Source organism: Sprattus sprattus, assembly GCF_963457725.1.
Source record: "Sprattus sprattus genome assembly, chromosome: 3".
NCBI classification, from domain to species: Eukaryota; Metazoa; Chordata; class Actinopteri; order Clupeiformes; family Clupeidae; genus Sprattus; species Sprattus sprattus.
The window spans coordinates 512-72,600 of record NC_137922.1 but is presented as its reverse complement, the minus strand read 5'-3'; the positions used below and the strand labels follow the sequence as shown (position 1 = coordinate 72,600).

General features: G+C 41.9%; 1 protein-coding gene across 1 annotated transcript; it reads right to left on the bottom strand.

The window, feature by feature from the left end:
* Positions 1–16,806: 16,806 nt before the first annotated feature.
* LOC308363100 (tetraspanin-8-like) lies at positions 16,807–31,801 on the bottom strand (the record flags this gene model as incomplete). Its single annotated transcript, XM_080835874.1, has 8 exons — positions 16,807–16,917; positions 17,141–17,224; positions 22,068–22,226; positions 22,354–22,431; positions 23,214–23,288; positions 29,160–29,267; positions 30,899–30,958; positions 31,742–31,801. 8 exons carry the CDS (start codon positions 31,799–31,801, stop codon positions 16,807–16,809), a joined length of 735 nt encoding a protein of 244 aa, XP_080692000.1.
* Between the last annotated feature and the right edge of the window lie 40,288 nt (positions 31,802–72,089).

Sequence of the window (72,089 nt, the reverse complement as noted above, 5' to 3'; positions counted from 1 at the left end):
CAGGCCAATGAGCTCACGAGAAGCAGCCTGAAGACTGCACGCAGCTGGGAAAGTTCATGAGCGGCCCATTGAGGTAAAAAAAATGTCAATAAAATCTTATTCCCGTGAAAATCACCATGACAGCTGAACACAGTGGGAGTCCAACCAATATGTATAACACTAGTTGTCGATCAACTTCTCACTCATGGTGGTCGAACTCACTTTCATTATTCCAACCCACTGATTATTGTTTAACCTCCTATCTTGATCTAATTCTTTTTATTCAGAAGTTATATAACTTTCATGACCACAAATATAAATTGGCCAGCGTTTTAAATCTTTTTTTTTTGTTCAAAAATTAATGTAGAATGGTCGAAGCAAAGCCTCATAGGAAATGGCACCTGCGTATCGCTCTGCCTTTTGTACAGTGAACGTAACTTGGGCCAGATGGGCTCGTTGTGAGCCGGTGCTGGGCCGGTGCAGACAAAATTGTCCTGGTGGATTTTTGTGTCCCACTCCGCCCCTGACAATGTGCATGTGGATGGGGCGCACGGAAACGCTTGTATTGAGGTGTCATATGCACTTTAATTGTATTGTTTGCATTGGAATAACACAAAAAAGCAGAGAAGAATAGCCCAAACGGACATGATTCCACACAAAACTCCAAAAATGGATTGGACAAAATGATTGGCGCCCTCAACTTAATATTTGGTAGCATACCCTTTGGAAAAAATAAATGAAATCATTCGCTTCCTGAAGCCATAAATCAGTATCTTACACCTCTCTACTGGAATTTTGGACCACTCTTCTTTTGCCAATTGCTCCAGGTCTCTCACATTTGAAGGGTGCCTTCTCCCAAGGCAGAGAGAGATAAAGAGCTTCGTCACGCTTTGCACCGTTCTTCCCTGTTTACATTTTAAACTCACGCCACTGGTGCATAGGGTCCCTCCATATATGCGTTTGATGCAACAAACAAGACACTTGAGATGTAAACTTTACTTTCACTTTATACAACTTTTCATAAAAGTGAAAGTAAAAGTTCAGGCGTATGATTGGCAACAAATGTATTCTGCAGAAGGACAATGACCCCAAACTTACAGCCAATGTCATTGAGAACTATCTTCAGCGTGAAGAAGAATAAGAGGTCATGGAGGTGATGGTATGGCCCCCACAGAGACCTGATCTCAACATCATTGAGTCTGTCTGGGATTACATGAAGAGACAGAAGGATTTGAGGAAGCCTACATCCACAGAAGATCTCTGTGTAGTTCTCCAAGGTGTCTGGAACAACCTACGAGCAAGTGCCTTCAAAAATCACAAACTGTTTCCTGTTGCCGTTACATTACCTGTAGACCAACTGCAGACAACAGACTGTCTGTATGTCAAGGCAGAATACATGCGATAACTGTCTTTGGCTTCACACCACTCACATTTGAAACGTCTGTGTTACGTCTTTGGTCACACAGATTTGCACTGCCATAGTAAAATAGAAAGTAAAGAGAGGTATGGAAATCACAAGCATGTTTATACATGTATGGGAAATCAACATCCAATCTTTGTGCTTGTGTGAAAGAGAATAAGATAAATACACAGCGTGTTTGTGTGTGTGTGCATGTCTGTGCATGTACGTGCGTGTGTGCGAGAGATAGAGAGAGAGAAATGAAAGCAGTGAATGTTTTTGTTAGCAAATTATACCAGGGTGTCTAATTTCTCTCAAAGTACTGCCCATTGTGGTAGAAGGAGTGGCCAGTCTTGAGCTGGTTACATACCGCCATCACCAGTTTGTGCTTTGTGTGCAGAGAGTTCCAAAATGGCAGGGGTCAACAAATATCTTAAGGGTCTCTTCTATGGAGTAAACAGCCTTTTGACAGTAAGTGAAAGAGTTACATTTGCTTAAAAAAGTTTATTTGCACTTTGAAAAACAACATTGTTTGAGTGATATATTGCTAACTAACTTAAACATTCTAACTTGCTGTGTATTAAAAGCAGCTTATTTAAAAAACAAACTTTGGCTGAGTTTGCTCTCCTCCCACAGACAAACTGTATTTCATTGTTCTAATTTGCCAATGAAAATTTAAATAATGCACATACACTGTGTTATTTTGTGCAAACATGACTTTGACAGTCTAACTGTAATTGTAAAAAAAAACGGGCTGACATATTTTGTGTTGTGCAAGTCCATCAGCTAGCTAGCAGCCTTTTCTCTGAGATTGGTCATAGGGAGATGCCACCTAAACTAGGTTTTGTATGCATTCTCCCATGAATTAATTACGTTACCGGCAGCAGTAGTTTAGGTGCTACTTTTTAAGTCCTCCTCGGGAAAGTGACACCAAATGCAGAGGACAGAATGGATCATCATTAGGGCTGCAGCAGACTTCTAGTGGTATTACAATACTTGTAGACTGTATCTTGTGTTGATGTATGTAATTTACTGCATTGGAAATACTGCAGTAAATACCTAGCATATTCATGCCTTTTTGTTGTAATACAGTACGCCTATTTAGTGCAGTAACACATGCAATTTTAGCATATGGCTGTAATGAAACATATTGCAGCATTTTAGATTTATTTGTTTACTGTCATATAACAAACGTTATTACTGTATTCCAAAGAAGTGTGGAATAAGTGTTCATGGTATTGAGACAAGAGTGAAAATGATTGGACAAAACTGTAACAATTTCAGAGTGTGTTTCTCTGGTAATTTCATGAACAAATGAACAAATGTTTTATCTTTCAACCTCTTTTGTTTCGTGGTAGATTGTGGCTGGCTTGATAGCTGTATTCACTATTCTAATGCATGTCTACGTCCCATCTATCAATCAGAGCCTGGTCAGTACATCTCCTGTCATGTTCATTTTCTACACAACTCTATCTTTATTCACCATGTCCAGTGGTTGGTTGCACTGAGAGAACAGAATAATAATTGAATACGTTATAGAATCATATTTGTGATTTCTTGTAGGCACCATTCTGGCTCAGGGTGACAGGCATCTGTGTGGTTGCTACTCTTGGTATCTATGGTGCCAGCAAAGACAAGAAGTGGCCCCTGATAGCGGTGAGGATATTACATTTTAACACGTACACACACGCAAACCCGCGCACACACACACACACATTCTTTATGCAAAGCAGGGTGGTGTAAAAACTCTTTGTCTGGATATGAAACTCATATATCACAGGTGGGGGTGCTGGGGCCATATATCACAGGTGGGGGTGCTGAAACTCCGGCCTCACGCAGCTCGCAAAGACGGTGATCGGCCGGCTAACCACAGCCTTTCACAGAGTCTCACGTTTTCGGTTTCATAGCATACTACAGTCTTTTTTAGACCAAGGATTTTTTTTTAATCATGAATGCCCTGCAGACCATCTCACAAGCCTTTTCTTGTGGATTATGAACAAACATAACAGAAGAGGTCCGAAGACATGAACTCCTTTACAAACCCTCTTTAAACGCTTATAAGGACGCTCAAATGACCGCAAATGTATGGAGAGAATATCCCATTCTCACCCACGATTGTTTGGAGAGAATGTGCTAATTCACAGAACAAATACTTTCATATTCATTTTCCACCACTTGTGAGTCATGGCGATATCATTCATTGAGTTCATATTGACGTGAATCAATCGATTGCACCCGCGAGTTTGATAGAACGAGCCCGGTCTGTTCATATGCAAAAGCTATAACATTAACGTGGAGTTGCGGCCAACACCATCGTATTTACAAGCACTGACAACATACACTCATGATGACCTGGCGATTCTCTCGCCGTTAACCTCTCATCTTTGAATAATGTAACTCATAAACACATCGTTTTGGCCGTCATTAAAAGATGTGTCAATAAACGAACTTTTGCGTCATGTGATCTGTCTTTTTCGCCACTTGTGTAACACATGTATTCATAACATCAAGCCTTTCGCCCACTACACTTTCATGCTCCGGTAAGGTTTTTTCCTTTGTCCTGCTGCAATAAATACGCTTACTTCACTCAAAATAAAACCTACAGTTCTGGCGTTGATTTGCTTTGCAACACGCACAATCCGTAGGGAACCTAATGGAACCTTAAGGAACCGTAAATCAAAACTTGTCTAAAACAAGTTCCTTGGGTAAATGACGTGCTTACGGTTCTGCGTCTAAAACGACCCTAAATCGGCCTTTAGCGTTGCAGGGTTAGGGACGTTCACCACTCCTATAGCCGTTGCTAGTCTTCATGTCCACTTTCAAGGCGAGCGCAACTGCTGGGGATTTGCAATATCCAGCTCTGGTTAAATGCGTGTTTCTGTGATCTCCGTCCAGTAGTTTTGCCTGCCTTCTCGTCGTTCGGTCCGATCTGGGCGTTGTTTCTGTCTGAATCCCAGCTGGCTCCGAATCCTTCCTTCTGCCGATCCTGCCTCCATACTGACATAAACCTATGATTTAAAAGTACTCCAATTCATAGGGTAAATGATGGTCAGCTGGGTTATTCTCTGCTCCACACCTGGAGCTAGTTTGCCTGAAACGTTAATGAATGGGCTAAACCTAGGCTGTTGTTTACTGCTAGCTTCAGACCACATTTGCAGAAACGAATGTTTCTGCCCCTCCGTTTCCAAAAATAACGTTGTACGTATGAAAGGCCAAACCGCATGAAAATATATGCGTTTTTCCCAACGTGTAAACGGGATCTCAGTGTGTAACGTTTCTAGCGTTCCCACGGACACCTAACTACCTTGCGAAATAAATGTGTGCCATATTCTGGTCTCTTCATAATACTCACCCCTTTCTTCTTTACAGTATATTACAGCAAATGTGATTGGTGTGATCATGTTTCTGATTCAAGGGGCACTGTCTGTCGTGGCAAAAACACTGGTATGTCTCCTGTACTCTAAGATACTTGACTTTCATTGACACTTACTTTTCACCTTTTTGAGTATTGAAAAAAAAAAAACATATTCAATACATCTACTGCATTATTACATACTGTGATTTATACACAGGCCAAGATATCTATTACTGAAAAGTAAAGATGTTGTGTTTTATTTTATGCTAACACATGGTATTAAAATATTAGATTGCTATACACATTTTATGACTTTGTAAAATATATAAAGTAGATTTATACGAAATATGAAGCTTCTTTATTAGTGTAATTTCAGTACTTTTTTGACTGAATGTCAACTTTCACAGATAAGCTCATACTCAGGGCCTGGCACGACTTCTAGCCCTTTGCTCCAGGGAATGACTCTGGCTGTAGATTGTATGTTAGCAATCAATTTTGTACCTGCTGCTTTGGGGGTAAGTAAGAATACCGCCTGATATTTCAGCCTTTGACTTACATTTAGAGCAGGAATAGTGGGGAAATGACTTCAGCGACAACTACATATATATTTTTTCTTCACACATACACATTTCAATAAAAATGCTGTACTGACCCACTTTTGTATAGTTGTGTAGGATACAGTAGTTGTTAACAAGGCTGCAAACCAACGAAACAAAGTAGAAAACTGAAAACATTTTCAGCAAAAAAATATAGAATAATCTGCCTTTTTTGAAGTGTATAATTTAATTTGTCTGTCAAAATACAGCATCTTTCCACCTACAATTATCAAATTTTGTCCGGTTTTGAACTGAAAGTTTACTGTTTTGAACAGAGTAACTGAATGTCGATAAAAATGGCTGTAGTTGCACATAGTTTTGCTGGTGGTGAACGTTGACAGAGACAGATATCCATGAGTTTCGGAAGAAGTGGTCATTGAATGCATTTTGTAACAAGTGTGAAAATAATTGGGAAAAACTGAGCTTCTGTTCTTACTGTGAGCATAGTCTGTCCATGTTCCAACAGTGCATTGCTGCATCATTAATCTAAGCTGAAATGACTGATTTAAAAAAAAAACTTTATTGTTATTATTATTATTATATTATCATTTTCCAGACAGTTCTTTCTATACTATTTATAATTATATTACTTTGAGTTTAATTAACAAACAAACACTGTATGTAAACAACATAAAAATGACAAACCAAACGGACTGCAGATAGACATATTTAGTGATATATTTATTGTGAACTTCTTTTGGAAATCTTTTTCAGTTCATTGGGATTATCCTGGCAGCCATGATCATGCATCAGCTCCACATCCGGCAGCCTGCCATGTCAGATGTTGAGAGTGAACCCCCAGGATACTCTCAGATGTTGAGGGTAGACCCCCAGGATACTCTCAGATGTTGAGGGTAAACCCCCAGGATACTCTCAGATGTTGAGGGTGAACTCCCAGGATACTCTCAGATGTTGAGGGTGAACTCCCAGGATACTCTCAGATGTTGAGGGTAAACCCCCAGGATACTCTCAGATGTGCCCAACGAGCAGCAAGTCAGTGGAGAGCTGGACACACAGGACTCTCCCAAATCACCACACAGCAAAATGACACATATTAAAGAAATACACATGACTAAGAATTAGGTCAAAATGTCTGTGATGCATCTGAAAAATGACTGCCTTTCTCTGTCATGCACTCTCTCTCTCATACAACAAACACACACACAGACACACACACACACACACACAGACACACAAACACACACACAGACACACAGACACACACACATTCTCTCTTTCTCTCTCTCACACACACACACATAAAGGCCCGTATTAAAGAAATACATATGACTAAGAATGAAGTCAAAATGTGTGTGATTTATCAAAAAATAAATTGTCCCTCTTTCTCTAAGATATACGTAGCCTGACGATGTCATACTCTGATACTGCTCCATTGGGCTGTGATTATGGGGCGTGTTTCAACGAACCAGGGGGAAAAAATGCCCCTTCGCTCAATTGGATATACCTAGAACCAATCAGAGCAACGTAGTATGTGACCAGGGCCAGCTGATGAATTAAACTTTTACCGAATCCTGTAGAAAGGACGGCAAAAACATATTTTTGATCGACAAATGCATTGATCACGTTTCTCTGTTCCTCTTTTGGAATAAATGCGCTGTCGATGTCTTCTAAAACAGATTTGATGGCAGAATCTAGCCTACACATCTCAGCTCTCCAGCGGCAGCCATCTTGTCGAAAACGAATTCAAACCAAACCGTCTTTGGTGACGTGGTTCATTACGTTACTGTTTATCATCTGTCGACAGGGCCTGAGTGGGGTCACTTTTCAGCCCGGGAAATTCAGGCCCAAGACAGGCCCACTTTTTCCATGGTAGTGGAAATTGGATAAATTAAGCAGTAGTCCAGCAATTATTATCCTGTAGTTTTTTTGTATTAATACCATGGTTCAACAAATAATGTAAAGGTTAAATAATAATCCACTTAAGCTAAGATAAAAATATTTCACAATTCCACAAGGATAGGTTGATAAATTAACAAAAGCAGAAATAAATAAATAAAGCATTTGAAACATTCCACTCTTCAACAAGGAGGCATATTGAACTAATGTTTACAGTTCAACTCACAGTACAGTATAGTTACATTGCGAATAGCACCAACAGCATCTTCACTACAGCATCAGTAACCACCTAAGCAGTGCACTGGTTTCAGCCACTTTATTTACTGTATAACTGTGTCGTTGCTTATAGACATGAGGATTTCCTTCTCTGTGCACATTAACATGAAAGCCTCCAAGTTGTCCTGACTTAATGAGCTTTGTTGCCTATTCTTCACAAATGTTAAGGTTGAGAAGCTTCTCTCACTTGCAATCTGTGTGATGGACAAAGTCAACAGAAACTTTGTCCAAAGCTAACCCAATGACATGATAAGCATCTAGCATCTGTGAGGAGGTTGTACTGTGAAAGTATTAAGTGGACACAAATGGCACAGTTTTGCTGGAGGAACAGGTCCTGCTTTCAAGCTCCATCTCTGATTCTTCCATATATGGTAGTCCGCCACTATCCTCCTGACCTTCCTGTGCCACCTCACTACATGCCCTGACAGTATAACCTTCAAGAAATGACTTTTTCAGTCTCTCCCAATGGTATGCCAAGCTAGACAGCTCAGTTTGTAATGTGCTAACAGTAGCTCTGTCATCTAAAGTAAGCAGACATTTGCTGATTTCCTGGAGTGCTGAGTTAGGGAGCCCATTTATCTTTATTTCAGGAAAGTTTTTAGGGTCAAGACAAGCAGAGAGTTTTGCATTTGCTGAAATCCTCCTATCCATGCTACCTGCCACAGTGTCCAGAACAACATTATGGACATTCACCTCAAAGGCAGCAGCAGGCTACTGGTTCATCATCTAAAATCTCCCCTGGCATTCTTTTCTTTCATCAAGTACTGTCATATACTGTAAATAACTTGAATTCATATTGTTTACTCTGTTATCCTCTCTACCTGTACGTGTAGTCATTGGCTCTTCATTGCAAATTTCGGGCTCATCATTTTCAGCAGGAGTCATTTTACTGCATACACAGATCAAGTTTGAGTTTTTGCGTAATATTTGCGAAGTCTATGGATCGCCATATATTGGTTATAAAAAGGCTAATTTAATATTTTGCTTGCGAATAGGTTGACAACGCTGCAGCGATATTAACCAGCGGTACAACGTTAGCCGAATAGTTACGTTGCTTATCATTAGGCCTATGTCTCTCTTTACCAGTTGCCACTTGTGTTTGTCCTCTTGAAAATAAATCGGTAAGGGCAGCATCCTCCTCCAAAGCCTTTCTTTTTTTCAACCTGGCTTTTTCAGCCCCTTCTGGCCTTTTCCTCCCATCCATCATCCCTGCCTCGTATCGTTGCGGTAGGATCGGCCCATCGGTAGCCTATCTGAAAAAACTTTTTTGGGAAAGACGGGCTATGGACCCAACCAACTGTATTTGTGAGGGGAGAACTTCCTCGCATGGTACAACCCATGCAGAGGCTACAAATTAAATTCTCGACTGGCCCAGAAGTGAAGCAGCCCACTGGGAACTCTCCCGATTCTCCCGATTACCCACCCCGGGCCTGTCTGTCGATCATCGTATAAATCCCGCCCTGACAATTTGATTGGTTAGGTCAAATTTCTCCCCAACGGAGCGATGCCAGACCGAATCTCCAGACCTCAAATGTTGTGGGCGGGGCTAAATTCGGTCTGGTATCCAGGCTTAGATATATACGTATAAACATAGACAAATTCAAAGTTTCTTATTCTGACTCAGTTCATCCAGACATTACATTTGTCAATCAAAACCAAAACCATATTAGCTGCAATCTTTCAGAAGTTAAATAAGTTAAACTGTAAATACATACACACATCTAAAATGTGAGGCAATTTAGGGACAGGTCTGTGATACCTCTGTTTCTCTGCTAATCAAAACAACTTCAAGTCACCTGTTATGGTCTCCAAATAGAGTATTTCCAACTATTATTGAGGCAGTATGGAAAAAGTGTCAGTGTGGTTTAGGTTTAAACAGAGTCAACCCAGGAACTAAGGGAAGACAATAAACCAGACTAGAAGCTATGCTTTGTTTGCTGAACAGCTCAGAGATGTCTGCTGCAAGTTCAGCCTGTTGGCAGAGCACAGCAACATTGTCCACTTGATCACAAGCATAACGTTATAAATAACATATGCAAACTGTTATATTGTATTATAAACAAGGCTTTGAACCGGTTCACGGAACGAAAACGAAAACCAGAAACTTTTGATGCTTTGCTAGGAACAGAAACCAGAAACTTAAAAAAAATTATGTTCCGGATCAGAATCGTTTACCTAAAATAATGGTAACCGGTTAATAACGTTATTTTTTCGCTCTTTCACAAGATTCCTAAATGCAATATGATTGGTGATGTTCACTTCCGGTCGTTCACTTATCTAACCTTGCTGCGCACCGCCAGCCAGTAGCCTTATCGAATCAAATCTATGCACAAGCTGTAGCCACCAGTCTCTCAAACTCAATCTTAAAAAGGGGTAAATATTGTACCAAGTACCTCACACATGTTTGTTTTTAAATAGGAATTCTATAAGATAGGCTATGAATTTCCAATGAATTATTGTTGAATTGCTAAGTTGGACAGTTAGCATTGGCAGTAGACTACCTGGCTATTGCCCAGCATAACCTACCCTAGTTTGTTACGTTTTTATTTAAAACGTAGTCTAATACGGTATTTCTCATATTTGGCATTTTAACTTTTTTGTTCAGATGGGAAGACATTGCGAGAATCCTATGCGGCAGCATTATTCATTTGACCCCGCGACTAACAAATCCAAATACAACATTGAGGGATGTATGTAGATACCATTGTAGTTTTGTAATATTTGTATTGTCTCTGTTGACAAAAATGCACTGATTGGGCCCTGACGAAGTTTGGCCAAATGCTGTTATGCCGCTTACATAATGTAGCCTATAGTGCTTTTATAATGTTTAATGACAGTATAGAGACATAGAAGATTATTTTAAAGTCCTAATGATCAGCCTACTTATTTGTATGTCGCAGTTGACATGGACCGCTATTAACCGGTTCAGGAATTTTTTTGAATTTTTTTGTTCTAACCGGTTCAGGAACGTCAATTTTAGGGTTGAAACAAAAACCGGAAACGTTAAAATACTGTTTCTGTTCGGAACAAACCAATTGGGGAAAAAATCTGGTTCAAAGCCCTGATTATAAATAATATACAAGCACTCTTTTTTAAACCTTTACACTTTAGAGTTCAGAGTGCGGTCCAATTTGTATTCCACATTTGGTATTTAACACTCCTTGTGAAATATTTTCACATTTAATTTTTTTTTTTTTTCTCACCTTTTGTCTCTGACGTCTAAACTCCGGTGCCCTCAGCCCACAAACACAACCAGTCTTGCACGCAAGCAGAAAGAGGATGTGACCCACCACACAGACTGTATAGTGTGTGTGCAAGAAACTGGCAGCAGAGGTTAGATGCTAACTTAGAGGTGTTGAGAGAAACTGCCATCAATCCAGCAGTATGATTTATTTACCTGCTGTAGAATAGAAACACTATCATCTTGTAGTTGATGTTCTTTGATTGAATGTCATTAAGAATCTGTTAGCCAACTGCTTACCTTGACAAAAAAAAAGTATTCATAGATTTCCATAACATACGTGTGTCCTTTGATATGCCTCCAAAAGCTGATCAAGCATAGCAGCCATACATGGATTAACTATGAAACTATTAACACTAGAAGACATTCTGTCAGGGTTTTTGGACCGATATACCCTTCTTGGCCATGTGGGGCCCTCAGTGTTTCTGTTTTCTCTGTCACATGTGTGTTGGCTTATTGTTTCATTGAGTTCACCTGTGCCTTTTTTATATAAGCCACCTGATTTTCTGTGTGTATTGCCGAGTCTTGAAAACTGATACCCTAAGGTAAGGTTGCGAAAGTTGCTCTGAAGATCTCTGCTTTTGAATGCTAACTGCTGTTCTGAGTTCTTTTGTTTTTGAGATCCTTTTGTTACCTGTTTTTTGGAATAACCTTAGTTGACTCTGTTAAGATTGCCCAGACTTTAGTTTCAGTTGTCTGGAGGTATTATCAGTTACTAAAGAGACCCATTACCATAGTAAAGCTGATGGTACTACCCAGGGGTGGAGTGGCCATTGGGAGCACCGGGATTTTTCCTGGTCGGCCAATAATCTATCGAGAACCAACCTGCAGACCGGCCTTCGCAGCCGTTGTGTCAAATTCATGAGGGGCCCATCGAGATTGCATGTACGTCAAATCATGGTCCCGTGAAAATCTCTAAGTTCTCTGAGAGTTATGTGGTTGGGCAGTCCAACCACTATTTATAGCACTGTTTGTCTCTGTACATCACACCTATGGTGTGTGTCAAACTCACTCCCATTAATCCAACCTTCTGATTTTTGTTTAGCCTCCTATATTGATGTAATTCTTTTTTATTCAGATGCTCCATTACTTTCATGACCACAAATATAAATTGGCCAGCGATTTAATTCGTTTTTTTGTTGAATGTAGAATGGTCGGAGCAAATTGCCTCATGGGAAATGCGTATCGTTGTGCCTTAATCAAGTGAACCTAGGGAGATAAATTAGCGGCTATCAGGGAGAGAGAGCAGTTGAAGCGGACTTGATGGAGGGACATAAGAGAAAGGAGAAAGGAGGGGGCAAAAAGGCCAGACTGAAAAAGAGGCGGATGCTGGAAGAAAGTGCATCAAAATGTACAAGAATTACGGATTTATTCAACCAGCCCTCAACTAAATGCGAGTGAGTTGACAGGACACATTGTTGCGAATTAGCATAGCATTTGAGCCAATAAGGGACGCGATTTGTTCTGTATTTCCATAAATGTACATATACAAATACACTGTCACTGTCACTGTCATGTCTGTCACCCACACATCAACACTAAATCTAACAATAAAGATCAAAAGCCGCCCGTTTGTTTGTGTAGTTGATATGGGAGGTGGAGGGGATGCGGGTTGGGCCAGTTTTGGGCACGTTGTGGGCCGGTGGTGGGCCGGTGGTGGGCCGGTGGTGTGCCGGTGCAGTCAGAATTGTCCCGGTGGATTTTTGTGTCCCACTCCGCCCCTGGTGCCACCCAAGCATAATACCTCTGAGTCTCTTAAAATAAGAGTTAACTCAACATTCAGAGAGTGCACACAGTAAAATGGAGACCTTTTCAACACAAAGCATAATCAAACCACAGTGATATGGATAAGGGAATGGTTACATTTCTTATTAAAGATATAAGAACATTTACAAATTCAAAGTTGTCTATTCTGACTCGGTTCATCCAGAAATTAAATGTGTTCAATCAAAACAGTGCATTTGGTATCCAAATATGAAATACTTCTTCTGCATACCTGTTTGTACGTCACCATAAATGTGTCAAGTTTTGTTTAATTGTTAAACATTTTAGAAAATATCCTTCACTCCCATAACTTCCAACAATTGGAAACATTTTCGGTCATGTCAGATTGTTTGATGCCAGTGCAGTGATCCAACAATGCATAGTACATAAATACTGATCTCGGTTGGATAACAGCTAAGACTGACTTTAAAAAGGCTGTTTATTTCAATGATGTCATCTTTTCAATGGCACTGAGCTCAAGGAATGAGAAGAGATCACAAACTGCTCCATAAAAGATCTCATCACAACCTCAGACTCACCACTGTGCCCTTTCAGTTTGGTCACTAGCTACCACCAATGGTAATCCGATCTGCCGAATTGGCATTCCGGTCAAACTGGATTGGTATGATTTAATATCTTATAAGGCCAAACAAAGTAAGCACCAGCGTCCTCTGCCAGGTTGCACAGAGGTGCAGGAGGAAGTATGCTCTACCTGGGAGTGTCCTTCATCTGCTCTATCAGTTGCTTCTGCTTTCTCAGCAGCAATGAGTCTTGATAGGGCAGCAGCAAATGGCTTATATTTCTTTCAGAATAAGTCTCTCAGCTAAGTTACATGTGTCCTTTTGTGTTGTGTGTTCCCCTTGTAATAGCTGTTTGTAAATGTGTTTACTGTCCCAAAATCTACAGACTGCATGTGTATAGGATGGTTCCGACGGGCTCGGGTCGGCCTCGGACACATCAGCACGATAATGCATTGAACATTACATATTTCAACTGTCTGCTTCACATGATGCAGAAGTTCGTTTTGGAGAATAAATTAATCACATTTAGGTCCTAAATTTTAAAATAACAGCCTTCATCCCGTGGCAGAAATGTGTTTATGTCCACGACAACGCCATTACAGGTGGCAAAATGGCATCATGGAGGAAGTTAAAGAGTAACTGTCATCTGGAGAGTTTAAAATGATACTAAATGAAGGGAAATCGACTGTATGGAGATATTTCTGCTAAGTCGTGAATGCAGATTCCAATAAGGCTGTTGGATATGTCCAATGTAAGAAGTGTGAAGTTTTAATGAAATATGATTGATGCAATCCTCGTTCTCCACAACAACATGATTTAAACCTCGATGGTTGGATGTAGATAGTTTTATAACGAACACGGCGTCTGTCTGTTGTGCCTCCTTTGGTGTATCATAAAACGTGAGTTTTTATTAAAGCATAGCGTGTGTAATGTGTAGGCTATTTCGTTCCGTTTGTTAACGTTTCCTGCTGTCTGTCTCTGACTGTAGTTGGAGATTGCAGGGGAGTAAAATGCTCCAGGGCCAAAGTATAACATGTTTTTAACTTCGGGGTTAATTCCCTTTCCTTTCCATCTGCTGCTGGTTAGTTAATAAATGCCCAATGTATTCTTTCTGAGGATTTATTCTTCACACAATGTTTAACACTGTTACAGCACATACATTTTTGTTGCTACATCTAAACTATTCATAAGTATCACCGTTCTCCCTATCTAGCTCTACGACACCCACCCTGTACGTGCTCCTCTTTTGGACCATTTTACAACACGTTCTTGCAATGTCAATCGTTTAATTAAAATATGCTTATTGGCTTTCTTGTGCACAGTTGTGCATAACAGCCCTTGTTTGTGTGAGCAAGCATTTATCTGTTGATGCCCCAGTAAGCCCCATAAAGCCAGGCTATTCATTAAAAAAGGTACGTAAATGTGGCATTAGTATGAACAGTTGAGATTGATTCCGTTGGGCTTAGCTCAGGTTCTAAATTAGTTTTTTAATGGCAGTCGGACTCGGTCGGACGCGGGCCGAGCTCGTACAGAACAATTGGCCCGATCCATGCGCTTATGTGTATCACTGTCATTCTCTGTTATAAGATGTTCTGTCTGGATCATAAGTATAGAACATGTTGTCACACCTTTGACTGCAATGACTGCAAAAGATACATACATCTTGATATTGGACCAAATAAAATACTTAACCCTTGGGCACATGATTCATATTCCTAACCTAAAAAAAATATAACTTAAAAATGTGCCTGTCAGTAACTAACGATACACTGCACCACTCACGTGCATAAATAGTGGCGACACAGGACCCACACACAGGCAAACGCAGGCCTGAGGTCGCTATGAATTTAATCTCTGCATTTATCCCATCCTGGACTGTCCTTTAGGCTCCTGGGGACTGTCTTGGTCAGGGAGGGACGGTTTAGTTCTTCTGCATGTTTTTCTGTTGGGGTTCTTAGTGGAGGAAACCCCTAGTGAACAGGAGAACATGCAAACTCCACACAGAAAGGCCTGGGAGATGAACATGAGCACTTGAAGCCTGGGGAGAACCTACCCCCCAGGACCAACAGCGTCCCATGTAGGAAGTCTTGCTGTGAGGCTGCAGTGCAAGCACCTGAGCCACCGTGCCACATTGTAATACCGGCAGACTAAATATAAGTCAAACACCTAGGCCGACATTAATCAAAGTCATATTTCTGGCAAAACATAAATAGTCTGTCCTAAGGTAGCCTACAGTACCCCATTTTCTGCATTTCACATATTGAACCCAAGTCTCCTGTTGTTTGAAAATAGTTCCACACAGTAAAAGGTATAAACACTGGTACTCTTCTGATGATGAGTGTTTATTTTTTATTTTTGATGGAACGTTTAACGGTTTTTCCCCATACTTGATCCAAAGCGACATACAAGTTTCATTTTACAGCTACGCTGATGGCACACTGCACCTCTACGCTCGACGCTACAACAGTGGGAATCGAACTAGCAACCCAAACTAAACGACTTCTCTACCTTCTGGACCACTGTAGAGCGTGAAATGTTTTATTAGTATAAGGGGTTCAGATGAGACGTTGAATTGTCCATTTTGGTAAAGATTGCATTCAAATGCAGTTTTTTAAGGGATGATTAGACAATATTACCCATGGATGCTATCATTCACACTGGCTATTTTGAGAATACATGTTACTTGTAGGTAGTAAAAAGGGGGCAATAAATTGGGATGCCCTAATGTATGCATCATATGATTCATTAATACATTATTTAATTGCACTGCAATCCAGTACAGATACAGTACCATAAAACCTGAACCAATTACCTACATAGTACAAATTAATTTCAGAACAAACAAATATGTATGCCGGGCAGTGTCCCTACCAATGCTGAGACCAAACTATACGCCCTTGCTTTCCAGACTCGTTGTTCCGCATCTGCTGCAAGCTCTGCATACCTAAGCTTCTTACACTTGTAGGCCTCCTCCACTGCACTCTCCCAGGGCACCGTGAGCTCAATGATATAAACCTGCTTGAGTGAGGCCGACCAAAGCACGAGGTCTGGTCGCAGATTTGCTGCTCTTATTTCTGCGGAAGACACTGTGTACTGGTGTACTGGCTACAACTCCAAGATCACTCCTCCCATGCTGCACTCGGCCCACGATGTCCCTGTGCTTGAGTGCTGCCTTTGCCTGCTTGGTTGCTTCCAGTGGGGTCCACTTCGTCCCAGTAGCCAGGATTGGCCAGCTTGGGCTACAAATGGATCACTCAAATCCAATAGCATCATCTCCAGTCTAACTTTGGCACACTTATACTCCTCCTGCAGTGTAGTGAAGACTACTTGGTCTGTTTGTGTGTCTAAATATCAGTATCATTATCTGTCTATGAGCAAAATTAATATGGCGACAATGACAAAATTCTTCACAATGTTTTTATTAGGCAGATTCATCATTACATGCATTTCTGTGATTCAGAATACCCCTGTGAAACTAACATCCCCATCTACACCTCTCCATCTGGTGTATATAACTCCCCCAACGTCCCATCCCATAAGGATAAAATGACAAACATCTGAGACAAATAATCAAGATGAATGCTATGCACAACAATACTATAAAATATATATGGACTCTTCTGTCAAATTAGCATCATTATGGGAGATCTAGAAGCCTATTTTTTTGGGAAACAAAAAAATACATATTGTAGCATTTAAAGATGTGATAATGAAGATAAAAAAGTGATTATGAAAGGCTGACCATCAAACTAAATAAACTTTAATTTTGATTTCTCTTAGATGTAGTCTTGGAGACAAAAACAACTTTCCACCAAACGTCAGACAAAAGATTGAGAAAAGTTGGCACCATGGTACGGTGGAGGTCTGACGTCTTCATTGGTGCTCCCGATCTGCAAGATCATGACTATGGCCATGAATATCCCAATGAGCTGGAGATCAGAATGCAACAAGAAGTAACATTAGATCTCCCTGTCTTTACTTGTGCGGTTTCACTGTTCTGGGTCTTTAAAGGTATTTTCCCAAAATCTCATTGAAACTTTCAGTATTTAATAATCTACTTTCCCTTATTAGCAACTCAAGATAAACAACAAAATATGAGGTAAAGACAGGAATTAAATAATAAAATGCAATACAAAAATTCTTAATTCTTACCGCCACTATTGCCAATCCAAAGAATATCCCAACCACGATATCAATGATTGTATTTGCAATCCGCAACACGTAAGGAACACATGGCTTGAAATAAAGCAAATTAAATCAACAATGAAACTGGTGTTAAAATAGAATTTGCAGTACAAAAAAAGGGGCTGGGGTTACCGAGAATATGTTCGCTGAAACTCTGGGTCAAGTTGTTCTCATTTTTTTTATTTAACCATTATTCAACTTAATTAATTCATTTAAATTCTTTATTGCATTTCCTGTTATTGTATATGTAAAGCACATTTAGTTGCACATGTGTGTGAAATGTGCTATGTAAATACATTTGCCTTGCCTTGCCTTACAGTGCTCATACTCTACAGAGGTCACCAACCCATCGATCTCGGAGACCTTCCCTGTCGATCTCCCAAATTATTATTTTTAATTTTTTATTTTGAAAGTGTCTCCTGAAATGTTTTCTTACGGACTTCGGAACACCAACGTCAGAAAAGTTCTCCACCTGCTTTATACACACCTGAAAATGGGTTCTTATTGTTCTCAGCAGTGCTCCCCAGAATGAGGATCCTTAAATTAAACTTGCGTTCTCTGCACCTGGATTTTCAGACAGAAACGCCCCCCAGCTATTTAAATCCGAGGATGTCTTTAGAGTTGATTTGAACGTAATCACCAACGATTTCTCACAAATTCAGCCCTTCCCACTAAATGCCCCTTCTTAAGCAGCTTGCACACTGCCCCGACAAACGCCAACATTCTCCAACAAACGCCAACAAACACCAACAGTTGGGTCAGTGTGCGGCAGCAGTTTGTGTTTGTTGGTCATTGTCGGGTACTGTTGGAAGAGTTCAACATGTTCAGAAAGGTCTGGTAAAGTTGCAGAATGTCTGCCCAATGTAGAGAGATTTCCAACATTCTGACAGCTGGTTACCTTGAAAACTAGGCACAACTCGCATTCATAACATAATCGAGCTCTCTTGGATGTCGTAGTTATGTTGGTTATCGGCCAGTTTGTTAAAAACTATATCGTCTATTTATAGATTAACGTTATGTATTACAGTGGGGAAAATAAGTATTTGAACCCCTGGCGATTTCACAGGTTTGGCCACTTGCAAAGAAATGTGTGATCTATAATTGTAATGGTAGGTGTATATTAACAGTGAGAAACAGAATATCAACAAAAAAATCCAGAAAAATGCATTTTATAACATTTATGACTTTAATTGCATTTGATGCAAAAAATAAGTATTTGAACCCCCAAAACTGACTGACAAAAATGAGTAAGTACTTTGTGGAATAACCCTAATTGGCAAGCACAGACGTCAGACGTTTCTTATAGTTGGTCACCAGGTTTACAAACATCTCAGGAGGGATTTTGGTCCACTCCTCTTTCCAGATCCTCTCCAAATCTTTAAGGTTGTGTTTTCAATGGGAGGGAATGAGGGAATGAGGTTCAAGCCCAATATTCCACGTTACATGGCCCCATCCATAGTCCCCTTGATGCGGTGGAGTCGTCCTGTACCCTTGGCAGAGAAACAGCCCCAAAGCATAATGTTTCCACCTCCATGCTTGATGGTGGGTATGATGTACTCTTGGGGTCATATTCAGCATTCCCCCCCCTGTCCAACACGGCAAGTCGAGTTGATGCCAAAGAGCTTGATTTTGGTATCATCTGACCACATTCTGTCTCCCAATCCTCCCTAGAATCATTCAAGTGTGCAATGGTAAACTTCAGATGGCCCTGTACATGCGCTTCCTTGAGCAGGGGGACCTTGCGAGTGCTGCAGTACTTCAAAAAATTACGGCGTGGTGTGTTGCCAATGGTTTTCTTGGTGACTCTGGTCCCAGCTGCCTTGAGATCATTCACAAGCTCCCCCTGTGTAGTTCTGGGGTTATTCTGCACCTTTCGAATGATCACTGATTCCGCACGAGGGGATATCTTGCATGGAGCCCCAGACCTAGAGCGGGTGACAGTTGTTTGGTGTTGCTTCCATTTATGAATAAGCGCACCAATAGTTATCTGCTTCTCACCAAGCTGCTTGCCGGTGGTTTTGTAGCCCATTCCAGCCTTGTGCAGGTCTACAATCTTATCTCTGACGTCCTTGGACAGCTCTTTGGTCTTGCCCATGGTGGTGAGGTTGAAGGTGTGAAGTATAATTCTTTGGACAGGTTTCTTTTATACAGGTCACCAGTTTAGATTAGGTATAACTTGTTAGACCTAATGAGGACTAATCTGTGTGCTTTTTGGGCACATAACTGGCCATTGGGAGCCAGAATTCTTGCTGTTTGCTTGGGGGTTCAAATACTTATTTTTTGCATCAAATGCAAATAAAGTCATAAATCTTATAAAATGCAGTTTTCTGGATTTTTTTGTTGATATTCTGTTTCTCACTGTTAAAATACACCTACCATTAAAATTCTAGATCACACATTTCTTTGCAAGTGGCCAAACTTGCAAAGTCGGCAGGGGTTCAAATACTTATTTTCCCCACTGTAGCTTACCCAAACCAACGGTTTTCGAGACAGATATTTGTCTATTTTAACTTCTACGACTCATTTAACACTGCAACATGTTTCGAAATATTAATGTTAATGTATACGGTGACACGTTACATGAGTACGTTTGCGCTTATGTTAGTTATCGGCCGCACCTTTGTACCAATTATAGCATTGGTTTTCAAAATATTAATATGCACGCAGCCCGCTTTTACATACTGTCCTATAAAAAGTTTTGGCACCCTCTGAGGCTGCCTGATAATTTACTCTGTCATCACCCAAAAAAGATCACAGTGGTATATCATTCATTTTTTAGTAAACACTGAGGGCCTGATTTACTAACAAGGCGCACAATACCGCACTGTGTTTTTCCGCATTTTCCGTGGTATTTATCAAACAAGATCCGCGCTGGGCACTCTGTGCTTACTCCACCCTTTAGGGCCTGATTTACTAACATTGCGACCGCATCTTAATCTCCGCCTTTGCCAAAGCCCAATATACCGCACAGTGTTTTTCCGCATTTTCCGTGGTTTTTATCAAACCAGATCCGCGCTGGGCAATCATTATTTAGCGCACCGTTAAAAGACGGGAGAAATCGCCTTCAAGTTACTGCCACCATGGAGATTCGAGGAAGAGAAAATGAAGGTTCAGCGAAGAGGAGATAGATATATTGGTTCAGGTTCGCTCAATCACTGAACCTGATTAATGTGCGCGCTGTTATATTGTTGTTCTGCCCGCCATCACCTACAGCGAGATGTTTAAAAGAACACGATTATAAAGAATATGCTATTAGTGGCATTAATGCATGACCTGGACATTCATTGAATATGTGTGCTTTCTGTTTTGGTAAATGTGTTAGTGGATTGAAAGTGGGACTGTTTGGATGTGGGTGCAATCAATGGCTCCAATTACGTTCGGAATGTTTGCAATTTCAAAAAAAGTCCTGTTTGATGTCTCTAATTTCAGCTATGGCAGTCGGGAAATGTATTGACCAGTGCGCCGTAGCAATGTGTCGAGTACCTGGGTGTATATTTGGCTGAGTGAAGGCTGAGATATACCAACTGCTGATGCTATAACTGTTTGAAATGATCTGGATGCCAATATTTGCAATTATTTCTGTGCACTGTCTCTGTCTATGTCTTCGCCTTGTCAATACCTCAGTAGGCGCACTTAACTTCTCTCCTCCCATATATTAGCGCCACACGCCCACGTTGCTTATACCCTCTCATCTCGTTGCGGCACACACGCACAAAGCGTTAATATGCGCCTCTACTCAAATGCGCCTCCTTTGTAAATACCGTTTTATGTTTACACCCGCTATTTCACGCCTGAAATGGGCGCAATCCGGTTAGTAAATCAGGGCCTGAGTACTGGGGTGTTTTCCAGACAAAGATATTTAGTGTAGCAGTATTTAATTGTGTGAAATGAAATCAAATGTGAAAAATAGGCTGTGCAAATATTTAGGCAACCTAATAATTGTAATGATTTGAATACCTGTAACATTATCTTGTTAAGCCTTCAATTCCATACAAAGATGCATTTAATCATTAGAAAAACTATCTAAGGTAGCCCATTGCAAGATGGTTCTCCTCTGAAGAGGGGGCCTCAAAACAACTGTCAAATTATCTGAAAACAAAGATTGTTTAACATCATGGTTTAGGAAAATTGATGTGACCAAGAACACACTAAATGACTACATTTCAGTGCAACATAAAAACGAAAAATATTTGTTAACCGGCATTGGCATTTTCACAGATGAAATCACCAAATCTAAGTAGCCTACAGGAGCCAGCTTACTGACAGACACCTCACAGACTGCCTCAGACTGGCTGTCTGTGCTTATGAGCCGAACTACACATTTGACAGTGTTCTGTTGTAACTTCAGTTGATTCATAAAGCAGTCATATACAGCCTCCTCATTGCAAATGTGTTTTTTCTTGTTCATATTGTGTGCGGTTAACAAATATTTCCCTTTTTATGCTGCACTGAAGTAATTTAGTGTTTTCTTGGTCACATCAATTTGAAAGCTGGACCAAAGTGTTTAATTTCATTTAATTACAATTAGGCCAAATAAAAAGTTGTAAGTACAGTCTGGAGTCTGGACAGTCAATAGGTAGATCTTGCCTGTCACTTCCTCACCCCAGAGTTGTGTTTAAATTTCAAGGTGGCACGAAATCCACTCCATACAGTTACATGAAAAATCACCCATTCATCGTGGAATTGCAATCAAACTCCTCCAAGCCTGGGAGGGTTCCACTGTGTGTTAGAATTAAGACAATCTTACCTCTTTGTAGATCTCAGATGTCCAAACACCGAAAGCTGACTGGAAAATGTGAAAGAACGTAATATTTGATGGTTAAATGGAAATATTGTAATGCAAGTGTAATGCAATACACACAGGTTCCATTTAGCTTTTCTAATCTGACTGTACCTCACGGTACCTCTTACACACACTCAAACAGATCCATATATTTAAAGTCACCCCTACTCGTTGGCATGTTGGAGAGCCTTGATACATTGGTGGACAAGAGCAGGAGTCTGGCAAAATAGGGCCCCAGTCGGTGTAGTGATTTGTGCCACAGCATTCAAGCTGAAATATATACATAAATAAGTAAAGAAACATCCTATAGTATGACTTGTATAAGGCCTCTATTCTTTTAAGAGTTTATATAGACAATATCTTGGGTATCATAACAAGGAGAAAGGCAATTGCTTACCTTGTACATATTTTGAAGTTTTTCAAGCTGTATCTTGACCTGAGCAGTGCTGAGCTCTTCTTGTCCTTCTTTTATAATCTAAGATTAAGGAAAGTAATTGTTTAACTCTTAACCCTTAAAGCAGCAATGAGTAGTTCTGTTCCAAATCTAGCAAGCTTACTACCTAAAAGGCATGCAAAAATCTTGCATCCAACAACACCAAAAGCCTAGTTGGCACTAGCAGAAGCTTGCAAACGCACTTTTGTGTCTTTTGGCAGTATAGCTGGCAATGTCATGTTGTGTAAGCTTTTCTTCCGTTTTTGCAGTGTGTTCCAGCCCGGAACATTAAACTACATAGTGCATGTCCTAGATGGCTAGTGGGAGAGACACGGGTGTTTATCTATCCTTCACATGACCATATGCTATCAAAATGAATTTGAGGATGGTACCAAAACAAAATAAATGTAACACCATGTTTAAAAAAAAACGTCAAGTCGTTGCATAGTGTTTGTTTAACATTTTACCACATTTATAGATTTTACCCCCCATATACACACACACAAACACCCCTGCCAACAGTTTCAGATTAGCCGATAGTATGATTTAAATAGGGCAGGATACAAAATTTAGGAATTTACACATTCCACAGGCATATTGTATATTATTTTACATCAAATCAAATCAAAACGTATCTGTACGGCACATATTATACCGGGAGGTTAAACAAAGCACCTCACAGAAGGAAAAAACTAAAGAGACAGCTGCACATGTTGTACATGTTGACCATATTTCTTTTTATATAAATTTGTGACAGAACATTGATTTGTGTAAATTGAATGTACTAATGCATGCAATTGTACAACGGTATCACCAAAACTTACCACGGACCGTTGGCTTGCTACGTATGCACCAATACTCACACAGATGAGCATTCCAATGAACACAAGTCCACAAAACTGGAAAACAAAGACATGTTCATGGAGTAAACAAAACTACCGTATGCTTTGATATCTCACCCCATCTCGGAAGCATAGCAGTGTCGGGCCTGGTTAGTACTTGAATGGGAGACCGCCTGGGAATGGCCCATCTCCCCCCAAGTCCCTATAGCTCATCCTGGGATGAAGATCTAAACTCTCTGGGGATCTCTCGATAGTTGACTGTGGTACAGGAGGTAGAGGAATCGGAATTTGTTTGCTTGATCATTGGACTGATTACCTGTTTACTGAACCCCTTCTTTCCCTTCTCCCTGCGGATGTGTTTATCTGTTCTCCGGATGGATTGCCTCTACTGAACCCTGTCTTCGCCCTCTCCTTGTCGGAATTGTTTGCCTGTACCGAACCCTGCTAGTAAAAGCTGTCATTTGGTACGGACCCTTCTTACTGGGTCGTGCTATTAAGTCCTTCTGTCCGTCACAACACCATTCATTACTCTATGTTAAATTTGATTTGTTTAACAAAAATATCCTGATTCACGTAATTCCACACAGGTAGCTTCCTCTAGTGGTCACAAACGGAAATACATTTGAAACAATTCAGATTCCCACTGAATTATAATGAATTATAATTCATTAGTGTGCTTGCCCGAAGGGAAGCACACTATTGTTCTTCATAATTTTCTTTATTCCGCCCGTTTTTCTTGCATCGAATCAGGCCTTGCCCGTTCGAGGTACAGACGCCGTTCAAACACCGAAACGTCCGGCCCGATCCGGTGCAACCTGCTATATCTTTTCGTGGCGGTTCTCCTTGCCACTCCTTTTTTATTCCTCTTTTTCATCACCTTTTTTCCCCATAGACTTGCATGGCAGAACTCTGTGGATTATGACATCATAATGGGGTCATTAAAACTAGCTTGCACCTGTGCTTCACTGACACCTGCGCCAAGGCTCCTCTAGTCTCTGTCCCTCTCCATTCAACTGTATAACTAGGAATATTAATTTACGAGCACATGGCTCTACAGTGGGCTCTACAGTGCGAGTATTTCACTCGCATATGCGCCTAAAAATAGGTACGTGCGCAATATTGTGAAGTAGAGCTAGAAATGGCTTTGCTAGCTCCCATACTTTCACGTTAGCCTCGGTAAACGTTTAGCTAGCTAACGTTAGCTAACTATGAGGTAGCATATCCTAGCTAAGTTATACTAGCTATCGGTAGCTAACTAGTAAACTCATTGCAGTAGGGACTATAGGACAGGCTACGCACAACATTAATCAAGCAAAAATGAATATGTGACTGCACTGTAAAAAAACTGCCATCGTTTTTACAGGAAAATTCTGGCAGCTGAGTTGCCAGAGCAATCCTGTAAAGAATACATCCACCTGTAAATCTCTTTACAGTGCAGCATGTACATTTAACATTTTAAACCTGTATATTCAACATTGGATTTTTGCAGTATTTACGTCACTGTTATGTTATATTGGACAAGTTTGTTCAGTAAATGTAACATTTTAAGCCTGTATATTCAACATTGAATTTTAGCTATATTTACATCACTGCTATGCTACACTGTAAAACAAATCCTGTTGTTTTTATTGGAAAAAACTGGCAGCTGTGGTTGCCAGAATAATTCAGTAAATAATACTGCAAAATCTTAACCATCTTCACAGAGCAATATTTATCTTTAACAGTTTATAATGTATAATATTACATTGTAAACCAGTACATTTAACATTGGATTTATGCTGGTTTTGCATGACCATTATGCTATAAAACCAGCTATTTCAGTAAAATGTACATTCAGTTGATGTCTATTGTACATCAAATCTCCTTCAATTTCACTGAGAAATACCAAGCAAAACAACATTATTTAACTGCTTCAGTCTCATTATAACACTATTATTCTACTGTTTTTTCATGCAGATCCCCTTAAAAGTTCTTTATAAAATAAGATATTTTAATGTATTAATAACAGTTGGGAACAGGGCCTTAACTGAAGGGTGCAGCAGGTGTGGTTAAACCTGGGCCCGCAGTTCTTGGGGGCCCATAGACATTATGTCTAAATAGATGGCATCACCCTCTTATAATGCATCTGACAGCAGTCAATGACTCCAGTTTCAGCAGCATGAAGACAGGGAAGTCCTGGTAATACATTATAGGGAGTGTGTAATGCTAGCTAGAGACTTGAAAAGGTAAACGTATCTACATCATGGTAGGTATTATTTTTGGTAAAAAAAAGTAACAATCTATAACAAAATGATATGCTTATCTTACATACTCTATAGAAACTATTAAAAGAAGATTCAATGAAATGAACAAGTTCTTATAGTCTTTGGTATTTTGTCATTTAAAGATTTGCAATTAATTCTGGGTAATATGTATGCTGTTGTCCGGTGAAGAGACAATAAGATATAGCTAGTTTAGGCGCAAAATCTGAACGTCAAGACCGACATGATGACTGTACACAGCAGGCCTGCAAGCCGAAACGATGCCTTTCAAACATTAAAGTGGTGATGCATTATTGCTTTTTCAATGGACAGGATAGCCAGACCATTCAGCCTTTCCTGCTCCTCAGGTAGGTCTTAATGAGTTTCAATTTGGAAAAGGGTCGCTCTGCTGTTGCCACTGTCAGCATCTTGGCAAATTGAGAGACTAGCCATATCGTACCGTCTCGTCACATGAACAAACATACATTTTACCAAGCAATAATTGCAAATCTAAAAATGACAAAAATACCCAAGAAAATAATAACTTTTTCATTTCATTGAATGTTTTTTTTTTTAAGTTTCTATGGTGTATGTAAGTTACGCATATCATTTCTTTTATAGATTCTTACTATTTTCCCCACAAATAATACCCACCATGATCGAGAAAACTTTGCCTTTTCAACGCATTATATAACATTTGCCACCTTTCAAAATATAATATCAGTTCTTCACTGGACACAACTGTGTTTGAGTGGTGGAAACTGGAATTGAGAGACTTCTGACAGACACAGTTTATGGGGGGAAGGTTAAGCGCCCCTAAGTGCCACTGCTGCACCCCCTTCAATTAAGGCCCTGGTCCAAACTGTTATTAATGCATTTGAATACATTATATTATAAAGAACTTTATAGGGGAATCTACATTGAAAATTAGTTGAATAACAGTGTTATAATGAGACTTAAGCATTTCTCAGTGAAATCAAATGGGATTTCATGTACTCTATAGACAACAACTGGATGTACATTTCACTGAAATAATTGGTTTTATAGCATAACGATTATGCAAAATCAGGATTAATCCAATGTTAAATTTACTGGTTTACAATGTTATGTTCTGTGAAGACTTTTACACGGTTTGGCCATATTTTTTACAGAATTATTCTGGCAACTCAGCTGCCAGATTTTTCCTGTAAAAACAACAACAAAGAAATACTTTAAAATTAACAGTTGTATTTCGTTTAGTATTTTAACACCACCATGTTGTAATTCAAACTGCATTGCATTGCTTCTTGTAATACAGTTTTTCATCCTGAAAATTACAGCCATATGTCGTTTCTAAAAAGAAATATGCATAATCTTACTTTAAAATTAACATTTATATTTCGTTAAGTATTTTAACACCACCAGGTTGTAATTTAAACCGCATTGCATTGTTTCTTGTATTACAGTTTTTCTTCGTGTAAATAACATTTCTATAAAGAAATATGCATATACGGTATCTTACTTTAAAATTAACAGTTATATTCCGTTTAGTATTGTACCAAAAAATGTTGTGAAATAAGCAATACTCTATTGTATTTCTATTTACAGTTTTTTGAAGTCACGATTTTACGCCATTCCACTGTGAATTTTAAGGTCATTTTTTACAGTGGTTTGAATAGCCTTGTCTATTTGGGCAATTCGTTAGCCTTGGTAAACGTTTAGCTAGCTAACGTTAGCTAACTATGAGGTAGCATTATCCTAGCTAAGTTATTATAGTTTGTCTATTTGGGCAATTGTTATTATCATTGACACCACTTTCAACTGTCAAAACTATCCGTCTAGCTAAATCTGTTGGTTATGACATTTCACAGCATTTCATATGGAGGATATGTGGTTGATTTAACTCTAAGGCCAGCTAGGCATAGTAGCCTAGTTGTATTGTGCCTAGGGTGACCAGACGTCCTGGTTTTGAGTTGCGTGTCCCGCGTCCCGACAAAAACCTGTCGGGACGCTAATATGTCCCGGTTTACACCAACCACTATGAAATCGTCTCGGTTGTCAGCGATTGCATAGCCGATGTGGTCTTATTATAGCCTGATCATTAACTAAATCCATGTAGAAATACTAATAAAGCAAGCAACCAGCGTATGATTTGAACATATGTCAGTCAATCATAGTGGTCGGCGTCTGCAACCTGTGCAACCAGCATTACAATGTATTTGTTTCTGCCTATTAACGTCTCTTCAAGACAGCCAGGATTATAGCCATGGAGTTTAGCTCAAAGTAAACGGTGCAAGGAGTGAAATTGTAAGTAGGCTACAGGTAGTTACAGAATGTGGCTGTATCTGTTATCTGTAGTTGTTAACGATTGTAACCTGCTCAAATGTAGGTTTACTTGAGGTAAATGTAAATATTGGAATGTAGTGGGCTATGGTAACACTAAGCCAGCTAGCTATTTTGCTAGCAAATTCGAAATACAAGAAATAACTATCGACATCTCTCTATTCTTTGCATTAATATATTTCTCTAGTATTTCGAAACAATAATATCAGTCCCTACCTATAGAATGTTGTTGTTTATAATCAGTTATTAATGCTAGTGAATCTTAATTTGACATAATTTAAGTGAATGCATTGGGTGCCTTCCATTTCAGCCCATTATACAATATTTATCATTGATAATGAAGATTTATTTCAAATGGGCACCCCAAAAAAATTGCCATCACATCATTTGAATTTTCCAAATCTAGACGTGATATTCTCATATATTTGAATGACAATTCTGTTAATCAAGTATTGCCTTAAATTATTATTTACATTGATTTAATTGGAATTCAGCTGTAGGCATGAGATCTGTATCTTGGAGACTAATTGCATCCACAATTACTGCAAGCTAGACTACTATGCAGTAGACACAACACAGGAGGTCCCTGGGCCTGAGAAGGGAAGGGAAGGACTTTAATGTGGCTATAATATGGAATTTTAAAGGTGCCTAAAACTAGACTAAATTGTAATGAGTTTTCAGTCAGTGGAGCCAAAATATAGTTGATATATGGTTGAGCTTGGTTGCTTGCTAAAATATATTGGTTGAAAACAGAAAGATGTATTCAGTGTCACTGCAGATGGTTACACTGGAAGGCTGGCAGATTCATCCTACAACCTGCATTCAACGTTGTACTGAACACAGAAAACACAGTACTATACAGATTTTGTTCTCAGATATCAGTCTGTGAGGCCCCTCAACAACATATGCGCACAACATATGCTTGATGGCCGCAACAGAGCAAGCACACTCTCGCAGTTCGTTCACGAAACGCATTCTAGTTATTATTATATTTGTTATAATGAACTCATGTTGCGCATGTTTTCATGTCCAATTACCACAGTAGTGACTCATTAATAAATGGTAATGTATTTTACTGTTTACAATAAGGCTCCCTTTTGCCAGTTACAAATGGAAGTAACTCATTAATAAATGGTTATGTATTTTACACTTTACAATAAGGCTCCCTTTTGCCAGTTATAAATGTTAGTAACTCATTAGTAAGATTAATGAGTAATAAGCAGTAACTTGATATTGCAAATACTGAGCCTGCATCAATGACTTTGCTATAACCAGTTTATAATTGTATAAGGGTAATCTTATCGTAAAGTGGTACCCTGTTGTTTATAACTGTTGTTTGATTGAAATATTAATATAATGTTCCTACCACTTTCAGGACAGATGTCTTCTGCTGTTTTGCACCCAACACCCCAACAGAGGACATTACAGCGATAGCTCCACCTAAAAGGTAAACCAGCCATACACCGTTCCCACCCTGGTAAAGAAAAAACATAAGAACAAAAACATTGTTGGCTTTTTCATGTTGATATACAGTGCCCTCCACAATAAATGGCACCCTTAGTGAATGTGACCAAAACAGGCTATGAAAAAATATGTCTTTGCTGTTTAGCCTCTTTGTCTTTCACTCAAAATATTTACAAAAATCTTACCTTTTCATTGAAGTAAAATTATTAAAAGAATTTTTTTTTTTTACATTAAATAAATATTATTCTCCTAAACAGGTGTGCCACAAATATTGGCACCCCCTAATTGAATGTTTTGAGCAGCCTTCCTTTGCCAAGATAACAGCTCTGAGTTTTCTTCTATAATGCGTGATGAGGTTGGTAAACATATGGCACGAGATCTGAGACCATTCCTACCTACAGTATCTCTCCAGATCCTTCAGATTTTGAGATCAACACTTGTAAATTCGGCTTCAACTCTTCCCACAGATTTTCTATGGGGTTAAGGACGGGGGACTGTGATGGCCATGGCAAATCCTTTATTCTGCTGTCGGTGAACCCATTTTGTGTTGATTTTGAGGTGTGCTTCGGATCAGAAAAACAGCCCCACAACACCAAAGATCCACCACCATACTTCACATCGGGTATGAGGTGCTTTTCTGTATGGCTGTGATTCTGTCAACGTCAAACCCACCTTTGATGTTTGTTGCCAGAAAAGCTTTATTTTGGTCTCATCTGACCATATAACTCAATAATAAAAGTCTGACTTACATTTGACAAACTGTAGGCACTTTAGTTTGTTGTTGATTGACAGCAGAGGCTTTTTTCTGGCAACCCTCCAAAACAACTTGTGGTGATGTAGGTGGCGTCTGATGGTAGTTCTGGAGACTTTCTGACCCCAGAACTCAACTAACCCCTGCAATTCTCCAGCTCTGATCCGGGGAGATTCTTTTGCCAGTCGAACCATCCTCCTCACGGTGCCTGGGGCCAATTTACAGACAGGTCCTCTTCCAGGCTGATTCCTTACATCTCCTGACGCTTTGAACTCTTTAACTATTGCCCTGATTGTGGAAATGGGTATTTCCAACTGTTTAGATATTTTCTTATATCCCTATATCCGGGTTACAGCAGCTCAATTTTTTGTTGCACTTCGACACTGTGTTATTTTGTCTTTCCCATCTTGATGACTGACTAAGGGTATTTGGCCAGTGTCACCTCATATGTATACCCCTATGAAGCAGGAAGTTATGGTTGACCACTTAAGAGTTCCTTATCAAACAGGTGAATTCAAAAAGATAAAACATGATTGGTCATATACTTCAGTTACATTTTAATTATAAGATTTTCTAGGGGTGCCAATAATTGTGGCACCCATGTTTTGGAGAATTTTTTTTATGTAATGTCAAAAAAAGAAAAAAATTCAATCATTTTACTTCAATCATAGCGTAAGATTTTTGTGAATATTTTGAGTGAAAGACCAAGAGGATAAACAGCAAAGATATATTTTTTCATAGCCTGTTTTGGTCACATTCACTAAGGGTGCCACTAATTGTGGAGGGCACTGTATTGACATTAAGGTAATCCTAAACTGCCAGACCTTCAATTGTAAAAAATATCCATACTGATGACAGTTTGTATACTGATGATATTTAAAAACCTTTACCTGTAATGTAGCTGTGGAGCTTAAAAGCTTAGCGAGAACAATAAGCAAAAAACCTACGATCTGAAATTGAAAAAAGGAAAATATGAAACAATAAAGAAAAAGTTTATCAGAGTATACTTTGTGACAATACCATTGAGGTGAACAAACAAAGGACAGTATATGGCACTAGGCAAGCCAAAATCTTTATTTTCTTTAAAATATATAAACAGCCCTACCATGACACTATTCAATAATATATTATAAGGTGTCTCAAGCAGCCTTTAATAATTAGAAAACATGCTCCTTTTATCTTTCTTTATTCTGGCGGCTAACTCCATTTTTAGCATAGGCACAAATGCACTTAAAGCAGCAGTAGGGAGTTTTTGGTCTATAACTAGTGAGCTAATAAAAAGGCATGACAACATGCAAACCTTGCCAACACCAACAACAGTGTAGCTGAACATTTATTTGAAGATGATACCAAAACTATTTGCCCGTAAAAACATACAGTACCTCGCCAAGTGACACATTCCTGCACACTGTTGCTTTAATGTGGCCCTTAAATCTGTTAAAGACTAAGGGCTTCAATTTGTATAGTGCCATTCATGGCAACATTCATAACACCTTCTTATATGTAGTTGCTAGATTAGAAGACATTTCACAGACTGTACACATACTGCTTATGTGTGACAGAACTAGAACTCAGAAATGCACAAAACCCCACAGAAACTAAAACTTTCATCCAGCAGTTCAAGTAGTACACTCGACAGATAGACTATTCTTTGACTGAACCAGGTGTATAATTAATTTGCAGACGCATAACACTTTTATATAACATTGGATAGATATAAAACAGCACCTTACCCCAAAAAGTGTGTTAAAGCCAATAAACAGCCATTTCAAACACACGTTGACATGGCCCATTGTGAGAGATGACAAAAAGGGATATGGCAGAGCTTCTGTCTTATACTGGTATGCTGCTTCAGGATGTTTAACTGACTCTCAGGTGGTTCTTCTGCAAATGCAGCTTGTTGCAGCAGTCACTGCTATTTGAGAGGAACTTGTCAAGAGTTTTTTTTGGTCTCGAATGGAACTATTGCTTACCATGGTTTTAGGGTTAGGGTTAGGGCTAACCCAGAGACATTCATTTTGGCTTTAGCATATCATAGAAAGGGAGTGAAGTGCTGAATCCTTACATATTTCCAAATGCCATTCCTGGTGCCTCTGTACTATAGCATATAAGCCTACGAGATGATTATAAAGAGATGACTAAGCCTCTATTCATACTCTTCATGCTTTCCCTCTCTGACTATACATATACAGTATATACAGTATATATATTAAATACTTACATGTAACAGTGTGTACATAACAAAAACCACACACAACTCATAGATACATGTGGGAAATATGGATTTATAAGCTCAAGCTAGAAATATTGATATGTTGAGGAAAAATGGTGATATATGCGATTAAATAAATAAATATAAATCACGAAATATAATGTGCCAGTATTTATTTGCAATATCAAAAAAGTGTCTTGCTGTCCATTCTATCTAAATAATAGTGTTCAATTGAATTAAAACATTTAAACAAATTGCAAACGCATTCGTAAGAACTATCAAAGACTGTTAAAATAAGTTTGCATTTAATTTAAATGAGTTCAAATCAATTTAAATTAGCTAAATGAAGTTGATCCGACCCGACCAAGTCACCCCAGGAGATTTTGAACTTGATAGCAGTTAAACATGCACTTTTTAGGCATTTTGAGATGGACCGGAACACAGAAATGCCTTGTTTACTGAGGCCAGCATGGTTGTTTCGAAGCTGTTCACTTATATCAAAGAAACCCAAGGAGGCCAATATCTGTTTCCAACATAAGACATTCGGGCTCATAGCAATAGAACAATTTGATTGGCTGGTCACAATAGACACAGAGGGTTTTTGTGTGTGAGCGAGAGAGAGAGATAAAGAGCTTCTTCACGCTTCACACAGTTCTTTCCTGTTAAGATTTTAAACGCACCCCACTGGTGCATAGGGTCCCTCCATGTATGTGTTTGATGCAACAGAAAGAGCCAAATACATTTTTTTTGTCAACAGCACAAAGAACGTTATGTTATTGCTCTGTGTGGTATTGTTATTGCACAGGAAAATCACCACAGAGGCAAGCCACAACTATACTTTCACTTTTTGCAACTTTTCAGTCTCAATAATGAGACGAACTAAGGGACCATTGTCAGCTTAAGTAAATGTTTTTGATTCTTTGTTTATTATTGTATTCAAAAAGGGCACAGTTGTGATGTAATTTAAACTAAGCCAACAGACATACACGCATCTAAAATGTGAGGTGATGCAATTTAGGAATAAGTCTGTGATGCCTCTGTTTCTCTGCTAATCAAAACAACTTCAAATCACCTGTTATGCTCTCCAAACAGAACATTTCCAAGTATGATTGAGGCAATATGGAAAAGGTGTCAATGTGCTTTAGGTGTTAACATTTGTTTCACAGAGTCAACCCAGGAACCAAGGGAATACACCAGAATAGAAGTTATGCTTTGTTTGCTGAACAGATCAGAGATGTCTGATGCAAGTTCAGCCTGTTGGCAGAGCACAGCAACATTATTATAAGTAATATATAGCCCATACAAATGAAGGAATCAGAATTGAATGTTCAGCGTTAATAATGATATACCATAGTCAATAATTCAATGCATCTATATTGTTGTAATTGCTGTTTCATTTGGACTTAGGTTACAATGTTAGCATTTCTGGTGTGTATTCTGTTAAGAGGGCTCTGACCTGAGGGAGGTGTGAAAGAGCTCTCACCCCTTCCCCAGCCAGGTCAGAGTGTCTGATGGCCCTTGGCCTCATGAATACAGGGTGACACCTCTTATACAGAGGGCATATAATTGATATGTTACAATGGTGATTAGAAGATGTTTATAGGTGAAGCTCTGTTGAGTGACCTTCTGTGTCTTTCCCTTGGTGTGCACCATTGTACAAGATTAAACCTGTTTCCTGGACTGATCATATCTCACACTTCAAATAATATATGGTATATAAAACTACTATCATAAATTATTATATTATATTATAAACTAAATATAAGCACTTTTAAACCTTAACATTTCAGAGTTCAGAGGGCTGTCCAATTTCAAGCCACATTTGGTATTTAACACTTGTTGGCTTATGAAACATCTTTTCATTTCATTTCATTTCATTTCGCCCTTTTGTCTCTGACGTCTATACTCCTCAGCCCACAGACAAAAACACAACCAGTCTTGCACGCAAGCAGCAAGAGGATGTGACCCCCCCCCCCCCCCCCCCCCAAAAAAGTCTGTAATGTGTGCAGGAAACTGGCAGCAGTGGTTAGACGCCAACTTAGAGCTGTTTAGAGAAACATATATCAATCCAGCACTGTGATTTATTTTCCTGTTGTATAATAGAAATGCTATCATCTTATACTCAATGTTCTTTGATTGAATGTCATGAAAAATCTGTTAGCCAACTGCACGTAATGAACAGAATATTAACTGACTTTGTACTTTCGTCTAGGATACTGTCAAACCCCTTACCTCAAAATACAACAAATATACTGTTCTGCCTTCAGCCAGTCTCTCAGTGATCTGTATTATAGAATGGCAAATTTATATGACAAAACTTAATAAACACCTGGCAAGCAGAATGAGGGTTAGGGTTAGGGTTAGGTTAGGGGAATATAAACTCCATCTGCCGTGTACGGCAGGTGGAATGCACGGGCTCACAAAGAAAACCAACCCCCACTCTCTCTTAAAGATTCAGGTAAGTACCAACAGGTAAGTTTTTTATACTCTTTCTTATGTTATTTTCATTTCATTTCATTTAATACTTTTCAAGGACAATGGTAAAAGCCGGCCCTAAGGGATATAGGTTAATAAATTAAGTTAAAACCCCTGTAAGGATCCTACACGGAATCAAGGAAGTGCCAATGAAGTGCTATTTTCTGATAAGTGCCATTAAATTACACATATAAACAAACAAAGGCATAAGTGCTAAAATACTTGATTCTGCAGGCCTTACAGGTCATCCCCTATTTTTTTCGGGTTTTTTACCCGGTTAGACTCTTTCGTTCAGACCACTGGGGGAGATTGTTTTCAATTTTTCCATCCAGTGTCTTTCTTTTCTTAATCTCTGTTTTTTTGTCCAACAGGTACCGGATTCCAGGCCCGAGATGAAAAGATTATCGCTGCCATGTTCTCTAAAATGAGTGTACAAAACGGTAAGTTTATCAGTTTTATTCATGTAGTACATATGTTGTTTTAATCTCTGTAACAGACTGTTACCGGTTTCCCCGATATACAGTCTGCAACAGATCTTGCATTCAATAGCATAAACCAGGTTAGATGATTCAAGCCCCAATGTTTGCAAAACAGGGGCTCCCTGGCCTGTATGTACATTCCTGATAAATTTCACCCTCTTGTACAGATGATCTAACTTGTCTTTTTTCTTACTGCCTAAGGACGCATGTACTAAATAATCCTTTAAATTCTTATTTCGTTTAAAAGCTGCTATAATTTTAAAATTGGCCATTGGCTCCACCACTCTCTGAAGTGCCTTAAAGTTTGTCTTTACTACTGAGTTCAGGGATAGGGAGGTCGGGGAGAGAATGGACACAAATGGAATAATATTTTCCATATTTTTGTTCCCCCTTCCAGGTCCATCTTCCTGTCTGAAGTTGTATTTTACCTCAGCCTTGATCGCTCTGAGGAAAGTTCTACTATATCCTCTTGGTCTGAGGGCTCGAAACAGGGTTTTTAATCGCCGACTCCACATCCTCCTCTTCTGTACAGATCCTGCGATACCTTATAAGATGGGACTTAATGATCCCCTTATAAGTATGCTTTGGATGGTTACTGGACCTGTACAGGAGGGCATGTGTGTCTGTCGATTTAAAGAAGACCCTGGTTCCCAACCTCCCTTCCCCCTCCCCCCTCATAATAAAGACCTCCGTATCGAGAAATTCAATCTTCTCTTTTTGTAGATTATACTTCACGGAGATTGACGGGTGGTGTGCATTCAACGTAGAAACGAACTCTGTAAATTCTTGTTCAGTATGACTCCAGATGCCAAATATGTCATCCAGGTACCGGGTGTAAAGAGATGGTATTCTCACGCATTTGGGGAAACCGGTTCGCTCCCAGTTCGCCATATAGATGTTAGCATAGGCGGGAGCGAACTTCTTCCCCATTGCGGTCCCATGTACCTGGAGATAGTACCTGGAGTCAAACTCAAAGTCGTTCTTTGTGAGGCCTAATTCTAAAAGAGCGAGAAGGGCCTCATCTGGTCTGGCCGGGTCTGGATACTTATTAAAAATATCCTTGACCGCTTGTAGACCGAGTCTCGTATCGATATTTGTATACAAAGAGTCGATATCGATCGAGAAAAGCATTGCCCCTGGTAAGACACGTGCTTCTTTTATTATACTTACAAATTCATATGTGTCTTTGATGTAACTGTCATGCCGCTGTGACAAGGGGTTCAGATAAAAATCAATAAACTCTGCTATTCGATAGGATTCACTCCCGCAGTCCGACACAATCGGTCTACCGGGGGGAATTTGGCGAGGAACTGTCCACGTATCCGGATCTTTATGAATCTTTGGTAGAAGATAAAATTTCCGGGGCCGTGGAGGATCCTCACCAAACAGGTAATACTTTTGTTTTGCACTAATTACTTTATTTTCCCACAGGTTTTGGACTATGTCCCGGATTTTGGCCTGTGTCTCCAGCTGTAATGAGCCAGCTAAAGGTAAGTAGTGTCTTGTATTATTCAACTGTCTATTAGCTTCGGTTAAATATTGATTTCGGTCCATAATTACAATTTTAGAACCCTTGTCTGCAGGTTTAATTAGTGTGCTTGCCCGAAGGGAAGCACAGTATTGTTATCGTCAAGTTTTCTTTATTTATTCCGTACGTTTTTCTTGCAGCTAACTACTCCTCGCCCGATTGAGCTAGAGACGCCATTCAAACACCAAAACGTCCGGCCCGATCCGGTGCAAGCTGCTATGACTTTTCGTGGCGATACTCTTTGCCACTCCTTTTTTATCCCTCTTTTTCATCCCCTTTTTCTCTCATTGACTAACATGGGGAAGGTTGAGCCATTGTGACGTCACGCACTCTAGCCAACTGACATTAGATCAGTTGACATAGGAGAAGCTCTCTTAAATGCCAGAAGTGGTTAGATAGAGAGTGCAAAATATTAAAACGAATGTAGTGGCAACAGTTTCAGGTACAGTTTATACACCCGCTCTAACAGTGTTAACCAGTATGTGAGTAACGTGGGTTTTATTAAGGCATAGCGTGTGTAATGTGTAGCTATTTCATTCCGTTTGTTAACCTTTCCGGCTGTCTGTATACCAGCAGCAGAGCGGAGCATTTCACTCCCCTGCAATCTCGGAATGAAATAGCTACACAATACACACGCTATGCTTTAATAAAATTCACGTTTTACGAGACACCAACAGAGGCACAACCGACAAGTCTTACCATTGAAGATCTTTGACGTTCGGTCTGAAACTTCATCCAGCCATCCAGGTTAATCCAAGTTGTTATGGAGAACGACAGTTGCATCAATCATATTTCATTAAAACTTACCACTTCTTACATTGGACATATCCACCAGCCTAATTAGAATCTGCATTGTCTACTGAGCAGAAAATTCTCCATACAGTAGATTTCCCTTCGTTTAGTATCATTTTAAACTTTCCAGATGACTGTATTGCCCTCGCTCGTCAAGTGATACGTGTCCAGAAACAAGGCTCCTTTGACTGGATAGCCAGAGCTAGCATAACTGCCATTGAAATCCAATGGTAATGCTACCTAGCTAGGTATGCTAATTGTCGGTATCCATCGTTAACTCGTTAATCGTTAACCATCATGTTAACCATCATGTCACTGGCTTAGATTCAGGTTGGAATTGGGGATAGGACTTGGACTGGGGATAGGGCTTGGGTTAAGGTTAGGATTTGGAATGGGACTTGGGTTAAGGTTAGGGTCAGGAGTCTGGTTTGGGTTAGGTCTTTGGTTAGGTTTAGGGCTTGGAGTGGGGTAAGGAATAGAACCAAGATCGGGAGTGAGATTCAGGTTAGGTTTAGGGTTAGAGCTAGGGATAGGCCAATCTTTTCCCATAACTAAAGTAGGAATAGAATGTGAGTTCCGAGATGAGTCAATACAATCATGCACCAGCACTACTACATTTCTTAATGAATGGTCACTCCTAGAACCAGTTATAGACTCTGAATTTAAATGAGGTAACACTTCCATGGTGTTTTCCCTCTCTTTTTCCACAGATTTTGGATCGACTGCTCGAGAGCCTGAAGACCCCTCATCCATGCCTGTGGACAAGTTTTCCATCTGTGGATCTAAGGAAACAACATCCAAGGAGTGTGTCTGTGTTAATGAGTCAAGAGTTTGTTCAACCAACCCTGGAGGTAAGTAGCCCTTAGTTTGAGTCCGGACCCCACTGAGTTGTGCTGAGATGATAGGAGACTGGCTAGGAGTAACTAGATTTAAACCAGATGTTGTATTTTTGGTCAGTGTCCTATTTTTTCTTTTTAGCCTCTGTTTACGAGGAGCCAACTCTGTTTGGACCACAGGAGTAGAACTCAGGGCCTGTCCAGGCTCAGGTAAGGGTGGAAAATGTTCTCCACTCAACACCAAGGCAGGTTGAATTATCGGAGGGGGGTTCAAGATACCACGTAAAGTATTGACCGATGTTGTTGTCAGTTTCCGTTTGTATCTTGTTTTCCCCCAAGCTACTGCCCTCTCAAGTGCTTCAAAATTGAACTCCTCCAAGTCTGCCATCAGTGACGATATAACGTCTTCATAATGAACTTGGAGGATTTGTAAGTTCGCTTTTAACCACTGCAAAGTGTTTGTTTTAACCTTTTCTGCCGTGGTTAAGGAGGGAGAAGAGGGCTTAATAAAAAATGCCAACTTATTGACATGTTTTTGCATTCCTGGAGGACAAGAATTTGTAGTCAGTGCATGGTTCATAATTTCCAAATGATGTACAGCCTGCAACAATTTAAAATACTTTTTCGTTTGGGCGAGGTTCAATGGGACGGGGTAAGTTTTTCCCCGACCAGATTGATCTTCCCACCCACCCCTCATGATTATCGGATTGTTCAAACAACTGCAACTTTCTCACAGCGTGGAGTAAGGTAAGTCACATATAAGATTCACCCATAAAAAACTGTAATAAAAAAGGAACAGGGATAGGGTATTCTATTCCTGCTGTTCTTTCAAGTTTGTCCCTTATTTGCTTTTAAAACTGAATTTCATTTCTGGTAACAACCGCAAGACAATAGCCCAAAAGTTATAAATGGTCACTCCAGACCTTCATTGTTCGTCCAGCATCTCTACAAACAAGACAAAAAAAGAAGGAAAGGAATATAAGTGCTTCAAAAAGGAAAATACAAACCACTCGTGTTTGTTTTTAAGAAAAACACAAAACCTCAAGGACACACACTCAAACACACACAAAGAAAAGATTGCTGGTTAAACTCTAAAGGTCTGGTCTCCACCAATATAAAGTGCTAATTTGTATTGTGCAAATACCTACAAGGTAGCTGTGCAAAATGTGCAATTTTCAATATATCTGTGCAAATTCTGCAATTTTAGTCAGATATTTGTGCAAAATCAGCAAGGTATTTGTGCAATTTTCGCAGGTTGTAAAGTGCAAGTTTGTATTACAAAAAGGGACTACAAGGTTTTGTTAAAAAAAGGGGGAACAGCAGGATTAAACAAGGGAAGGTTAAAAAGAGAAGTTTCTAAAAAAGAGAGAGCGCTCCTAACGTTTCGCCTAAGGTTAGGCTTCATCAGAGGAATTTTAGAAATGAGAGAAAAATAGGGGGTGTATTTATAACCTGCCTAGGCGGGACTAAGAGGGAGTTCCTCATTGGTTAGGACCCACCTGGCAATCGAGGGAACACCTGTCTCATTATGAGCAAAGCAAAACAATCAATCTCACCTGTTTAACCAATATATCGAAGGATCGGGAAGAACCGGTTGAAAATCACGAAGAAAACTTTTGATTTGTTTAAATTTTTTTCCTAGATGAGTTTTAAGACCAAAGTGAAGAAAAGAAGAACATGGCACTGGCAGGTTAGGTGCAGGAAAAGAGGCTCTGGCTGCCGAAGGCAGTCAGAATGCACGGGCTCACAATTCTTCAAAATAGACTTTAACCACTTATGGTTTCTCAAAAAAAAGGAATTTTTAACTCCGGTTTTCACCATCAACGTTAGGATTACATTAGGAGGTCGACATTGGAGGTCTCACGACTATCGTCCAGGAGGTAAGTCAATTTTCATTTTAATGTTTTAGTAATATGGGGGGTCTTAAATAAATACTTGAAGAGAATAACACACCTTTAAATACTAAAACCATGCTAAAATATAAATAAGTGCTGCGTTGCCTTGGGGGGGCCCCCATCGTTTGGAGGTCACCCCTCTGGCTAAAAACATGGTAAAATATAAATAACAAAGGGTGTTTTTTCATTTTAAGACCACTCCTTCACCATATCAAAACAATCTCCCAGACTGATTCTACTAGACCTGATTAAGTCCAAAGGGATAAACAGTATTTAATTTTTCAATCCACTGTCTCTCCCTCCTCAGTCTTTGTCTGTCAGACCACCAGGAACCCGACTCTAGGCCCATGATGGCGAGATTATCGCTCCCATGGTTTCTAAAATGTTCGTAAACATGAGTCGCCTTATTGGTCCTATCGATCGAGTACAGATGCTGTTTGAGTCTCTCCAGCAGACTGTTCTTGGTCTGACCAATATACAGTCTGCCGCAGGTTCTGCACTCGATGCAATAGACCAAATTCACCGACCCTGGCCCAGAAACCAACCAAACGGGTTCGCCCAGGTGAGTATATTTATTTTGGATATATTTAACCCTTTTAAAATATTTAACATGTGTTTGTTTTTTTACTTTATCACCCTGGAGATTAAACTTAATTGAAATTGATGGGTGATGAGTATTTAAAACCCCAATGAAATCCCTGAACTCAACCATCGAGTGGCTCCAAACACCAAATATATCGTCCAAGTATCGTACATAGAATGCAGGCAATTTGCAACATTTGGGGAAAGCTGTTTGTTCCCAGTCCGCCATGTAAATGTTGGCATAAGCTGGGGCAAACTTTTTGCCCATCGCCGTTCCATGGACTTGGAGGAAGTGTTTGGAATGGAACTCAAAATCATTTTTTGTGAGTCCTAACTCCAAGAGTTTGAGCAGGACCTGATCTGGCCTAGTGGGGTCAGGGTATTTTAGGAAAATCTCCCGCACTGCTTTTAGGCCCAACTGTGTCTCGATGTTCGTGTAGAGTGAGTCAATATCAATGGAGAATAGCATTCCACCAGGTGGAACCGTGACATCTTTCAACTTTCTCACAAACTCATAGGTGTCTTTGATATAGCTCTCGTGTTTTTGCGACAAGGGGTTAATGTAAAAATCAATATATTCTGCAATTCTATAAGATTCGCTCCCACAATCCGACACGATTGGTCGACCGGCGGGAATCTGATGCGGGACCGTCCAGGTTTCCGGATCCTTGTGGATCTTCGGCAACAAGTAAAACTTCCTTGGACGGGGAGGATCTTCGCCAGACAGGTAATACCTTTGTTTAGCTGTAATGAACTTTTTCTCATACAGGTGGCCCACTATCTCCCGGATCTTTTTCTGGGTTTCCAGTTGGAGGGAGCCAGTTAAAGGTAAGTAATGTTTATTATTGTCTAGCTGTCTGTATGCTTCTGTTAAATATTGATTTTTGTCCATTATGATAATTTTTGACCCCTTGTCTGCAGGTTTAATCACTATATCCTGGTTTGATTTTAGTTGATTTAATGCCTCTCTTTCCTCCATCGACACATTCTTTTCTCTTGCACTGGTGCAACATATTCTCTCGAGACTCCTTCTATCTCGCCTGATTGTCTGCTTAATGGGTTCCGAAACGGAATCCCATTCAGGTTCCCATGTAGAGGGATTGATAAAGGGTTCCCGATTGAAATCTGTGGCATATTCAAAATGGTCCAATAGCTTCAATTGCCTATGGTATCTATGTAGATCCCTACGCAGTGCTTCCCTGTCCACCACCGATGGAGTTGGAATAAAATAAAGGCCCTTCTCCAGCAGAAGTTCTTCTGCCTCCGATAAAACAAAGGTACGTGAAAGGTTTAAAATGTTGGAGTGGGGCTGTATCGAGTTTTTAGGTCCCCCAACTCTCAGTTTAACTGAAACATCCAGGACTCGAATATTTTTTTGGCTGTCGCAGCTGTCCAATGGATCAAATCCTTTTGGCTAACCCTAAACTGTTTAGCCTCAATTCCCATTAAGGTTCTACAATTCGCCTCTATCCAAATGTTCACGTCCTCCAGGATTTTTTTACACTCCAGATCTTGCCGGGGGGAGAACTGGATGAGAGGGATTATAATCTCAGCTCTAGGGAAGGTCATTTTTGCCCGACTTAACAGTTGTTGAAACTGTTTTTTGATGGTAATGGGTTGGTTCTTTCTAAGGCAGTTGTTTAAGCCTACTGAAAGAATGACCTTCTGAGTTGTGAGACAGGGTTGTAGTTTCCCCAGGATCTCCTTCAGATGTAAGATTTGAGCCCCGGGGAAGCTATCGACCTGTACCAGAAGATGTTGGTGTTCTGGAATACGGGCTAGGTTTGAATCCCCTTCCACAACTATTGGTGAATTAACCTCTAATCTCCACTGTACTCCCTTTTGAAAGGTATTGATGTGACGGGTGGGTTTCCTACTCGTGAGAATTCCCGCTCTCACCGGGTCACTTTCTCGAATCGTGGAGGTGTCACTCCCCGTGGAAGATTCAGTCTCCTCCTCAGCCAAAAGTTGTGATGGTCGCATCACCACCGCCACATTGCTCTGAGGTGCAATCTCCTCCATAGGACCAAATGAATTACTATGGTCCAAGCCATCGGATAACTCGAGGTCGAAGTCGGGCCGGAAACCCAGGTCACTCTCCAAGCTAAATGCTACGTCAGCCTGATTTATTTCGGCTAAGCAGACCTGGAGTCTCCCGCCCGACGTCGCCCCAGAACCGTCTTGGCTGGTTGATACTGCACCAGAGGTAAGTACCGTATGAGTATTAGAGGTCGAGCTGAGATTAGGGTTGGAATTGGGGATAGGAATTGGACTGGGGATAGGGCTTGGGTTAAGGTTAGGATTTGGAATGGGACTTGGGTTAAGGTTAGGGTCAGGAGTCTGGTTTGGGTTAGGTCTTTGGTTAGGTTTAGGGCTTGGAGTGGGGTTAGGAATAGAACCAGGATCGGGATCGAGATTCAGGTTGGAATTGGGGATAGGACTTGGACTGGGGATAGGGCTTGGGTTAAGGTTAGGATTTGGAATTGGACTTGGGTTAAGGTTAGGGTCAGGAGTCTGGTTTGGGTTAGGTCTTTGGTTAGGTTTAGGGCTTGGAGTGGGGTAAGGAATAGAACCAAGATCGGGAGTGAGATTCAGGTTAGGTTTAGGGTTAGAGCTAGGGATAGGCCAATCTTTTCCCATAACTAAAGTAGGAATAGAATGTGAGTTCCGAGATGAGTCAATACAATCATGCACCAGCACTACTACATTTCTTAATGAATGGTCACTCCTAGAACCAGTTATAGACTCTGAATTTAAATGAGGTAACACTTCCATGGTGTTTTCCCTCCCTTTTTCCACAGATTTTGGATCGACTGCTCGAGAGCCTGAAGACCCCTCATCCATGCCTGTGGACAAGTTTTCCATCTGTGGATCTAAGGAAACAACATCCAAGGAGTGTGTCTGTGTTAATGAGTCAAGAGTTTGTTCAACCAACCCTGGAGGTAAGTAGCCCTTAGTTTGAGTCCGGACCCCACTGAGTTGTGCTGAGATGATAGGAGACTGGCTAGGAGTAACTAGATTTAAACCAGATGTTGTATTTTTGGTCAGTGTCCTATTTTTTCTTTTTAGCCTCTGTTTACGAGGAGCCAACTCTGTTTGGACCACAGGAGTAGAACTCAGGGCCTGTCCAGGCTCAGGTAAGGGTGGAAAATGTTCTCCACTCAACACCAAGGCAGGTTGAATTATCGGAGGGGGGTTCAAGATACCACGTAAAGTATTGACCGATGTTGTTGTCAGTTTCCGTTTGTATCTTGTTTTCCCCCAAGCTACTGCCCTCTCAAGTGCTTCAAAATTGAACTCCTCCAAGTCTGCCATCAGTGACGATATAACGTCTTCATAATGAACTTGGAGGATTTGTAAGTTCGCTTTTAACCACTGCAAAGTGTTTGTTTTAACCTTTTCTGCCGTGGTTAAGGAGGGAGAAGAGGGCTTAATAAAAAATGCCAACTTATTGACATGTTTTTGCATTCCTGGAGGACAAGAATTTGTAGTCAGTGCATGGTTCATAATTTCCAAATGATGTACAGCCTGCAACAATTTAAAATACTTTTTCGTTTGGGCGAGGTTCAATGGGACGGGGTAAGTTTTTCCCCGACCAGATTGATCTTCCCACCCACCCCTCATGATTATCGGATTGTTCAAACAACTGCAACTTTCTCACAGCGTGGAGTAAGGTAAGTCACATATAAGATTCACCCATAAAAAACTGTAATAAAAAAGGAACAGGGATAGGGTATTCTATTCCTGCTGTTCTTTCAAGTTTGTCCCTTATTTGCTTTTAAAACTGAATTTCATTTCTGGTAACAACCGCAAGACAATAGCCCAAAAGTTATAAATGGTCACTCCAGACCTTCATTGTTCGTCCAGCATCTCTACAAACAAGACAAAAAAAGAAGGAAAGGAATATAAGTGCTTCAAAAAGGAAAATACAAACCACTCGTGTTTGTTTTTAAGAAAAACACAAAACCTCAAGGGCACACACTCAAACACACACAAAGAAAAGATTGCTGGTTAAACTCTAAAGGTCTGGTCTCCACCAATATAAAGTGCTAATTTGTATTGTACAAATACCTACAAGGTAGCTGTGCAAAATGTGCAATTTTCAATATATCTGTGCAAATTCTGCAATTTTAGTCAGATATTTGTGCAAAATCAGCAAGGTATTTGTGCAATTTTCGCAGGTTGTAAAGTGCAAGTTTGTATTACAAAAAGGGACTACAAGGTTTTGTTAAAAAAGGGGGAACAGCAGGATTAAACAAAGGAAGGTTAAAAAGAGAAGTTTCTAAAAAAGAGAGAGCGCTCCTAACGTTTCGCCTAAGGTTAGGCTTCATCAGAGGAATTTTAGAAATGAGAGAAAAATAGGGGGTGTATTTATAACCTGCCTAGGCGGGACTAAGAGGGAGTTCCTCATTGGTTAGGACCCACCTGGCAATCGAGGGAACACCTGTCTCATTATGAGCAAAGCAAAACAATCAATCTCACCTGTTTAACCAATATATCGAAGGATCGGGAAGAACCGGTTGAAAATCACGAAGAAAACTTTTGTTTTGTTTAAATTTTTTCCTAGATGAGTTTTAAGACCAAAGTGAAGAAAAGAAGAACATGGCACTGGCAGGTTAGGTGCAGGAAAAGAGGCTCTGGCTGCCGAAGGCAGTCAGAATGCACGGGCTCACAATTCTTCAAAATAGACTTTAACCACTTATGGTTTCTCATAAAAGAGGAATTTTTAACTCCGGTTTTCACCATCAACGTTAGGATTACATTAGGAGGTCGACATTGGAGGTCTCACGACTATCGTCCAGGAGGTAAGTACATTTTCATTTTAATGTTTTAGTAATATGGGGGGTCTTAAATAAATACTTGAAGAGAATAACACACCTTTAAATACTAAAACCATGCTAAAATATAAATAAGTGCTGCGTTGCCTTGGGGGGGCCCCCATCGTTTGGAGGTCACCCCTCTGGCTAAAAACATGGTAAAATATAAATAACAAAGGGTGTTTTTTCATTTTAAGACCACTCCTTCACCATATCAAAACAATCTCCCAGACTGATTCTACTAGACCTGATTAAGTCCAAAGGGATAAACAGTATTTAATTTTTCAATCCACTGTCTCTCCCTCCTCAGTCTTTGTCTGTCAGACCACCAGGAACCCGACTCTAGGCCCATGATGGCGAGATTATCGCTCCCATGGTTTCTAAAATGTTCGTAAACATGAGTCGCCTTATTGGTCCTATCGATCGAGTACAGATGCTGTTTGAGTCTCTCCAGCAGACTGTTCTTGGTCTGACCAATATACAGTCTGCCGCAGGTTCTGCACTCGATGCAATAGACCAAATTCACCGACCCTGGCCCAGAAACCAACCAAACGGGTTCGCCCAGGTGAGTATATTTATTTTGGATATATTTAACCCTTTTAAAATATTTAACATGTGTTTGTTTTTTTACTTTATCACCCTGGAGATTAAACTTAATTGAAATTGATGGGTGATGAGTATTTAAAACCCCAATGAAATCCCTGAACTCAACCATCGAGTGGCTCCAAACACCAAATATATCGTCCAAGTATCGTACATAGAATGCAGGCAATTTGCAACATTTGGGGAAAGCTGTTTGTTCCCAGTCCGCCATGTAAATGTTGGCATAAGCTGGGGCAAACTTTTTGCCCATCGCCGTTCCATGGACTTGGAGGAAGTGTTTGGAATGGAACTCAAAATCATTTTTTGTGAGTCCTAACTCCAAGAGTTTGAGCAGGACCTGATCTGGCCTAGTGGGGTCAGGGTATTTTAGGAAAATCTCCCGCACTGCTTTTAGGCCCAACTGTGTCTCGATGTTCGTGTAGAGTGAGTCAATATCAATGGAGAATAGCATTCCACCAGGTGGAACCGTGACATCTTTCAACTTTCTCACAAACTCATAGGTGTCTTTGATATAGCTCTCGTGTTTTTGCGACAAGGGGTTAATGTAAAAATCAATATATTCTGCAATTCTATAAGATTCGCTCCCACAATCCGACACGATTGGTCGACCGGCGGGAATCTGATGCGGGACCGTCCAGGTTTCCGGATCCTTGTGGATCTTCGGCAACAAGTAAAACTTCCTTGGACGGGGAGGATCTTCGCCAGACAGGTAATACCTTTGTTTAGCTGTAATGAACTTTTTCTCATACAGGTGGCCCACTATCTCCCGGATCTTTTTCTGGGTTTCCAGTTGGAGGGAGCCAGTTAAAGGTAAGTAATGTTTATTATTGTCTAGCTGTCTGTATGCTTCTGTTAAATATTGATTTTTGTCCATTATGATAATTTTTGACCCCTTGTCTGCAGGTTTAATCACTATATCCTGGTTTGATTTTAGTTGATTTAATGCCTCTCTTTCCTCCATCGACACATTCTTTTCTCTTGCACTGGTGCAACATATTCTCTCGAGACTCCTTCTATCTCGCCTGATTGTCTGCTTAATGGGTTCCGAAACGGAATCCCATTCAGGTTCCCATGTAGAGGGATTGATAAAGGGTTCCCGATTGAAATCTGTGGCATATTCAAAATGGTCCAATAGCTTCAATTGCCTATGGTATCTATGTAGATCCCTACGCAGTGCTTCCCTGTCCACCACCGATGGAGTTGGAATAAAATAAAGGCCCTTCTCCAGCAGAAGTTCTTCTGCCTCCGATAAAACAAAGGTACGTGAAAGGTTTAAAATGTTGGAGTGGGGCTGTATCGAGTTTTTAGGTCCCCCAACTCTCAGTTTAACTGAAACATCCAGGACTCGAATATTTTTTTGGCTGTCGCAGCTGTCCAATGGATCAAATCCTTTTGGCTAACCCTAAACTGTTTAGCCTCAATTCCCATTAAGGTTCTACAATTCGCCTCTATCCAAATGTTCACGTCCTCCAGGATTTTTTTACACTCCAGATCTTGCCGGGGGGAGAACTGGATGAGAGGGATTATAATCTCAGCTCTAGGGAAGGTCATTTTTGCCCGACTTAACAGTTGTTGAAACTGTTTTTTGATGGTAATGGGTTGGTTCTTTCTAAGGCAGTTGTTTAAGCCTACTGAAAGAATGACCTTCTGAGTTGTGAGACAGGGTTGTAGTTTCCCCAGGATCTCCTTCAGATGTAAGATTTGAGCCCCGGGGAAGCTATCGACCTGTACCAGAAGATGTTGGTGTTCTGGAATACGGGCTAGGTTTGAATCCCCTTCCACAACTATTGGTGAATTAACCTCTAATCTCCACTGTACTCCCTTTTGAAAGGTATTGATGTGACGGGTGGGTTTCCTACTCGTGAGAATTCCCGCTCTCACCGGGTCACTTTCTCGAATCGTGGAGGTGTCACTCCCCGTGGAAGATTCAGTCTCCTCCTCAGCCAAAAGTTGTGATGGTCGCATCACCACCGCCACATTGCTCTGAGGTGCAATCTCCTCCATAGGACCAAATGAATTACTATGGTCCAAGCCATCGGATAACTCGAGGTCGAAGTCGGGCCGGAAACCCAGGTCACTCTCCAAGCTAAATGCTACGTCAGCCTGATTTATTTCGGCTAAGCAGACCTGGAGTCTCCCGCCCGACGTCGCCCCAGAACCGTCTTGGCTGGTTGATACTGCACCAGAGGTAAGTACCGTATGAGTATTAGAGGTCGAGCTGAGATTAGGGTTGGAATTGGGGATAGGAATTGGACTGGGGATAGGGCTTGGGTTAAGGTTAGGATTTGGAATGGGACTTGGGTTAAGGTTAGGGTCAGGAGTCTGGTTTGGGTTAGGTCTTTGGTTAGGTTTAGGGCTTGGAGTGGGGTTAGGAATAGAACCAGGATCGGGATCGAGATTCAGGTTGGAATTGGGGATAGGACTTGGACTGGGGATAGGGCTTGGGTTAAGGTTAGGATTTGGAATTGGACTTGGGTTAAGGTTAGGGTCAGGAGTCTGGTTTGGGTTAGGTCTTTGGTTAGGTTTAGGGCTTGGAGTGGGGTAAGGAATAGAACCAAGATCGGGAGTGAGATTCAGGTTAGGTTTAGGGTTAGAGCTAGGGATAGGCCAATCTTTTCCCATAACTAAAGTAGGAATAGAATGTGAGTTCCGAGATGAGTCAATACAATCATGCACCAGCACTACTACATTTCTTAATGAATGGTCACTCCTAGAACCAGTTATAGACTCTGAATTTAAATGAGGTAACACTTCCATGGTGTTTTCCCTCCCTTTTTCCACAGATTTTGGATCGACTGCTCGAGAGCCTGAAGACCCCTCATCCATGCCTGTGGACAAGTTTTCCATCTGTGGATCTAAGGAAACAACATCCAAGGAGTGTGTCTGTGTTAATGAGTCAAGAGTTTGTTCAACCAACCCTGGAGGTAAGTAGCCCTTAGTTTGAGTCCGGACCCCACTGAGTTGTGCTGAGATGATAGGAGACTGGCTAGGAGTAACTAGATTTAAACCAGATGTTGTATTTTTGGTCAGTGTCCTATTTTTTCTTTTTAGCCTCTGTTTACGAGGAGCCAACTCTGTTTGGACCACAGGAGTAGAACTCAGGGCCTGTCCAGGCTCAGGTAAGGGTGGAAAATGTTCTCCACTCAACACCAAGGCAGGTTGAATTATCGGAGGGGGGTTCAAGATACCACGTAAAGTATTGACCGATGTTGTTGTCAGTTTCCGTTTGTATCTTGTTTTCCCCCAAGCTACTGCCCTCTCAAGTGCTTCAAAATTGAACTCCTCCAAGTCTGCCATCAGTGACGATATAACGTCTTCATAATGAACTTGGAGGATTTGTAAGTTCGCTTTTAACCACTGCAAAGTGTTTGTTTTAACCTTTTCTGCCGTGGTTAAGGAGGGAGAAGAGGGCTTAATAAAAAATGCCAACTTATTGACATGTTTTTGCATTCCTGGAGGACAAGAATTTGTAGTCAGTGCATGGTTCATAATTTCCAAATGATGTACAGCCTGCAACAATTTAAAATACTTTTTCGTTTGGGCGAGGTTCAATGGGACGGGGTAAGTTTTTCCCCGACCAGATTGATCTTCCCACCCACCCCTCATGATTATCGGATTGTTCAAACAACTGCAACTTTCTCACAGCGTGGAGTAAGGTAAGTCACATATAAGATTCACCCATAAAAAACTGTAATAAAAAAGGAACAGGGATAGGGTATTCTATTCCTGCTGTTCTTTCAAGTTTGTCCCTTATTTGCTTTTAAAACTGAATTTCATTTCTGGTAACAACCGCAAGACAATAGCCCAAAAGTTATAAATGGTCACTCCAGACCTTCATTGTTCGTCCAGCATCTCTACAAACAAGACAAAAAAAGAAGGAAAGGAATATAAGTGCTTCAAAAAGGAAAATACAAACCACTCGTGTTTGTTTTTAAGAAAAACACAAAACCTCAAGGGCACACACTCAAACACACACAAAGAAAAGATTGCTGGTTAAACTCTAAAGGTCTGGTCTCCACCAATATAAAGTGCTAATTTGTATTGTACAAATACCTACAAGGTAGCTGTGCAAAATGTGCAATTTTCAATATATCTGTGCAAATTCTGCAATTTTAGTCAGATATTTGTGCAAAATCAGCAAGGTATTTGTGCAATTTTCGCAGGTTGTAAAGTGCAAGTTTGTATTACAAAAAGGGACTACAAGGTTTTGTTAAAAAAGGGGGAACAGCAGGATTAAACAAAGGAAGGTTAAAAAGAGAAGTTTCTAAAAAAGAGAGAGCGCTCCTAACGTTTCGCCTAAGGTTAGGCTTCATCAGAGGAATTTTAGAAATGAGAGAAAAATAGGGGGTGTATTTATAACCTGCCTAGGCGGGACTAAGAGGGAGTTCCTCATTGGTTAGGACCCACCTGGCAATCGAGGGAACACCTGTCTCATTATGAGCAAAGCAAAACAATCAATCTCACCTGTTTAACCAATATATCGAAGGATCGGGAAGAACCGGTTGAAAATCACGAAGAAAACTTTTGTTTTGTTTAAATTTTTTCCTAGATGAGTTTTAAGACCAAAGTGAAGAAAAGAAGAACATGGCACTGGCAGGTTAGGTGCAGGAAAAGAGGCTCTGGCTGCCGAAGGCAGTCAGAATGCACGGGCTCACAATTCTTCAAAATAGACTTTAACCACTTATGGTTTCTCATAAAAGAGGAATTTTTAACTCCGGTTTTCACCATCAACGTTAGGATTACATTAGGAGGTCGACATTGGAGGTCTCACGACTATCGTCCAGGAGGTAAGTACATTTTCATTTTAATGTTTTAGTAATATGGGGGGTCTTAAATAAATACTTGAAGAGAATAACACACCTTTAAATACTAAAACCATGCTAAAATATAAATAAGTGCTGCGTTGCCTTGGGGGGGCCCCCATCGTTTGGAGGTCACCCCTCTGGCTAAAAACATGGTAAAATATAAATAACAAAGGGTGTTTTTTCATTTTAAGACCACTCCTTCACCATATCAAAACAATCTCCCAGACTGATTCTACTAGACCTGATTAAGTCCAAAGGGATAAACAGTATTTAATTTTTCAATCCACTGTCTCTCCCTCCTCAGTCTTTGTCTGTCAGACCACCAGGAACCCGACTCTAGGCCCATGATGGCGAGATTATCGCTCCCATGGTTTCTAAAATGTTCGTAAACATGAGTCGCCTTATTGGTCCTATCGATCGAGTACAGATGCTGTTTGAGTCTCTCCAGCAGACTGTTCTTGGTCTGACCAATATACAGTCTGCCGCAGGTTCTGCACTCGATGCAATAGACCAAATTCACCGACCCTGGCCCAGAAACCAACCAAACGGGTTCGCCCAGGTGAGTATATTTATTTTGGATATATTTAACCCTTTTAAAATATTTAGCATGTGTTTGTTTTTTTACTTTATCACCCAAAGAAGCATGCACCAGGAAGTCCTTCAGATTTTTGTTCCTTCTGAATGCAGCTATTATTTTGAACTCCGAGAGAGACTCAACTTGATAAGTAAGAGAGTTTGGTCTGGGTGATAGCACGATGTTAGCACGATGTTAGCACGATGCAAGCACGATGCAAGCACGATGCAAGCACGATGCAAGCACGATGCAAGCACGATGCAAGGGTTAGGGTTAGGGTTAGGTTTATGTGTTAGGGGAATAAAAATACCTCCATGGAGCCCTCACGAGCCCCATGTCGGATACTTTTGCGCACGGGCACAGGCTAATCTTATACTCAGGTGAAGTATGCTGACATGTTCACACGTGTTGGATGGTATAGAGTTAGTGGTATAACCCTTCAACTCTAGCCACCATTTTAGACATTCCCTTATCAAAAAGAAAAGAAAAAGAATAAACACTTAAAGAAAACACACTGTATTAAGCTGGTCATTCTAGCGAGGGGATCTGGGGTTATGTATCCTAATGGGGTAGATATTCTAATGGGGTAGCTATTATACTGGGGGTCCAATATGTAACCCACTGATGGTTAGGGTTAGTGTAGAGTTCTGGATTATGGTTATGAGAAAAAAAAGGTTATTGAAATGTACTGTCCCTTGAAGGTTAGGGTTAGGGTATGAAATCTGATTGGGGTGATGAGAAATTTAGGGTTATTAAAGTTAACTGTTACTGATGGTTAGGGTTAGGATTAGAGTTCTGGTCGAGGTGATGGTATACTTACATTGACGGTTAGGGTTAGTAGTATTGTTTGGGTTATGGTGTATCTATGTAATTCTAAGTGAAGGTTATGTAGATGGACCTTAGGTTTAGGCATTGTGCCTACAGAGGATTGTGGTAAGTATTTATGAATAGAATGTGATAAAACCTGTATTATTAAAGAAATGGTTTCTGTTTTTTAGGAGCTCTGGCCCCTTTAAGAAGCTGCTAATCCTAGTTGTGAAACCTAGAAGATGGTTGGGAACACAGATGGTGGTGGTGATTTATCGCCATCTTGTGGCCAAACCTTTTTTTTGTTTTTAAGAACAAAACTCCCAAAAAGACCTTGGTGTAAATAACCTAAATAGTTGTTTCGAAGGTCACGGGAGCAGTTCGACCCCCGTTCTACCCTCCTCAAGGAACCAGGTGAGTACCATTAAAAATGTATACACTCTTTTTTTATGAGTTTGTTGTTTTTAAATGTTTTAAAGAAAACAAGATATTTTTTTGGATATGGTTTTTTTTGGTTTGACCAACTTAAGACCAGAGATGGCCAATAAAACCCTTTAAAGTTTCTTTCACTATTTTACCCAGGACTAGCACAGCTTAAAAAGAATAAGACCTTTAAACTATCTAACAGTGGGGTAAAAATGCACACATTGCATTCCCATATGCATACTTTAAAAAGGAATGCATTCTGAACCTTAAAAGGAGGGCTTGACACAGGATGAGAAGACTGAAAAAAGGCTTTGGTTTTATTAAAGAATTGTAATAAATAATGTGTATTTGTATTCTAAGAGCTGGAGGACGTCGGATGGGGCCCTCGGATCCGGACTGGACTCACTGGAACAGGAGAGAGTGACACAGGTAACATGTGATTCCCCAGGCTAAGTGCTACACGTTGGGGTATAAGGTAAGTGCCATCACACTGCAACCGCAAAAAATCACGAAAAGTGATTACAAAAATACAAAACACTCGTTTATTCAATGTTCAAAATGTCAAAGGAGTGTGTTAAGGAAACACGCTAAACACTGTGTTAAAAATTAAGTGCTCGTAATGACGTGTGGCCTAAAGGAAATTATCCCACAATGAACCCATGTCACCTCAACTGCTCCTGTTTTTTTCTGGAATGTTTATTAAAAAAATTCAGTTTTCCTCACAACTGAAGAGGGCAGGAAGGAGGGGCCCCCCCGCCGCTGAAACCCAGCACCATGCTACCCAGCTGTTCGGAGGTGATGAGGACAAGCCAGGAGTTTGCCAGGCTCCCGACCCGTTCAACAGATGAATGAATAAATATATGTTAAAAGAACAAGTTGCTGTTTTCAGTCTTCTCATAAGAGTGGAAAGCCACCCCTTTGTTGGATCGATAACTAGATATATATATATATATAAAAAAAAGGAAAAAGAAGGAAATATTTTGAACTAGGAGGTTCATGTAGCCACTATAATGAAACCTCTATGTAAGTAAATTATATGTTAATGAAAGTAATTGTATATAATAATAATGATGACAGAGCGGACCCTCAGCCGCTCACCCCTCACCCCACCCCTACAGGATTCCTCCAGCCTCTGACCAAGGAAAAGAAACAAGGTACAAAATGGGGAAGAAAAAGAAAAAAAGACAACACAAAAAGGGATACCTACACTGTGTCCGAAACAGAGTGGTATTACAACAGGGAAATGTGTGTATATGTTCCACTAAACGTTGTTCATTCGCTAAACCGTGAGTGTGGGGGAGTGAAAGCTCTATTGTTTTTAAACGTCGACCACAGACCTGAGAGTGTCATGTGGCAGTGGAGAGTTTACCGGCAACTCAGAGACTAGACATTTGTGCGTCACGTCCGTACGTGTTTGTTTACAAGCTACGTCAAAGCCCCCCTAACAGGCAGTGGGTCGTTCAAACCCATCGGATGGTAAGTATTCAGTTTAGTCATCCACGCACGCTCGAAATGCTTCCTTTGACCGTTAGACCACAATGTCACGCTCTCTAAACCCGTCACCACCCAGGATGCACAGCTATCGCTACGAAAATGATCATACATTAAGTTACGGATATCTCCCTTGCGTGTGTGGTAGAGATGTTGTTTAATCCTCTCGAGTAGCATGTTACGTGTTTCGCCTACATACAGCATGTTACAGTTTTGGCATTGGATACAGTAAACAATATTTTTCGTGTTAATGGTTAGTGGGACTATGATGGGTGCACCCTTCTGCGAAAGGTTATTACGTATGTATGTAAGTTGTTTGAAGGTAGGAGGAATCGTTGCACTCTCACTGCATTGACGTCCGCTCTTCATGCGTGATCTGACTAAGGTGTCCTGTAAATTTTTATTGCGTCTCTGTGCCGTAATGAATCTGTAATTAGCAAGTTCTGAACATTGTGAGACCGCATGTTTAAAGTTAGTAGCAACCTTGTTCCTAAAATCCAACGCTGCCGTGGAGTATGTTATAACGAATGGTATGAGAGGATTTTCCTGTTGTCTAGTGGTATTGAACACACCTGTGCCCTCATCAAAACTCGTGATAACCTGTTCTTTAATTTTTCGAAGGAAGCGTGCTGAGTAACCACGAGGTCTGAGCGCCGCAAACAGAGTTTGAGTTGCAGATTCCACATCATTCCTAAAGGTACATATGCGCAGAAAACGAATAAGTTGTGATTTGATTAAACCTTTGAATGTATGACGTGGATGAAAACTCGTTTTGTGTAGCAAAGCATGTCTGTCTGTAGATTTGAAATAGACTTTCGTGGCTAGTCTTTTCATGCCTGGCTCAGAGGTGGAAGATGCAAACGAGACTTCAGTATCTAAGAATTGTAGTTTGTTTGGGCTTAGCTCATGTATGATTTTGATACGTGGATGGTGACTATTGAGGACGGCTACAAACTCTAAGAATTGAGCCTCCGTATGAGTCCACAAACCGAAGAGGTCGTCTAGGTAACGCAGATATAACAAAGGTTTAAAGGTACATTTCCCGAACGCTTCGGTCTCCCAATCCGCCATGTAAATGTCTGCGTACGCAGGACTGAATTTTTTTCCCATAGCGCAACCAAGAATTTGCAGGAAATAATTACCATTAAATTCAAAATCATTTCTAGTGAGCCCGAGTGATAAGAGTTCTATCAGCTGTTCACCCGGGCGCGCTGGGTCTGGGTGTCTAGCGAACGCTGAGCGCACTGCCCTGATCCCCCGTTCCGTCTCTATGTTCGTATAGAGCGAGTCGACATCTGCGGAAAAGAGCAGTGTGTGCGCCGGGACCGAGAGATCACGCAACAAGGAGACAAAATGGTAAGTGTCTTTTACATAACTTGCATGTTTATGGGAAATTGGGTTCAGGAAATGGTCTATAAACTCCGCTACTCTGTATGATTCAGAACCACAGTCGCTAACTATCGGTCTACCCTTAGGAAGGACGTGTGGAATGGCCCATGATTCAGGTGGTTTATGAATTTTAGGGAGCAGATAGAAAGTGCGAAGTCTCGGGTCGTCTGGACCATACAGGAACAATTTCTGCTTTTTACTAATAAAGCCCAGTGTGGAAATGCGGTCTATCACCCCTCTGACCAACGTCTGAGTCTCCGCGAGCATGGGTTCCGTGAGAGGCACATAAAATGTTTCGTCTCTGAGCTGCCGGTAAGCTTCACGCAAATAGTTAGGTTTATCTTGAATCACTATTTGCCCACCCTTGTCTGCAGGCTTGATTATAATATCCTCGTTTGAGGCTAGGTCTCGCAGTTCACGCCTCTGTGAGGCAGAGATGTTGTGACTGGTCTCAGGCGTGGGGTAAAAGGCATTAAGAGCACGGTGATCCTTGCTAATCAAGGCCTGAATGATGGGGGAAATGGCCTCCTGTTCGGGCTCCCAGGTTGATGGGCCCGTAAACGGTATATGTGTAGAGTCATTCTCAAAATCAAAATAATCCAGGATCTTTAGGCGTCTATGGTACATGTGTAAGTCTCTTTGTAACTCTGTTTTGTCTGTTTTTACAGGTGTCGGGACATAGGAGAGGCCTCTCTCCAGCAGCTCTTGTTGGACTGTGGAGAGGCGAAAAGCAGAACAAAGGTTGGTAACATTTGAAGTATGGGAGTTGGTGACCTGTTGGACTTGAGCTCCCATTAAAAGTTTAACTGGTCTCGCCAATGTTCTAGGATGGTTCTGGCTGTTGCAGGTGTCCAGTGGACGCCGTCCGCTTGTGTGCGGAACCTCAGAGGACTAATTTCTGTAAGGAATCTAGCTTTTAAAGTCACCAGCTCATTAAAACATCCAATACTAGCCTGCTGATCTCTATCAAATGTGGTATGCACATTCAGTAAAGGAATATGAATGGCGGCGCATGGGAAGGATATTTCGGCCTGTCTGAGGAGTTTGAGAAGACTCTTCTTGAGTGTAGCTTCCCGGTTCCTATTTAGGCAGTTGTTTATGCCAATAGAGAGGATGAGAGTGTTAACGGAGTTGTCAGGTTGAGGTATCTTACGCATCAACTCAAATAGGTGGTCCATGTTGGCCCCTGGATAACTGTCTATCTGCATAAATTCATCCTGTAGAGGTGGAATTCTTGAGAGATTAGAATCCCCTATAACAACTTGTACTTTTCTGATAATTAAATGCCATTCCTGCGCCTTTCTATTGCTGTTTGGGTGTCTAATTGGTTCTTGCAATGGCTGTTTTTGTGTTCTACCTTTCAGACTAAGTCTGTTCGGGTGAGCGCCTGGTTGACTAAGGGGAGAAGCTACTGAAGGCCTCAATGATGTTGACACAACCGGACTCGTAAGGGTGTTATTACCGTCCCGGTTGTTGTGGCTGAGAGTGTCAGAGTCATACAAAGTCAAATTGGCAGCCTTGATAGATGTATCTGGTATACACAATGGGGAGAGGGGGCGCGGGAGAAGGTCCCCTAACTGAGGTGATGGTACAGGTGATGTAAGACCTATCCCTCCCCTGAATCCAACCTGCCCCAGGTCCACAGGAGATGTTATATTGATGTTACTTAGACTAGGTTCCGGGTCGGCCTGAGTCGCCGCCGACTGCGCCGGAGCGGGACGAGGAGGAGAGCCCTGCGGCCGAGCGGAAAGAGAAGGTTCAGATTTACTCACATCCTCAAAGCAAAGCTCTTGGGTGGGATCAGAGTGTCTCCTCATATGTGTGTTTAACCTCGCTCTAGGTTCGCTGGCTACCCGCTCCCCAGTCCCACCCAGCACACCCATGCCACGACCATCAGCACAGCCACTGGGAACAAGTAGGCTCTCATCAGAGAGGTGAGTATTACCTGTAGTTATGTTAGCTGGTGTTAATGCTACAAGCTTCACTACTGGCTTGGTGGTGGTGTTCCTACTCTGACCTACGCTGACAGGAGGGCTGGACTGAATGCTGGTGTCCAGAGGGTGGGACAAGAGCTGAGCCTCCACCGATGGAGCGGAGTGGACCACCAGCTGAGATAGAGTAAGTGTATGTTTTCTATTCTGCAGTGTACTAACATTCTGTTTCTCAATTGTCTGTGTTGGTTTGGACAGGCCCTGTACTTTGGCTGGTGGACGGGTTTTCTGTTCCCGCTGGGGGAGAGGAGGCCACTGACGCTGGTTGGAAACCTCCAGGGAGGGTAAGGAGCGTGTCTGGAGCAACCTAGTCTTAAGATGTTCAACCGCGCCCAGATCTAGTTTTCTTCTATATCGAGTTCTAGCCCATCTGAACGCTCTATCATAAGCGGTGACACTGAAGGGTTTTAACATCCCAAAGATGGTGTTCATCACTCGCTCATAATGTTCCGCCAGGGTGGTTAGGTTAGACTGGATCCACCTGCTTGTGTTCTCTCTGATTTTGTCTAAAACCCAGGGACTTGGCGCTGCAGGTTTAACAAAGGTGGTGAGTGAATCTACCTTGCGTTTCATCCCTAGAGGTACTGTTTCTTCTCTATGACATTTATTGAGGATGGCTAGATGATGTGTACACTGCATTAGTTGAAAGTATTGTTTAGTTAACGTTAACTCTTCTCTATCTAATACTGGAAATGGTCTGTGTTCTACTTGTGTTCCGGTTTCAGATAGGACACCAAACCGGTTGGAGAGGTGTATTGGCGGGGCCCTGCCACGTGCGGCCATCAGGGGGACTATTCAGACGTGAGATGTTCTGAGGGAAGGTAAAAGAAATATAACCCTAGGTCAAAGGCTGGAGACAAGTCCTAGCAGAGACCAGAAATAGTACCACTTAGTGTACTCAGTGTGGATATCTAATAATCAAGGCAGCAGGGCTTATGAAAAGCCTAATTGGATACAGTGTGGGTTTTATCTATTAATAATAATAATAATAAAGGAAAAAGGAAAAGGAATGGTTAGACGGAGCTCTAGCAGTTGTCAAAGGAGCAGGATGGAATAAGCACCAACCAGAGAAGGCCAACCTAAAGGTAAACTGAGTATGAGGGGGGAAGGGAGAAAAGAACTACAAAGAAAGATGAATTCAAACAAATATAGATATAAAAGGAAATAAGAATACTACCCTCATTCAAAAAAAAGAAATTTTTCTAAACGAAAAAAACAAAAAACAAATGAATAACAGGTTCCAAGTGTGCCCCTAAATGAGGAACACACTCATATGCAGGACAGGGTTATATTCAGGGTTAGGGTTAGGGTTAGGGTTAGGAGTATAGGATGAATGCGTAGAGTCGAACGCGTTCGACTCAATTTTAAAGAGTTTTTTCAACTTTACTCCATGAAGGAAGGGTCGTAGAGAAAAATGGAGGACACACTCCAGATGTGACTTTCGACGGCGGACACGCCTAAGTTGAAATTTCGTCAATCGGACTTACTGTTCAAAAGTTATTCCAAAAATAAGATTTTTTTTTGCTGTATCTCCGAAACTGGAAGTCTGAGCAAGTTGATTCCTCACTGTCGTCTTTGCCGACCCCGACTTTGGCACTGTGGATCAAGGTTATGAGTCTCTCAGACTTTCACTTCCGGAGTTATAGAGCAAAAGGTGTTTCCCCATTGACTTCAATAGGATTTTTTTTTTTTTTTCTCTAAGTCCAACCCTAGTGGTTTTTTTTAATGCTTCCTGGGAAAAGTTGTCAGAAGCACGGGTTAGGGTTAGGGTTAGGGTTAGGGTTAGGGTTAGGGTTAGGGTTAGGGTTAGGGTTAGGGTATAGGGATAAATACTACCAACCGGTCGACGACCGGTCTTTTTAAAGAGTTTTTACAACTTTACTCCATGAAGGAAGGGTCGTAGAGAAAAATGGAGGACACAGGGTTAGGGTTAGAGTATAGGATGAAAGCGTACCTTGATACGCGTATCAGGCTCTTTTTTCAACTTTACTCCATGAAGGAAGGGTCGTAGAGAAAAATAGAGGACACACTTCAGATGCGCCTTTCGACGGCAGACACGCCTACGTTGAAATTTTGTCAATCAGACTTACCGTTCAAAAGTTATTCCAAAAATAAGATTTTTTTTTGCTGTATCTCCGAAACTGGAGGTCTGAGCAAGTTGATTCCTCACTGTCGTCTTCGCCGACCCCGACTTTGGCACTGTGGATCAAGGTTTTGAGTCTCTCAGACTTTCACTTCCAGAGTTAAAGAGCAAAATGTGTTTCCCCCATTGACTTCAATAGGATTTTTTTTTTTTTTCTCTAAGTCCAACCCTAGTGGGTTTTTTTAATGCTTCCTGGGAAAAGTTGTCAGAAGCACGTTTCAGACCCTGGGGAATCTATTGGACACCCTTTTTTGGTACATTTTTTTTCAAGTCAAATCAACCCAAGTCAAGTCAAGTCAACCCAAGTCAAGTCAACCCAACCCAAGTCAAGTCAAGTCAAGTCAAGTCAACCCAAGTCAAGTCAAGTCAAGTCAACCCTAGGGTTAGGGTTAGGGTTAGGGTTAGGGTTAGGGTTAGGGTTAGGGTTAGGGTTAGGGTTAGGGTTAGGGTTAGGGTATAGGGATAAATACTACCAACCGGTCGACGACCGGTCTTTTTAAAGAGTTTTTACAACTTTACTCCATGAAGGAAGGGTCGTAGAGAAAAATGGAGGACACAGGGTTAGGGTTAGAGTATAGGATGAAAGCGTACCTTGATACGCGTATCAGGCTCTTTTTTCAACTTTACTCCATGAAGGAAGGGTCGTAGAGAAAAATAGAGGACACACTTCAGATGCGCCTTTCGACGGCAGACACGCCTACGTTGAAATTTTGTCAATCAGACTTACCGTTCAAAAGTTATTCCAAAAATAAGATTTTTTTTTGCTGTATCTCCGAAACTGGAGGTCTGAGCAAGTTGATTCCTCACTGTCGTCTTCGCCGACCCCGACTTTGGCACTGTGGATCAAGGTTTTGAGTCTCTCAGACTTTCACTTCCAGAGTTAAAGAGCAAAATGTGTTTCCCCCATTGACTTCAATAGGATTTTTTTTTTTTTTCTCTAAGTCCAACCCTAGTGGGTTTTTTTAATGCTTCCTGGGAAAAGTTGTCAGAAGCACGTTTCAGACCCTGGGGAATCTATTGGACACCCTTTTTTGGTACATTTTTTTTCAAGTCAAATCAACCCAAGTCAAGTCAAGTCAACCCAAGTCAAGTCAACCCAACCCAAGTCAAGTCAAGTCAAGTCAAGTCAACCCAAGTCAAGTCAAGTCAAGTCAACCCTAGGGTTAGGGTTAGGGTTAGGGTTAGGGTTAGGGTTAGGGTTAGGGTTAGGGTTAGGGTTAGGGTTAGGGTATAGGGATAAATACTACCAACCGGTCGACGACCGGTCTTTTTAAAGAGTTTTTACAACTTTACTCCATGAAGGAAGGGTCGTAGAGAAAAATGGAGGACACAGGGTTAGGGTTAGAGTATAGGATGAAAGCGTACCTTGATACGCGTATCAGGCTCTTTTTTCAACTTTACTCCATGAAGGAAGGGTCGTAGAGAAAAATAGAGGACACACTTCAGATGCGCCTTTCGACGGCAGACACGCCTACGTTGAAATTTTGTCAATCAGACTTACCGTTCAAAAGTTATTCCAAAAATAAGATTTTTTTTTGCTGTATCTCCGAAACTGGAGGTCTGAGCAAGTTGATTCCTCACTGTCGTCTTCGCCGACCCCGACTTTGGCACTGTGGATCAAGGTTTTGAGTCTCTCAGACTTTCACTTCCAGAGTTAAAGAGCAAAATGTGTTTCCCCCATTGACTTCAATAGGATTTTTTTTTTTTTTCTCTAAGTCCAACCCTAGTGGGTTTTTTTAATGCTTCCTGGGAAAAGTTGTCAGAAGCACGTTTCAGACCCTGGGGAATCTATTGGACACCCTTTTTTGGTACATTTTTTTTCAAGTCAAATCAACCCAAGTCAAGTCAAGTCAACCCAAGTCAAGTCAACCCAACCCAAGTCAAGTCAAGTCAAGTCAAGTCAACCCAAGTCAAGTCAAGTCAAGTCAACCCTAGGGTTAGGGTTAGGGTTAGGGTTAGGGTTAGGGTTAGGGTTAGGGTTAGGGTTAGGGTTAGGGTTAGGGTTAGGGTATAGGGATAAATACTACCAACCGGTCGACGACCGGTCTTTTTAAAGAGTTTTTACAACTTTACTCCATGAAGGAAGGGTCGTAGAGAAAAATGGAGGACACAGGGTTAGGGTTAGAGTATAGGATGAAAGCGTACCTTGATACGCGTATCAGGCTCTTTTTTCAACTTTACTCCATGAAGGAAGGGTCGTAGAGAAAAATAGAGGACACACTTCAGATGCGCCTTTCGACGGCAGACACGCCTACGTTGAAATTTTGTCAATCAGACTTACCGTTCAAAAGTTATTCCAAAAATAAGATTTTTTTTTGCTGTATCTCCGAAACTGGAGGTCTGAGCAAGTTGATTCCTCACTGTCGTCTTCGCCGACCCCGACTTTGGCACTGTGGATCAAGGTTTTGAGTCTCTCAGACTTTCACTTCCAGAGTTAAAGAGCAAAATGTGTTTCCCCCATTGACTTCAATAGGATTTTTTTTTTTTTTCTCTAAGTCCAACCCTAGTGGGTTTTTTTAATGCTTCCTGGGAAAAGTTGTCAGAAGCACGTTTCAGACCCTGGGGAATCTATTGGACACCCTTTTTTGGTACATTTTTTTTCAAGTCAAATCAACCCAAGTCAAGTCAAGTCAACCCAAGTCAAGTCAACCCAACCCAAGTCAAGTCAAGTCAAGTCAAGTCAACCCAAGTCAAGTCAAGTCAAGTCAACCCTAGGGTTAGGGTTAGGGTTAGGGTTAGGGTTAGGGTTAGGGTTAGGGTTAGGGTTAGGGTTAGGGTTAGGGTTAGGGTATAGGGATAAATACTACCAACCGGTCGACGACCGGTCTTTTTAAAGAGTTTTTACAACTTTACTCCATGAAGGAAGGGTCGTAGAGAAAAATGGAGGACACAGGGTTAGGGTTAGAGTATAGGATGAAAGCGTACCTTGATACGCGTATCTAGGGTTAGGGTTAGGGTTAGGGTTAGGGTTAGGGTTAGGGTTAGGGTTAGGGTTAGGGTTAGGGTTAGGGTTAGGGTTAGGGTTAGGGTTAGGGTTAGGGTTAGGGTTAGGGTTAGGGTTAGGGTTAGGGTTAGGGTATAGGGATAAATACTACCAACCGGTCGACGACCGGTCTTTTTAAAGAGTTTTTACAACTTTACTCCATGAAGGAAGGGTCGTAGAGAAAAATGGAGGACACAGGGTTAGGGTTAGAGTATAGGATGAAAGCGTACCTTGATACGCGTATCAGGCTCTTTTTTCAACTTTACTCCATGAAGGAAGGGTCGTAGAGAAAAATAGAGGACACACTTCAGATGCGCCTTTCGACGGCAGACACGCCTACGTTGAAATTTTGTCAATCAGACTTACCGTTCAAAAGTTATTCCAAAAATAAGATTTTTTTTTGCTGTATCTCCGAAACTGGAGGTCTGAGCAAGTTGATTCCTCACTGTCGTCTTCGCCGACCCCGACTTTGGCACTGTGGATCAAGGTTTTGAGTCTCTCAGACTTTCACTTCCAGAGTTAAAGAGCAAAATGTGTTTCCCCCATTGACTTCAATAGGATTTTTTTTTTTTTTCTCTAAGTCCAACCCTAGTGGGTTTTTTTAATGCTTCCTGGGAAAAGTTGTCAGAAGCACGTTTCAGACCCTGGGGAATCTATTGGACACCCTTTTTTGGTACATTTTTTTTCAAGTCAAATCAACCCAAGTCAAGTCAAGTCAACCCAAGTCAAGTCAACCCAACCCAAGTCAAGTCAAGTCAAGTCAAGTCAACCCAAGTCAAGTCAAGTCAAGTCAACCCTAGGGTTAGGGTTAGGGTTAGGGTTAGGGTTAGGGTTAGGGTTAGGGTTAGGGTTAGGGTTAGGGTATAGGGATAAATACTACCAACCGGTCGACGACCGGTCTTTTTAAAGAGTTTTTACAACTTTACTCCATGAAGGAAGGGTCGTAGAGAAAAATGGAGGACACAGGGTTAGGGTTAGAGTATAGGATGAAAGCGTACCTTGATACGCGTATCAGGCTCTTTTTTCAACTTTACTCCATGAAGGAAGGGTCGTAGAGAAAAATAGAGGACACACTTCAGATGCGCCTTTCGACGGCAGACACGCCTACGTTGAAATTTTGTCAATCAGACTTACCGTTCAAAAGTTATTCCAAAAATAAGATTTTTTTTTGCTGTATCTCCGAAACTGGAGGTCTGAGCAAGTTGATTCCTCACTGTCGTCTTCGCCGACCCCGACTTTGGCACTGTGGATCAAGGTTTTGAGTCTCTCAGACTTTCACTTCCAGAGTTAAAGAGCAAAATGTGTTTCCCCCATTGACTTCAATAGGATTTTTTTTTTTTTTCTCTAAGTCCAACCCTAGTGGGTTTTTTTAATGCTTCCTGGGAAAAGTTGTCAGAAGCACGTTTCAGACCCTGGGGAATCTATTGGACACCCTTTTTTGGTACATTTTTTTTCAAGTCAAATCAACCCAAGTCAAGTCAAGTCAACCCAAGTCAAGTCAACCCAACCCAAGTCAAGTCAAGTCAAGTCAAGTCAACCCAAGTCAAGTCAAGTCAAGTCAACCCTAGGGTTAGGGTTAGGGTTAGGGTTAGGGTTAGGGTTAGGGTTAGGGTTAGGGTTAGGGTTAGGGTTAGGGTTAGGGTATAGGGATAAATACTACCAACCGGTCGACGACCGGTCTTTTTAAAGAGTTTTTACAACTTTACTCCATGAAGGAAGGGTCGTAGAGAAAAATGGAGGACACAGGGTTAGGGTTAGAGTATAGGATGAAAGCGTACCTTGATACGCGTATCTAGGGTTAGGGTTAGGGTTAGGGTTAGGGTTAGGGTTAGGGTTAGGGTTAGGGTTAGGGTTAGGGTTAGGGTTAGGGTTAGGGTTAGGGTTAGGGTTAGGGTTAGGGTTAGGGTTAGGGTTAGGGTTAGGGTTAGGGTTAGGGTTAGGGTTAGGGTTAGGGTTAGGGTTAGGGTTAGGGTTAGGGTTAGGGTTAGGGTTAGGGTTAGGGTTAGGGTTAGGGTTAGGGTTAGGGTTAGGGTTAGGGTTAGGGTTAGGGTTAGGGTTAGGGTTAGGGTTAGGGTTAGGGTTAGGGTTAGGGTTAGGGTTAGGGTTAGGGTTAGGGTTAGGGTTAGGGTTAGGGTTAGGGTTAGGGTTAGGGTTAGGGTTAGGGTTAGGGTTAGGGTTAGGGTTAGGGTTAGGGTTAGGGTTAGGGTTAGGGTTAGGGTTAGGGTTAGGGTTAGGGTTAGGGTTAGGGTTAGGGTTAGGGTTAGGGTTAGGGTTAGGGTTAGGGTTAGGGTTAGGGTTAGGGTTAGGGTTAGGGTTAGGGTTAGGGTTAGGGTTAGGGTTAGGGTTAGGGTTAGGGTTAGGGTTAGGGTTAGGGTTAGGGTTAGGGTTAGGGTTAGGGTTAGGGTTAGGGTTAGGGTTAGGGTTAGGGTTAGGGTTAGGGTTAGGGTTAGGGTTAGGGTTAGGGTTAGGGTTAGGGTTAGGGTTAGGGTTAGGGTTAGGGTTAGGGTTAGGGTTAGGGTTAGGGTTAGGGTTAGGGTTAGGGTTAGGGTTAGGGTTAGGGTTAGGGTTAGGGTTAGGGTTAGGGTTAGGGTTAGGGTTAGGGTTAGGGTTAGGGTTAGGGTTAGGGTTAGGGTTAGGGTTAGGGTTAGGGTTAGGGTTAGGGTTAGGGTTAGGGTTAGGGTTAGGGTTAGGGTTAGGGTTAGGGTTAGGGTTAGGGTTAGGGTTAGGGTTAGGGTTAGGGTTAGGGTTAGGGTTAGGGTTAGGGTTAGGGTTAGGGTTAGGGTTAGGGTTAGGGTTAGGGTTAGGGTTAGGGTTAGGGTTAGGGTTAGGGTTAGGGTTAGGGTTAGGGTTAGGGTTAGGGTTAGGGTTAGGGTTAGGGTTAGGGTTAGGGTTAGGGTTAGGGTTAGGGTTAGGGTTAGGGTTAGGGTTAGGGTTAGGGTTAGGGTTAGGGTTAGGGTTAGGGTTAGGGTTAGGGTTAGGGTTAGGGTTAGGGTTAGGGTTAGGGTTAGGGTTAGGGTTAGGGTTAGGGTTAGGGTTAGGGTTAGGGTTAGGGTTAGGGTTAGGGTTAGGGTTAGGGTTAGGGTTAGGGTTAGGGTTAGGGTTAGGGTTAGGGTTAGGGTTAGGGTTAGGGTTAGGGTTAGGGTTAGGGTTAGGGTTAGGGTTAGGGTTAGGGTTAGGGTTAGGGTTAGGGTTAGGGTTAGGGTTAGGGTTAGGGTTAGGGTTAGGGTTAGGGTTAGGGTTAGGGTTAGGGTTAGGGTTAGGGTTAGGGTTAGGGTTAGGGTTAGGGTTAGGGTTAGGGTTAGGGTTAGGGTTAGGGTTAGGGTTAGGGTTAGGGTTAGGGTTAGGGTTAGGGTTAGGGTTAGGGTTAGGGTTAGGGTTAGGGTTAGGGTTAGGGTTAGGGTTAGGGTTAGGGTTAGGGTTAGGGTTAGGGTTAGGGTTAGGGTTAGGGTTAGGGTTAGGGTTAGGGTTAGGGTTAGGGTTAGGGTTAGGGTTAGGGTTAGGGTTAGGGTTAGGGTTAGGGTTAGGGTTAGGGTTAGGGTTAGGGTTAGGGTTAGGGTTAGGGTTAGGGTTAGGGTTAGGGTTAGGGTTAGGGTTAGGGTTAGGGTTAGGGTTAGGGTTAGGGTTAGGGTTAGGGTTAGGGTTAGGGTTAGGGTTAGGGTTAGGGTTAGGGTTAGGGTTAGGGTTAGGGTTAGGGTTAGGGTTAGGGTTAGGGTTAGGGTTAGGGTTAGGGTTAGGGTTAGGGTTAGGGTTAGGGTTAGGGTTAGGGTTAGGGTTAGGGTTAGGGTTAGGGTTAGGGTTAGGGTTAGGGTTAGGGTTAGGGTTAGGGTTAGGGTTAGGGTTAGGGTTAGGGTTAGGGTTAGGGTTAGGGTTAGGGTTAGGGTTAGGGTTAGGGTTAGGGTTAGGGTTAGGGTTAGGGTTAGGGTTAGGGTTAGGGTTAGGGTTAGGGTTAGGGTTAGGGTTAGGGTTAGGGTTAGGGTTAGGGTTAGGGTTAGGGTTAGGGTTAGGGTTAGGGTTAGGGTTAGGGTTAGGGTTAGGGTTAGGGTTAGGGTTAGGGTTAGGGTTAGGGTTAGGGTTAGGGTTAGGGTTAGGGTTAGGGTTAGGGTTAGGGTTAGGGTTAGGGTTAGGGTTAGGGTTAGGGTTAGGGTTAGGGTTAGGGTTAGGGTTAGGGTTAGGGTTAGGGTTAGGGTTAGGGTTAGGGTTAGGGTTAGGGTTAGGGTTAGGGTTAGGGTTAGGGTTAGGGTTAGGGTTAGGGTTAGGGTTAGGGTTAGGGTTAGGGTTAGGGTTAGGGTTAGGGTTAGGGTTAGGGTTAGGGTTAGGGTTAGGGTTAGGGTTAGGGTTAGGGTTAGGGTTAGGGTTAGGGTTAGGGTTAGGGTTAGGGTTAGGGTTAGGGTTAGGGTTAGGGTTAGGGTTAGGGTTAGGGTTAGGGTTAGGGTTAGGGTTAGGGTTAGGGTTAGGGTTAGGGTTAGGGTTAGGGTTAGGGTTAGGGTTAGGGTTAGGGTTAGGGTTAGGGTTAGGGTTAGGGTTAGGGTTAGGGTTAGGGTTAGGGTTAGGGTTAGGGTTAGGGTTAGGGTTAGGGTTAGGGTTAGGGTTAGGGTTAGGGTTAGGGTTAGGGTTAGGGTTAGGGTTAGGGTTAGGGTTAGGGTTAGGGTTAGGGTTAGGGTTAGGGTTAGGGTTAGGGTTAGGGTTAGGGTTAGGGTTAGGGTTAGGGTTAGGGTTAGGGTTAGGGTTAGGGTTAGGGTTAGGGTTAGGGTTAGGGTTAGGGTTAGGGTTAGGGTTAGGGTTAGGGTTAGGGTTAGGGTTAGGGTTAGGGTTAGGGTTAGGGTTAGGGTTAGGGTTAGGGTTAGGGTTAGGGTTAGGGTTAGGGTTAGGGTTAGGGTTAGGGTTAGGGTTAGGGTTAGGGTTAGGGTTAGGGTTAGGGTTAGGGTTAGGGTTAGGGTTAGGGTTAGGGTTAGGGTTAGGGTTAGGGTTAGGGTTAGGGTTAGGGTTAGGGTTAGGGTTAGGGTTAGGGTTAGGGTTAGGGTTAGGGTTAGGGTTAGGGTTAGGGTTAGGGTTAGGGTTAGGGTTAGGGTTAGGGTTAGGGTTAGGGTTAGGGTTAGGGTTAGGGTTAGGGTTAGGGTTAGGGTTAGGGTTAGGGTTAGGGTTAGGGTTAGGGTTAGGGTTAGGGTTAGGGTTAGGGTTAGGGTTAGGGTTAGGGTTAGGGTTAGGGTTAGGGTTAGGGTTAGGGTTAGGGTTAGGGTTAGGGTTAGGGTTAGGGTTAGGGTTAGGGTTAGGGTTAGGGTTAGGGTTAGGGTTAGGGTTAGGGTTAGGGTTAGGGTTAGGGTTAGGGTTAGGGTTAGGGTTAGGGTTAGGGTTAGGGTTAGGGTTAGGGTTAGGGTTAGGGTTAGGGTTAGGGTTAGGGTTAGGGTTAGGGTTAGGGTTAGGGTTAGGGTTAGGGTTAGGGTTAGGGTTAGGGTTAGGGTTAGGGTTAGGGTTAGGGTTAGGGTTAGGGTTAGGGTTAGGGTTAGGGTTAGGGTTAGGGTTAGGGTTAGGGTTAGGGTTAGGGTTAGGGTTAGGGTTAGGGTTAGGGTTAGGGTTAGGGTTAGGGTTAGGGTTAGGGTTAGGGTTAGGGTTAGGGTTAGGGTTAGGGTTAGGGTTAGGGTTAGGGTTAGGGTTAGGGTTAGGGTTAGGGTTAGGGTTAGGGTTAGGGTTAGGGTTAGGGTTAGGGTTAGGGTTAGGGTTAGGGTTAGGGTTAGGGTTAGGGTTAGGGTTAGGGTTAGGGTTAGGGTTAGGGTTAGGGTTAGGGTTAGGGTTAGGGTTAGGGTTAGGGTTAGGGTTAGGGTTAGGGTTAGGGTTAGGGTTAGGGTTAGGGTTAGGGTTAGGGTTAGGGTTAGGGTTAGGGTTAGGGTTAGGGTTAGGGTTAGGGTTAGGGTTAGGGTTAGGGTTAGGGTTAGGGTTAGGGTTAGGGTTAGGGTTAGGGTTAGGGTTAGGGTTAGGGTTAGGGTTAGGGTTAGGGTTAGGGTTAGGGTTAGGGTTAGGGTTAGGGTTAGGGTTAGGGTTAGGGTTAGGGTTAGGGTTAGGGTTAGGGTTAGGGTTAGGGTTAGGGTTAGGGTTAGGGTTAGGGTTAGGGTTAGGGTTAGGGTTAGGGTTAGGGTTAGGGTTAGGGTTAGGGTTAGGGTTAGGGTTAGGGTTAGGGTTAGGGTTAGGGTTAGGGTTAGGGTTAGGGTTAGGGTTAGGGTTAGGGTTAGGGTTAGGGTTAGGGTTAGGGTTAGGGTTAGGGTTAGGGTTAGGGTTAGGGTTAGGGTTAGGGTTAGGGTTAGGGTTAGGGTTAGGGTTAGGGTTAGGGTTAGGGTTAGGGTTAGGGTTAGGGTTAGGGTTAGGGTTAGGGTTAGGGTTAGGGTTAGGGTTAGGGTTAGGGTTAGGGTTAGGGTTAGGGTTAGGGTTAGGGTTAGGGTTAGGGTTAGGGTTAGGGTTAGGGTTAGGGTTAGGGTTAGGGTTAGGGTTAGGGTTAGGGTTAGGGTTAGGGTTAGGGTTAGGGTTAGGGTTAGGGTTAGGGTTAGGGTTAGGGTTAGGGTTAGGGTTAGGGTTAGGGTTAGGGTTAGGGTTAGGGTTAGGGTTAGGGTTAGGGTTAGGGTTAGGGTTAGGGTTAGGGTTAGGGTTAGGGTTAGGGTTAGGGTTAGGGTTAGGGTTAGGGTTAGGGTTAGGGTTAGGGTTAGGGTTAGGGTTAGGGTTAGGGTTAGGGTTAGGGTTAGGGTTAGGGTTAGGGTTAGGGTTAGGGTTAGGGTTAGGGTTAGGGTTAGGGTTAGGGTTAGGGTTAGGGTTAGGGTTAGGGTTAGGGTTAGGGTTAGGGTTAGGGTTAGGGTTAGGGTTAGGGTTAGGGTTAGGGTTAGGGTTAGGGTTAGGGTTAGGGTTAGGGTTAGGGTTAGGGTTAGGGTTAGGGTTAGGGTTAGGGTTAGGGTTAGGGTTAGGGTTAGGGTTAGGGTTAGGGTTAGGGTTAGGGTTAGGGTTAGGGTTAGGGTTAGGGTTAGGGTTAGGGTTAGGGTTAGGGTTAGGGTTAGGGTTAGGGTTAGGGTTAGGGTTAGGGTTAGGGTTAGGGTTAGGGTTAGGGTTAGGGTTAGGGTTAGGGTTAGGGTTAGGGTTAGGGTTAGGGTTAGGGTTAGGGTTAGGGTTAGGGTTAGGGTTAGGGTTAGGGTTAGGGTTAGGGTTAGGGTTAGGGTTAGGGTTAGGGTTAGGGTTAGGGTTAGGGTTAGGGTTAGGGTTAGGGTTAGGGTTAGGGTTAGGGTTAGGGTTAGGGTTAGGGTTAGGGTTAGGGTTAGGGTTAGGGTTAGGGTTAGGGTTAGGGTTAGGGTTAGGGTTAGGGTTAGGGTTAGGGTTAGGGTTAGGGTTAGGGTTAGGGTTAGGGTTAGGGTTAGGGTTAGGGTTAGGGTTAGGGTTAGGGTTAGGGTTAGGGTTAGGGTTAGGGTTAGGGTTAGGGTTAGGGTTAGGGTTAGGGTTAGGGTTAGGGTTAGGGTTAGGGTTAGGGTTAGGGTTAGGGTTAGGGTTAGGGTTAGGGTTAGGGTTAGGGTTAGGGTTAGGGTTAGGGTTAGGGTTAGGGTTAGGGTTAGGGTTAGGGTTAGGGTTAGGGTTAGGGTTAGGGTTAGGGTTAGGGTTAGGGTTAGGGTTAGGGTTAGGGTTAGGGTTAGGGTTAGGGTTAGGGTTAGGGTTAGGGTTAGGGTTAGGGTTAGGGTTAGGGTTAGGGTTAGGGTTAGGGTTAGGGTTAGGGTTAGGGTTAGGGTTAGGGTTAGGGTTAGGGTTAGGGTTAGGGTTAGGGTTAGGGTTAGGGTTAGGGTTAGGGTTAGGGTTAGGGTTAGGGTTAGGGTTAGGGTTAGGGTTAGGGTTAGGGTTAGGGTTAGGGTTAGGGTTAGGGTTAGGGTTAGGGTTAGGGTTAGGGTTAGGGTTAGGGTTAGGGTTAGGGTTAGGGTTAGGGTTAGGGTTAGGGTTAGGGTTAGGGTTAGGGTTAGGGTTAGGGTTAGGGTTAGGGTTAGGGTTAGGGTTAGGGTTAGGGTTAGGGTTAGGGTTAGGGTTAGGGTTAGGGTTAGGGTTAGGGTTAGGGTTAGGGTTAGGGTTAGGGTTAGGGTTAGGGTTAGGGTTAGGGTTAGGGTTAGGGTTAGGGTTAGGGTTAGGGTTAGGGTTAGGGTTAGGGTTAGGGTTAGGGTTAGGGTTAGGGTTAGGGTTAGGGTTAGGGTTAGGGTTAGGGTTAGGGTTAGGGTTAGGGTTAGGGTTAGGGTTAGGGTTAGGGTTAGGGTTAGGGTTAGGGTTAGGGTTAGGGTTAGGGTTAGGGTTAGGGTTAGGGTTAGGGTTAGGGTTAGGGTTAGGGTTAGGGTTAGGGTTAGGGTTAGGGTTAGGGTTAGGGTTAGGGTTAGGGTTAGGGTTAGGGTTAGGGTTAGGGTTAGGGTTAGGGTTAGGGTTAGGGTTAGGGTTAGGGTTAGGGTTAGGGTTAGGGTTAGGGTTAGGGTTAGGGTTAGGGTTAGGGTTAGGGTTAGGGTTAGGGTTAGGGTTAGGGTTAGGGTTAGGGTTAGGGTTAGGGTTAGGGTTAGGGTTAGGGTTAGGGTTAGGGTTAGGGTTAGGGTTAGGGTTAGGGTTAGGGTTAGGGTTAGGGTTAGGGTTAGGGTTAGGGTTAGGGTTAGGGTTAGGGTTAGGGTTAGGGTTAGGGTTAGGGTTAGGGTTAGGGTTAGGGTTAGGGTTAGGGTTAGGGTTAGGGTTAGGGTTAGGGTTAGGGTTAGGGTTAGGGTTAGGGTTAGGGTTAGGGTTAGGGTTAGGGTTAGGGTTAGGGTTAGGGTTAGGGTTAGGGTTAGGGTTAGGGTTAGGGTTAGGGTTAGGGTTAGGGTTAGGGTTAGGGTTAGGGTTAGGGTTAGGGTTAGGGTTAGGGTTAGGGTTAGGGTTAGGGTTAGGGTTAGGGTTAGGGTTAGGGTTAGGGTTAGGGTTAGGGTTAGGGTTAGGGTTAGGGTTAGGGTTAGGGTTAGGGTTAGGGTTAGGGTTAGGGTTAGGGTTAGGGTTAGGGTTAGGGTTAGGGTTAGGGTTAGGGTTAGGGTTAGGGTTAGGGTTAGGGTTAGGGTTAGGGTTAGGGTTAGGGTTAGGGTTAGGGTTAGGGTTAGGGTTAGGGTTAGGGTTAGGGTTAGGGTTAGGGTTAGGGTTAGGGTTAGGGTTAGGGTTAGGGTTAGGGTTAGGGTTAGGGTTAGGGTTAGGGTTAGGGTTAGGGTTAGGGTTAGGGTTAGGGTTAGGGTTAGGGTTAGGGTTA